The sequence below is a fragment of the Coffea arabica genome, chromosome 6c (assembly GCF_036785885.1).
Source record: "Coffea arabica cultivar ET-39 chromosome 6c, Coffea Arabica ET-39 HiFi, whole genome shotgun sequence".
Lineage (NCBI taxonomy): Eukaryota > Viridiplantae > Streptophyta > Magnoliopsida > Gentianales > Rubiaceae > Coffea > Coffea arabica.
In genome coordinates, this window is record NC_092320.1 from 21,600,056 (window position 1) to 21,670,070 (window position 70,015).

General features: G+C 36.4%; 7 protein-coding genes, 1 long non-coding RNA gene and 1 other non-coding gene across 15 annotated transcripts in view; 6 read left to right on the forward strand and 3 right to left on the reverse strand.

Annotated features, from left to right (window-relative positions):
• The window catches only part of LOC113691799 (uncharacterized), a 3,005-nt gene extending 2,642 nt beyond the window's left edge, over positions 1-363 (forward strand). For 2 of the 3 annotated variants that reach the window (XM_072051662.1, XM_027210098.2), the window contains exon 6: positions 163-363. The gene's annotated coding sequence lies outside the window, so the exon portion shown is untranslated. The other variant, XM_072051663.1, reaches the window with a different exon arrangement.
• A 2,057-nt stretch (positions 364-2,420) lies between these two features.
• On the reverse strand, positions 2,421-6,227 carry LOC113691481 (uncharacterized). Of its 5 annotated transcripts, none has more exons than XR_011815986.1 (4): positions 5,752-6,227; positions 5,244-5,663; positions 4,406-4,536; positions 2,421-2,673 (listed from the first exon to the last, which is right to left on the reverse strand). It is a non-coding gene; the product is annotated as an uncharacterized lncRNA (long non-coding RNA). The 5 variants fall into 5 exon arrangements; XR_011815985.1 differs by having other exon boundaries at positions 5,244-5,660; positions 5,752-6,224; XR_003448715.2 differs by lacking the exon at positions 4,406-4,536 and having other exon boundaries at positions 5,244-5,675; positions 5,752-6,199.
• A 9,998-nt stretch (positions 6,228-16,225) lies between these two features.
• LOC113692465 (UDP-glycosyltransferase 71K1-like) lies at positions 16,226-18,143 on the forward strand. The gene has a single exon (XM_027210877.2). The coding sequence runs from the start codon at positions 16,531-16,533 to the stop codon at positions 17,956-17,958; it is 1,428 nt and encodes a 475-aa protein (XP_027066678.1). The 5' UTR covers positions 16,226-16,530; the 3' UTR covers positions 17,959-18,143.
• An 8,047-nt stretch (positions 18,144-26,190) lies between these two features.
• Positions 26,191-28,247, reverse strand: LOC113693138 (uncharacterized). Its single transcript, XM_072053527.1, has 3 exons — positions 27,753-28,247; positions 27,382-27,648; positions 26,191-27,300 (listed from the first exon to the last, which is right to left on the reverse strand). Exons 1-3 carry the CDS (start codon positions 28,245-28,247, stop codon positions 26,191-26,193), a joined length of 1,872 nt encoding a protein of 623 aa, XP_071909628.1.
• LOC113694370 (small nucleolar RNA R71) lies at positions 27,575-27,681 on the forward strand. Its single transcript, XR_003449327.1, has one exon. It is a non-coding gene; the product is annotated as a small nucleolar RNA R71 (small nucleolar RNA).
• Positions 28,248-38,397: 10,150 nt separating the features above from the next.
• Positions 38,398-38,853, forward strand: LOC113693139 (uncharacterized). The gene has a single exon (XM_027211713.2). It carries the CDS (start codon positions 38,398-38,400, stop codon positions 38,851-38,853), a length of 456 nt encoding a protein of 151 aa, XP_027067514.2.
• A 7,281-nt stretch (positions 38,854-46,134) lies between these two features.
• On the forward strand, positions 46,135-47,568 carry LOC113693140 (UDP-glycosyltransferase 71K1-like). Its single transcript, XM_027211714.2, has one exon. It carries the CDS (start codon positions 46,135-46,137, stop codon positions 47,566-47,568), a length of 1,434 nt encoding a protein of 477 aa, XP_027067515.2.
• Positions 47,569-53,014: 5,446 nt separating this feature from the next.
• LOC140008680 (uncharacterized) lies at positions 53,015-56,367 on the reverse strand. The gene is made up of 2 exons (XM_072053529.1): positions 56,359-56,367; positions 53,015-53,650 (listed from the first exon to the last, which is right to left on the reverse strand). The coding sequence occupies exons 1-2, from the start codon at positions 56,365-56,367 to the stop codon at positions 53,015-53,017; spliced, it is 645 nt and encodes a 214-aa protein (XP_071909630.1).
• Positions 56,368-65,076: 8,709 nt separating this feature from the next.
• On the forward strand, positions 65,077-66,510 carry LOC113693141 (UDP-glycosyltransferase 71K1-like). The gene has a single exon (XM_027211715.1). It carries the CDS (start codon positions 65,077-65,079, stop codon positions 66,508-66,510), a length of 1,434 nt encoding a protein of 477 aa, XP_027067516.1.
• The last annotated feature ends 3,505 nt before the right edge of the window (positions 66,511-70,015 follow it).

Consider the following 70,015-nt stretch of genomic DNA (forward strand, 5'->3'; position numbering starts at 1 on the left):
TGCATTTACCTTTCAACAAAAGAAACATGTTCTTGAGTTACTTTGAGGTATTATTGTTGATGCAGTATTAGAAACTAGTCAATTTTTTTGACAGCCAAAAGAAAAGATTAGAAATATAAATTTCTTTTCATCTGATTCCTTCACTTGGATTTACAATTTCAGCTTTTCAAGGTACTTCTTGGCTAATGGCATTATTTGATGGTTCAAGGTGATTTATGATATCAGCCTTTTTAAGTTCTCCTTGGCTAATGGCCTTATTTGATTATCGTGGTTATGTAATTTGTATTACAGTTAATGATACGAATCTACAAAATTGTATCCAGTTTCTAAGTTTTTTCAGTTCTTATTGTCACTTGATCATCAATCAACAGATGAAGGGAAGTTTCTTCAACTTCCTTTTTTTATTTTTGCTTTATTGGTTTAATATTAGTTCTTTCTCAATCCATCTAATTGGGACCACGGGCAGGAACGGTTGCACCTCGGTTTTGTGCATTTTGCACATCGCGTAATTTTATTTGCACACGGCGTAATTTTGTTTGCACAACGTGTAACTTTAAAATAAATTTTTGTGGGCCCCACACACGGTGTTAAAAACGAGGTACAAGAAGTGATCTGAATCATACAATTTTTTTGGGCCAAATCTTGACTGTGAACAGCTCAGGAGCGGTCCTTCCCCTCATCCATCTAGTTGTTACATTTGTGTGGTAAACACAAATTAGTATTGTTTTTCTTCCTTTATGTGGTCATACTTATGCTTTCAAATCTATTCTTGCTTTTGTAAAACTTTCCAGTTAAATACTTTTCATTTTTCATTTTTCCGCTAAATATTATAAACTTGGTGGTTCATATGTTTCTTCTAAGATTTGTTAGTAAAATTTTCTCCATAATTATCTTTTTGATTTCATATGGTGATCATTAAGCTGTTACTCTCAATTGGAACAAAAATTGAAATTGTCCCGAAGCTTGTAGTTCACTTTTATACATCTTATGTTTGCTACTTATTTCGTATATATAAAATCAATACCATACACTTGTTATACATCTTAAGTTTGATTTCCTATCAACCCGGTTTCAAACCTCTCGTGGAACATTCATTGTCATATAAGATTTGTCTAATGCATCTTACCCCTTTGTGTGGTTGATAGGTTATTATATGGGATGAAATTTATTTGATGCGTACTCTGAAATAGTGATTGCGGTTGCCAAAAAAAAAAAAATCTACGCTGGACCTCACACATCAAAGTTCTAAAAAATTGGCCTGGGTCATGGTCAAGAGTTTTCCCAAGTTGCGCCTTCTTCCCAGTTCCCAGAGTCGTGTCAAAAAAAAAAAAAAAATGAGAGTCGTGTCAAGTTTTTTTTCTTTTACTTTTTGATACGAGTCATGTCGCGATTGAAGGTTCTTCAATGAATTAATTATTGAATCTAATATGACTAGATCTAAGTTTGGTCGCCAGTCAGGCCTCGTAAGGATTGACTCGGACACTCTGTATTGACAAAAAAACAAAAAGTTTGGTCTCCAGTCACCGGCAATGTCCAATAATAAAAAATGAAACACATGTAAGATGCAAGATGACTTTCTTTCCCTGAAGGCTTTGTTTTGATTGAGAAATTTGAGAAATAATTTAAAATTCATTCAAATCGTTCTAATTATTTAAATTACTTAATAGACATTTAAATTTATAATATATCAACTATTAAAATTTATTTTAAATATTAGAATAATTTATAATTTATAAATTTAAATATCTCCTAAATAATATTAAACAACTAGAGAAATTTAAAAGGATCGCAAATTTTTTGTCAAATCCCTCGATCCAAACGTAGCCCCAGTAAAAAAAAAAGTAGTTCGATAGTTTCGACACTCTTCAACAGACATACACATAACACTACAAGAAAATTGCGTTTCTGTGACAGGCGAAAGTCGTCACTAAAAATTCAGAAGTCGTCACAAAAAAAGTCAGTGACGACTTTTACTGCTGTCACAGAGCTGTCACTAGTTCTATGTCACAAAAGGGGGTCCATGTGACGACTGTTGAAAGTCGTCACAAACGATTTCGCTTTTGTGATGACTCTTGTCGTCACTCATTGTTGTACATTGTGTGACGATTTTTATTGTCACTAAACTGGCTAAATTCTTGTCATAGTCAACCCTTGGAGTTGTCACATTATGCTTCCGTTCAGTGACGACTTTTGTTGTCATTGTTTTCCATCCATAAAAAGTGACGACTTTCTAGTGTCACTAGTAAAACTTGTTGACAGTGACAACTTTTTTATTGTCATTTATTTTTTTGTAAAAAGCAATAAACTAATGTTAATTACGCAACATAGCTGCCAACAATCACAAAACGTTCATTGAGTAGCAAGGAGAAAAAAAAAGCCAACATACGAAAAGAAAACCAACATTCATTTCCAATAGAAGATCAACCCAAATACATATATATATAAATGTTGCCTCAAATGAGTCATAAACCATGCACCATCCAAAATAAGCCATTCAGTTACAATACTAGTGATTTCCCATCCACAATAGAGAGTAGTAAAGTTCTATACAAAAATATGAGCACGATTCCCATCTAGAACAAAACATGAGCATGATAGGCCTTGTAGTCTTCAATTCAAAAACCATCTTCACAGCAATGACTGGCTTCTTCTTCTTGGGAATCGTGTTAGAACCTACACGTTACCAAAATTGAAGCAATGAGCACTGGTGTTAAAACTGGAACTACACTTCTAGATAGGCACCATATTATAAAAACTAATGTCCATAAATTTGAAATTATAGCAATCTAAGTAAATTGCTTAACACAAAAATAAAGTGAAATTATATATATTGAATAGTAAGCAAGAACATTAGCTCCAAAAGAAAGGATCAACTAAGCAAATGCATATATTCATTTAGCCCAATCCGCCATATTTTTTGTTTCAAGAAAGCTCCAATGTGGTGGAGTACAACTGAACCACGTTCAAGAGTTCTAAGAGAACTTTCTAGTTTACATTGGATATTATGTGCACATCAAAACTCCTTAATCTCTATTAACAAGAACATGTTCACTATCCAGGTTAGACACTCCAACAGGACTAGTAGCCTGCTTGCTTTACAGGTTTACAATCATAGCTGGTCTATCCGCTTGAAAATCATTGAGAGCCTAGATGATCGTGAACCACACAGTATATCAAAAAAAAAAAACACACACACACACACACAATCACAGGTGCCTCTTTTTCCTTAGCACAAAAAAAAAATTTCTGATACAGAAAAATTTCGATCCATGTTGTTTTTAATACTTTGCTGTGTCTTTAAACAATAATTAATAAACTCATGAAACCAATCAAGTTAAGTACTAGAACTACACAGTTCATGTGTACTACAACCAAAAGAAAATTAATCGAGTCCAAATGGGTTAAACATATTAAACAGCACTGTGATTAATTCTCTCACATGAATTAGCAACAAAAATCTCATCTTAATGGTAAAAAATGCGAAAGGATCATCCAATGATCCATAAATCTGATTCTGCAATTGATTATCAACCAGAACCTCCACTCGGGTTATATATAAATGTCAAAGATTAGACTTTTTACAACGAACCATTCATTGTATGGTAATCAGGACTGCTATATATTGAGAACAAAAAGGTAACAATATATATTACACATCTGATAGATTTGCTCAAAACCGAGGAAATTTTAGCTGAAAAATTTTCACTGTCTCAATGCATAAAGTTGGGATTGCCAAATGTTAGAAGAAAAGTAATAAATACTAAGGATCTTAACATCAAATTCGTGTTTCTAATATGGATATAAGATAGAAGGGTGTGAACTTAGCCCGTCCAAAAAATTTTAAGAAGAATCATATAAATATATTAGCTGTAATCAAAAGAGACAGTTTTCTTGATTAATGACTCTATTCGGCTGTTACCACTTGTTTGACTAACGTCTGGAGTTAATGATCAACCACACAAAGTAAAACCAGTCTCTATAAGATTGTAACATCAATATGTGGAATCCAAAGGGAAACAAATACTGGTAGAGTAGAATACCAAACAATATTGTACTTAGAATCCCTTGATCAAATAGCAGTTTGGGAGTTGAGATCACAAATCCGAATACATCCCAACGTTCAAACACATTTGCTTTAAAAACACTAAAGTTTTGGTTGCAACATCCAGCACCTCAATGGCTGTAATTAAACATGAACAAGATTTCAAGCACCTAAATCAGCCTCAAGCAACTCAATTGCATTAAACAGGAATCAGATTTGGTGGAACCAGATTTCAAGTGCCATCAAGCAACTAAATTGACATCAAGCAACCCAATTGTATTAAAAATGAATCTCTATTTTGTAGAACCAGAATTCAAGTGCCTCAATTGTAATAACTATGAAGAGCAAACAATTTATTTATACCTGACACAGAAGTTGCTTATTTGCGCAAGTCTTTCAGCTGGTTAGCTAACTCATCATACAGTCATGGATTTGAGAAAAGAGCATTAAAAGTATGTAGAGAAAAGGAAGGCCAAGGAAGACCATGTAGAAAGCTGAAAGAAAAACCCCAAGAGAGCAAGGTCAGCTTCATTCAGAACAAATTTAGCTTGATGATCTAACAGCCTAACAGAATGTATCTGCGACAACAAAGACACTCAGAAGCCACATGCGTGCACTTGCTCATAAACACAAGGCATGAAATTTATCTTGCTATATTAACTAACCAATTGCTTTACCTTTCCTCTCTTTTTTTTTCCTTTTTCCGACAGTGAAACCCACAATACCCCCCTCTCATAACATCAATTCGGACTCAAACATAGGGCAGCATAAAAACAGAAAAAGTGCAAAAACCAGCACGTCAGAGCCTCTCAAGACTCTGTTTTCTACCATGAAAAATTAGCTATCATGTTCGGACAAACACTGAACTAGCCGAATGTTCCTTTTTCTCACACGCAAAACGCAAGCAAAATCATCTTCAAGTAGAACTCTCAACTGGGCATTTTATCGAACAGGTCAGGGGTATAAAGAATTTCGCCAATCCTTTGCTCAATTTGAAGTTAATCAGCCCCAAAATTTACAGCATCCCAATCAAATTTCTCACACACAACAGAAATTATAGCCCCACATGAATACATAGACGTCAGAAAAGGATAAAAGTTTTACTAAAAAGAAGAAAGGAAGAGAAAATCAGGTCAATACCTCTCATTTTCACCCATCCGCTAACAAAATTAAAGAGAGGAATGGAGAAAGGGAACCTTACCAAGCTTTTGCGGTGAGGACTTGCAGGTGGTGGTGGTGGATTCTGGTGGCAGCAGCGGCAACAGCAACTCCTTGCTGATTCCTTCGATTCTTGGTTTTCCTTTGCTCTGTTTTCTTGTCGAAGCTCTTCCCTTTTTCCACCCCTCTTTTTTCAATTTTTCTTCCGTCTACTCTCTGGCTCTCTCTCTCTCTTTTTGCTCTGTTTTCTTTTTCCTTTCTCCAAACCTCCTCCCTTTTTCCGTTCAGCCGAAGACCTCCTCTCCTTTTTCTCTTTCATCCAACCAAATTAATGCAGTCAAAAAATGTTCGCATTTCATAGCTCCTCAAAGAAAGCCGGTTCTGACCATCCCTAACACTGTTAATACTCCAGATCGCAAGTGTTTCGGATGCGATTTGGCCAAGAGTATTACCTTCCCCACTGCTAATTAACAATCTAATTCATAAATTAGTCTTTACAATAGAAGGCTGAGCAGCTTTTGAAAGCAAAAAAAAAAAAAAAAAACACATACCGCACAATTAGCTGAAGAGGGGGTCGGAGAAAAGTCTAAACTAAAGTCGCGGAACGAGGAGGGAGCTTGGAAGTGTTCTGACTTCGCTTCTTCGGCGAGCTTGACCTGAAGATTGGCACTCGTCAATGGTGCTTTAGAGGAGCATTTTGTGGAAGCAGAAGGTGTCTGAGGTCCAGAGTTTTTCGGTGTTCACCATAGGAAGGAAAGACTGAGAATGAAATTTGTCTAAGTGTTGGAAGAGAGAAGCGGCGAGAATTTTGTTTGTCTGTGAACAACCAAAAACGACGTCGTTTTGTAGAGATTTCAGCCACAACCTTCGCGCCTCTTTCAGATTTCAGACTGGCGCTCTTTTTTTTTGGCATCTAAACACGTCTTTGAGATTGCAGGATTCACGCCTTTAGCTTCATACATCTTTTTTCTTTTTTTTTTCCCTGGTAAAATTTTTTTTTTCAGGTTTCTTTTTTCATACTTAATCTCTTTTTTTTTTCCTTAATCTCATCTATAAATATCAAATAAATTATTTGATATTGGTTTCTTTTTTGTGCACGTATATATATGTGTGCTTGTTTGTGTCTATATACATCTTTTTGGGTTTGAACAACTCAATATACAAATTATTTATGAAATTACCTTACAATAAAACTTACACAATAAAATATGTTTCAAAAATTTAACATGCATAGAATTGCTTATATACAGTATAGCACTTCTTACTCATGCTTATCATACTCTTTGTCTATTACTTAGCTTTTATAATAAATTAAAAGAAACATGTAATCAAATATTCTGTTAAATGTGTTACAACTCTCAATCTTATTGCACGACAGATATTTTACTGAATAATTTTAATTTCGTATATACCCATTCCATATGAAAATAATTATTACTTATGATGTATTACACGTTATACTAATCTTTCACAATGCTAACATTAGACTACAAATTATATTCAATTACACTTTTTCAAATTATTTCAGTTATTGATTTTTGGGGGTTGTTATAAGTAATAATAAACAATTCATGAAAAAATTTTTATGCTCAGACATGTCTATTATGTCCACTTAGCAAAAATTACAAATATCTAAAACTAGTTTGTTATTATATCATTTGCATTTTGCTAATACGTAATGAATAGGGGCTAAATTATAAAATTAGGGTGTCATATCTTCTGTGCTTTTGCTCATATAAAAGAATTGGGGACTAAATAATAAAATTAGGGTGCCATAGTAGAATTAGTGAAATTTGATGAAAATACTATAGAATTGCTTATATACAGTATAGCACTTCTTACTCATGCTATCCTACTCTTTGTCTCTTACTTAGTTTTTATAATAAATTAAAAGAAACATGTAATCAAATATTCTGTTAAATGTGTTACAACTCTCAATCTTATTGCACGACAGATATTTTACTGAATAATTTTAATTTCGTATATACCCATTCCATATGAAAATAATTATTACTTATGATGTATTACACGTTATACTAATCTTTCACAGTGCTAACATTAGATTACAAATTATATTCAATTACACTTTTCCAAATTATTTCAGTTATTGATTTTTGGGGGTTGTTATAAGTAATAATAAACAATTCATGAAAAAATTTTTATGCTCAGACATGTCTATTATGTCAACTTAGCAAAAATTACAAATATCTAAAACTAGTTTGTTATTATATCATTTGCATTTTGCTAATACGTAATGAATAGGGGCTAAATTATAAAATTAGGGTGATATCTTCTGTGCTTTTGCTCATATAAAAGAATTGGGGGCTAAAAAATAAAATTAGGGTGTCATAGTAGAATTAGTGAAAGTTGATGAAAATACTGTAGTATACAGTGATGCAAAACGTTGTCACAAAATTGGAATCAGGTAGACTTTCAATGACAACAAGTTATGTTGTCACTGTAGAGAGAGCGTTTGTGACGACTTTACTTGAGTTGTCATAAAATCATTTCCCGCGGCATCAAATGAGATGCGCGCCAACTATTTCGTGACGAGTTGAGAATGACAACTTCCAATGTTGTCACTGATTATGCTTGTGTTGTACTCATCTGTGATGACACCTAATGTCGTCACTGAATTAGGTTATCTGTGACAAGATTTTTGTTGTCACATAAATTTTTGTCACTGAAAAATATATTTCTTGTAGTGTAAAGAATGACTCAGAGACTACGAAGAACCAAGAGAGCGAAACCACTTGTAACGCTTGCTCACCTGCCCTAGTATTTTTGAATTGAGTTGAGTCCCCCTCTTTTTTTTTTTTTTTTTTACTTTCATTTACTTTCGGTAACAATAGGTTGAACCCTTCTGTTAGTACCAGTGCTAGATATTCAAGCAATCAATGTGCGGATCACTTTGTCAATAAGAAATATTCTGAAATTATTAAACTTTGCAAAAGATTAACAGAAGAAAAAAACTGAGAATACTTCTGAGACATATTTCATGTAAAGGATAGTGCATAAATTATAAAAAATACTTGTTATAAATTCAGGTAAAATGATATCCTACTATGATATACTTCTACAACACAAGTCAAGTAATTAGTTCTAATGATATGAAGTAAAAAATTCTTTCATTGATTTGGTCAAGGATTTACTGACATTAATTATAGCGAGAAGATGTTAGGATACAAAATAAATAAATAAATAAATACTGATACAAAGAAAACCATTAACTGAAGAATTTAAAACATGAAAGTGCTATAATATTTTTAAATATATATATTTTTTAAAAATTTATTTGCCTGTATTATCAATACATTTTTCAATTACCTTTTTATCTCACATACATCATATAAAAAAAGTACTACAATGTTTTTTTTTCAAAATATTATTCCAAATAATCTACTCCAAACACGCACACATATAAACACCAAACTTGATCAACTTTAATCAAGTGATAATCAAAACTGGTTTATTTATGTGATAAGTAAACCGCGACATTCTTATTGATCACAATGACTTTGAAAATATTTGACATTAGCAAAGCTCTTTAAAAAAACAATCGAGAAATAATCAATCAAAGTGTTTGGTAATCATGAAGATGTGAAATAGGTCACCACTAATGAAATGAAGTAGGGTTATCTAGCCGAAAATCATGTTGACCAAAAAAAAAGGCTATTTAGAATTTTAATTATTTAGAAGTTGATTTTTTATTTGGTAATTAGATTAGAATTGTTGTTAAAGTTGGTTTAGAAAATATAAAGCCTGTTTGAAAGGTGAGTTTTTTGGGAGTTTGTCTAAAACTTTACTGTAGCTTACTGTGAAAGTTTTTTAAAAAAATTTTGAAATATGTAGATTTTTGAATATTTTAAAGTGTATAATTTAAAAACTTTGAGAAAGTTTTTGAGGTTACTATAGATAAAGTTTTTAAAAAACTTGTAGCAGATAAACTTGGCAAAAAACTTGGATTCCAAACAATGAATATAGTTGAATTGTGTTAAGACATTAATATTGGAATAAGTTACATGGCTTTATTTATCTATTTAAGGACTTGAAATCCTAAGTTTGTATTTGAGGAAAAAAATCAATTTGTTGAATAAATTATTGATCCTTCCTTGCCTTCCTTATCCTTGATATTTTGATATGTTCTGCCGTTTGAAGCTTTTGCTTCATCTATTATGACTAATCAAAGTCTACCAAAGTCCACGGAACCCTGCAGTACACGAAGCCGTACGACTTGTTCATCTTTGGATGCCTTTTTTTTTTTTTTTTTTTTTCATCTTTGGATGCCTTCTTTCTTGATATGAGAATTATAATACCTCTACTGCGTTTTTTTTAAATGCTAACAAATGGTACCAGAACCTTGGTCAAGAGTTTGATTCTAAAATGTTTATGAAACTTGAAGGGTGTGAAGAATTTATGATAGAAGATCATGTTGGAACAGCAATAAAGAAAATACTATGAAATGGCTGCAAAATTAACTGGAAAAAGGTTTCAAATCATGATTGCAAATCACTTTTTTTAAAACTTTATTTGTCCACTATATTGTGCAAAAGATCAAGGACGAATATTCTTTAGGATAATATAAAGTTTGGTTGCAAAACTCTGCACTAAATTGTTACAACTCCCAAAGAACAAAGAAGAGAAGAGCAAAAATTTTTGTAGTGTTTGTATATCTTTTTGTCTGCAGCCAAAAGACCATAAATTGATTCACATAAATAAGATTTCATGTTCCTTAAACAATTAGTAACCATTAGAAACATGTTTAGAGTTGTATCTTTTCAAATGACGATTGAAACATGAAAGGTTGGGAATGAAACGTAAAAAGCTACTTCTAGAATTCTGTCCGGATTTTCAATATTTAAAAAAATTCAAACAATCCCCCACAGAAGGTGAAGAATCAGCCATTCATTCAGCTATGTGCAACTTTGGGCCTGTTTGGCAAAGAAGTTTTTGACCAAGTTTGTCTGCCACAATTTCTTAACAATTTTAATTACAGTAATTTCAAAAAAAAATTAAAAGTTTTTAAACTATATATTTCAAAATATCCAAAAATTTATACATTTCAAAAATTTTTCCTATAACTTTTACAGTAAATTACAGTAAAATTTTAAACAAACACTCAAAAAACTCATTTGCCAAACGGGTTCTTTCTTTGGGTGGTGTCTAGCTTGGTGTAGTACTGTTTCTGTTAATGTTTTGTGTAAAGGCTTGAATTACTTTTGCCTGGAAATCACATAATCTACTGGATTGCAATGGATCTTTTTTCTTGTATGTGGTCACCCTAATCTGAAAAATAGAATCCAAGTTTGGCATAATATTTACTATTGGCTGTCTAATTATTCAAAACCAATTGCTATTGTGGGCAAATTTAACCAGGCAGTTAATTCAGAGGTAAACTTACTTTTAATGGACCTTCTTGGATGCTGAAAGGAGCAAACTACTCACCAATTAACTTGATAAATGTGCATGAATTACAGCATCTAGGTTCTTCTAATGCCGTGTATGAGAGACTTGACGGCGTTTGTTAATCAGGCTTGGATTCAAGTTTTCCCGAAACCTATAGTAAAAAATCTTCCCATCATGAGATCGGATCATGGCCTTGTAATTTTGGACACATAATTTGGTCCTACTAAGAAGTTTTCGAGACCAAAATTTGAAGCATTTTGGTGGCGGGATAATTAAACGGGGAGTCATCCCCATTTTCCACTTCCTCAATTTGACCTACCATGGATGCAAAGAAAGTACCATACTCATTTAAATACTCCGCATATAAACCATGAGGTTGAACCCACAAAAGTATTTGTGTAACTGAGATACAAGAAAAAAGCCCGGTTTGGTACCCAGCGGTGAAGAGCCAATAACGTAACATGCACCGAGCAAAGAACACTGTTTAACCACTGAACCAAAGCTCACTAGCCACCAAAAGGGATTAAATCCCTCTTTGAGTGATAAGTCGAGGGTTCGAATCACATTTACAGTGAAAAAAATTCAAACAGAGTGTCAGGACACCTATTTGGTCTAATTAAATTCTTATAACTACTAACTTTTTATACACAGTCTCTTTAAACTCCACTCCCTATATATTATGATAGATTAAATTATAAAAATATTATGATTACTTAAAAAAAAAAAAAAGTAAAGACCACTGTTTAAAATAAAGAGCATCTCTTGGAGCGAGGAAAAGCCAAGAGATAAAATTTCCCATCAAAGTAAGAACTTGAACATGTGGTTTCCCGTTCAATTGCATGTACTCTGTCGCATCTCTTGTAGCGAGGAAAAGCGAAAGAGGTAAAGTTCCCATCAAAGTAAGAATTTGAACATGTGGTTTCCGGTTCAATTGCACGTACTCTATCATAATTTCCAAGTTTAAATGAAAATAATTTACTCCTCCGTCCCAGTTATTTGATTCTATTTTAAGAATCCAATTTTTAAGAATAGTATTTTGATTGTGGCGTATGTACTTCTTTTTCTAATTTTATCTTTACAGATTCAAAATTTAAATTTTAATGATAACATGCATATGATTAAACAGAGTTATATTGAAAAGAGAGATTAAAAGATGTTTTAATTTTTTTAATAGAACAGATATTTTGAAACACCTCAAAATAAAAATGGGATAATTTCACAAACCTCCCCTGAGGTTTCTGACACTTGCACTGAGACCCCTCTAGGTTTTAAAAATTTTACCTAGATCCCTTGCTTTTCAAATTTGGTAACAATTCAGTCCAATTAGGATTAAAATATTACTATCATGATAGAGATGACATTTATATTTCATGAATATCCTCTTCCTCCCCATATTAGTACAAGATTGCTTGTTAATAAAAACCTTGTTAATAAAAACCTACTAGTTTTCCTTGTTAACAACCAAGGATTCTAATTTTATGAAGTAAGAGAAGCATTATGTTGCAATCATTGTTTGAATTAACTATTTCAACGCCTTTGTTAATTAGGTCATCTAACATAGGATGGAGGAAAAAATGCAATCCAACGGGCCATGGGTAGGCTTTGTCTCTTTCGTTGGAAAACGTGGCGGTCGTTGCAGATAGCGAGATAGATTATTGAGACAGGCAAACCATGGAATCAAGCCTAGAACAATTCCAGACAGATTTAAGATCCAACCTCCAACCACCGCCTGGATTGATTAAGTCAATAATGGCAGCTGTCTCATGGTCTCTTGCTTCGCATTAGCGGACTTCTTTTTCTTTGTTGCCATTTTCTTTTTTTCTTTCTTTTATGCAACATTCACCCAATGTTTTTAAACTCGGACCGGTCAGTGAACCGGAGAGGTGGCCGGTTCGCGGTTCGACCGGTCCAACCGGCCGGTTCAAAGGTTCACTTTTTTTTTTTTTTTTTTAAGTGTTAAGTACTAAACAGGTTTCATTCTACACTTGAACTTTACTAACATAACTTAATTTAAGTTATGATAATAATAAATTTTCTAAAAATTATACACAAAACATGGAATGATAAATATAATTAAAATATCATAATTCACCACAAGTTTTTATAAATTCATTATAAACATAAATAGATACAATCCAAATGTGCACCAATTATCACAAATAAAAACACAAAAAATAAATAAATTAAATATTGAAATTCTTTTACAACCCTTAAAAAAATCCATAAAAGAGTTCAAGTTAAGACAAACTATTTGAATAGCAAACTTTTATCAGTGGCATGATAAGCAACCACACCACCTTCACAATTTCATCAACTTAAGCTGAAAAAGTTAAAATTTTATTATAAAAATATAAATCTAATTGCTCAAACTAAACAAAACTAAAAATTTTTGAAAAACAAATATACAGTTAAACACATAAAAAATTAATTGCTACTAAACATTACTAATCAACATGTTATATTAAATTCAATGATCCTATACCATTAATTATTTTAAATTCAATTATCAATAGCTTCGATTATGTGCCAACTACCATATTTTTGACCAACCCAATGTTATTATTTGTAATTCCTACCCAATTCCTACACGGATGTGCACTACTTTTGCAAAAATTTCATCCTTAATTAATCGAATAAAAATAAAACAAAAATGAGGGAAACATATGAAAATTGAGGGGAAAAAGAAGAAAATGCAAAAAATCAACTAAAGATAATAATATAGAAAAAAACCTTGAAAAGAAAAAAATTAAACTTACTAAAATGTTGGAAAACAAGAAAAGTTGAAATTTTCAACTTGTTTACAATCTGCTAAAGATAATAACCTGATAATAATGGTGAAGACTTGAGAAAATCTTGTTGTGGATATTTGGGTTAAAAATGGTTAAGAAGAAAAAATTGAAAAAAAAAATAAGAGAAGAACTTGATGTTTTAATATATTTTTTAGTCAAGTAGAATTCTCAGCAAACTTAAGTACAGTCTAGCGGTAAGTAGGGGTGGCAATTTTCGACACGACCTGAAAACACGACACGAACCTAACACGAAATTAATGGGTTTGGGTTGAGGTTTTGGGAATTCGGGTCAGAATTGGGTTGGACCCGATGAACCCGAAAAGAAAACAGGTCGATTTCGGGTCAACCCGTGGTGACCTGATATGACCCGATATGACCCGTTTACGAATTAAAATAATTTAATAAATATAAAAATAATTTAATCTAACTAACCTAAGTTATTCTTTTTTTCAAAGGCATTAATTACTTAATCATAAATGAATTTATTTAATTTGTGTGAAGTTGAAATTATTATATTTGGACAAATAATATATTATATTATTTTTTACTTTTATACTGTTTTAATTTATTTTATATTTTGTTTGGGATAAAACACTTTTACGGTGTTTAATTTATTTTAGATTTGGTTTGGAATTACTTATTTAAATTTTTATTACTTGATTATGTAATTAGTTTTGTGAGAAATTGATTTTATTAGAAATTATAGTGATAAATTAATAAATTAAAATTAAGTTTCGGGTCATTTCGGGTCGACCTGCCAACCCGTCAACCTGAAATTTTCGAGTTCGGGTCAGCATACCTGACCCGTCACGGGTTGGCGGGTCGGGTTCGGGTCAACAGATTTTTCTGACGGGTTGACCCGAACCCGACCCGCCAACCTGATTTGGACCCGAATTGCCACCCCTAGTGGTAAGATTGTCATATTTAAACTTGGAGTTCCAGGTTCGAATCTTAGCTACACCATTCTTGATATTTTGTTGAAGAATTTAAAAAACCGCCGGTTCACGGTTCTTAACGGTTCGCACGGTTCGTCCGGGTTTCAACGGTTCTCCATGAACTTCCGACTTTAGCATTAGACCGGACCGGTGACATGGCCGTTCGCGGTCCAACCGGTCGAACCGGCCGGTCCGGTCCGATTCTGAAAACATTGCATTCACCAATGAAAGTGCAGCACCTTTAATCATCCTCATATCGATTAGCAAACAAATGCATTGCTATTAGCTATTGGTCATTGTTTAGTCTTTTGATGTAGCTGATTAACTTGAAACCTACCCACTTCTCTTTTCTTTTGTTTGTGAAGTTTTGAAACTTTTATGAATGTATTCTTTGAACAAATAAAGGAATATGTAACATTTTTTGTGATGTGATATATATGTGATAAAAAAATGATTAGAAATTGTGCCCATGAAACGAGCGGGATAATCTTTGTAAATTTTTTTCAGAAATCATACTATTTGTTTGGATTGCATTTTTTTAGATTTTTTGTAAAAAAAATTATTGTAACGATTTGATATATGTAAAATAAAAAGATGATAGAAAAATGTGTTTACGGAAAATGTAACAATTTTTCTTTGAAAAATTGCTGTCCAAGCAGGAACCTATTTTATTTTGGCTTTTCCATTGTTTGGGACCTTTGGGTACCCACATGCTTAACAGTGGGCACTGAAATTTTACTCCGGACAGGTTTCGTGTAAATTGGTTTACGGTATGGATGTTTCGCACCCTGAACTATTATTTGTAGTTTTTTTTTTTTGAAAGTATTAATTGATAGTATTAAAATGCCTTGTTCTATTAATTTCTAGCACGTTCCTTAAATTAATTGAAAACCTCTCAGAGCCAAGGTATATTGTTAATAGTAAATCTTATATACATTGATAGTGTATATACTATCACGGTTAGATATATTATATATATATATATACAAAATTTGAATTTCAAATTCAAATTGAATTATGTGTTATGTAACTAATGGTGAATGTATATATACACTGTCAGTGTATAGAAGATTAATCATATTTTTAAATAAAAAGACTTTTACCCTCAAGTGAAGGAGAGAGTAGCAGTGAATAAATGAAAATCGGAAGTATTAAAATCTTTTTAATTGGGAAAAATGGTTTGTAAATTTTTTTTGATTTTTAATGAATTTGAACAATGTACTAAAAGTAATAGCAAAAGTTAGTAAAGTGCTAAATTTGACGATAAGTGTCAAAAGTACAAATCAATGATAGTTTAGGATGTAAAGTGCATTTAATCCTTATAAATGTTAGACATTTATAAAAAAGCTCTATCTAACAAGTACCTTAAGATGGAGTGCAGATATAACTGTTTTTCTTTCTTTCTTTCTTTTATTAAAAAAAGAAGCTAAATAGTGAAAGCATATAAATGTAAGGATTGCCACTTGAAGTACATTCCATATTTTGCTGGAAATAATTATTTGGCGCTTGAAAAAAAAATTAAAACAAAGGACCACAATACAGCCAAAAGTTAAAACCACACGTGTAATGGTGATATGGAGAAGTGGGCCAAAGTTCCCACGTCACTTGATGACTAGGAGAAAGTTCACCTCCTCCACCTGCTACTAAATACTGCACGTAAGAAAGAGAGCTAAATAGTAAATACATCACATCGAAGAAAAAATATCTGACTCATACGATAGCACCAAAATCTTGAAGCCCAATGGGCCATAGATTGGATTGGCCGATTCACTGATTAAACTATAAATATATCATACTTTCGATTCAATTTAATAACCAACTAAAAAATTTAGTTGAATTGGTCAAATTCAATTAAAAACGGGTTGGCTTGATAAAAACAGGGAAATTCAACTGAATTTCACTAATTTTTTTTTTATAAAAAGATACTTCAGTTTATTCCCTTTTTTAATACTAATTAAAAAAAAGATTAAAACCTTTGCATCGGTTGAACCGCAATCCGAAAACTCTTCCATTTCACTCTCCTGTCTGGGTTTTAAAACATTGAATTCAGTCTATGGATTCAGATATTCCATCACAAACTAGTTGTCTCTTTGGCAAGTGGTTGGAAACGTCCACACGTAAGGCTTCTACCTGGGAGAAGTCAGAAGCATACCAGTAGATTCGAAGAAAAACACAGCAGATCAGTTTCTAAGCTACAAACATGGAAAAAACACAGCTTGTTTTTGTTCCAGCACCAGGCATAGGTCACTTGGTATCCACAGTTGAGTTCTCAAAGCGCTTAACTGAAAGAGATGACCGGCTATCAATAGTTGTTCTGGTTATAAGCTCAGTCTCTGCCAAAAAAATGGAGTCGTACACTGAACGAGTGGCTGCTTCAAACACTGCTATTCAATTCATCAACATTCCTCAAGCAGATCCACCTTCAGCAGAGTTCTTGAAGTCCCTCGAAAACTATCATGCTCTTTTCATGGAAAACCACAAATCCCATGTCAAAAAAGCAATAGTCGACCTAGTATCAGAACCACATACTTCTCTTGCCGGAATTGTGGTTGATCTATTCTGTAGTTCAATGATTGAATTAGCAAACGAGCTCGGTGTTCCTTCCTATGTGTTCTTCACCTGTAGCGCTGCCTTTCTTGGCTTCATGCTTTATCTCCCAATTCACTATAACCAGATTGGAAGAGAATTCGAGACTTCGGATTCTGATTCGATCATTCCAACTTATTCTCACCCTGTCCCTACAAATGTCGTGCCTTCTTTTGCATTTAACAAGTATGGTGGTTATGCCTCATTCTTGAAACATGCTACAAGGTTCAAAGAGACAAAAGGAATCATCGTAAACACGTTTGCAGAATTAGAACCTCATGCTGTGAATCAATTGAAATCCGACAGTGAAACACTACCAATTTACACAGCTGGACCCTTGCTCGACCTGGAGGGCAAAAGGCAAGACTCAGACTGCGAAAGGATAATGAAATGGCTAGATGACCAGCCTCCATCATCAGTGGTATTCCTCTGTTTTGGAAGCATGGGTAGTTTTGAGCCTGACCAGTTAGCAGAGATGGCAATTGCCCTCGAGCACAGTGGCTACAGGTTCTTGTGGGCTGTCAGGTCGCCCCCATCCAAGGACGATATCACAAAAAGGATGGGCGAATATTCCAATTTGTCTGAAGTACTTCCAGAAGGTTTCTTGGAACGTGTCGAGAATCGAGGATTGGTGTGTGGTTGGGCACCGCAGATGGAGGTGCTGGCTCATGAAGCAGTTGGTGGATTTGTATCGCACTGTGGCTGGAATTCCACCCTGGAAAGCCTGTGGTATGGGGTGCCTGTTGCAACATGGCCTCTTTATGCTGAGCAACAAATTAACGCATTTGAATTGGTCAGAGAATTGGGACTAGCTCTGGAATTGAAGTTGGATTATCGAACGGAAAATGCAAAGAATCTTGTAATGGCTGAGGAAATAGAGAAAGCTATCAGATGCTTGATGGACTCCGAAAATCCAATCAGAGGGAGAGTTAAAGAAATGAAAGAAATGAGTAGAAAGGCCATTCAAAATGGGGGCTCTTCATTCATCTCAGTTGGACGCTTTATTGAAGATATCCATATCAACAAAGCAAATAAGGCGTAGAATCATTTCCGCCACATGATCATGTTATCAGTAGATTAAGGGAAGTTTCTTCAGCTGCTCCTATTTCCCAAAATCAATTTGCTTTGTTTATTTTAGTGTTTCTTAATCGATCTTATTGTCACATTTGGGATTAAATTCATGTTAGCACGGCCTCCTTGTGTTTGAATATATATGTTTTTTCTTCATACTGAGGTCCTGGAGTTCGTCATTACTTCCCTTTTTCATAAGTTTTGTTAAATTGCTATTATGTACTTCTTAGTTCATACTTATCTTCTTATCTTTTGTGATTCCATTATTAAAAAATTTTCTTGGTAATCATCTTTTCGGTTTGACATGGTGAGCACACTCTCAATTTTAGTGAAAACTGAAAATTAAGTAATCTTGTTATACATCTTAAGTTTGTAATTCTAACTTATTTTGTGTGTAAATACTAAATAGTGAATACGTGAAAATGGATGTAGATCACATTCCTCACGGTCCATCAATCAAGTGTAAAAAAATTTGGTCAAATCTTGGACATGAAATATGGCCAAATTTGCATTCTTTCCCAAGTCAGGTCTTCAATCCTGATCGAAAGTTGTTCAATCAATTTAATATTGGAATCCAGTATCATTTAGATCTGGATTTGGTGGCAAATCAATTGCAATCTCCATTAGTTAATAATACAAAGCCACTAAATCTTGAAGGTCCAGGTGTTCGGTTCCAGTTTTGCTTCTGTGAAATAAATAATAGAAAGCGTGGTCAAGTGGCTTTGCTCATGCATGACCAAACCCCTTTCATTTTTTTTCCCCTCTTTTCTGTATATCACAAACAAATCTACCTATTATATAAGAAAGAAGTGAGATTGCTGCAATCTCTATGGTGCTGTAGCAATCTCTATGGCTGCCAAGTGGCGCCCATCTACTTTGACACATGGCTCATTAATCTTTTGAGTAAGCTATCTTTATTTTTTTTCCCTTTTTTTTTTTGGCTTTTATTTTCCCCTCATTTCCTTCTTTCTTTTTGGCAAAAGACAACCACAAGAACTCTCATCCTCATCTACACTATCACTTGCATACTCAATTTTCACTCTGTACTCTTTTCATTTTTTTTCTCTTTTTTTCCTTCACCCTAAATTGTTTACTCTGTTTTTTTTTCTATTAAATTAGTTGATGCATTTTTTTTTCAATTTTTCCATAATTAACTAAATGAATGGTTTTTGTTGTTGGAGGGGATGAGGGAAGATAGCAATTTTTATTGAGTGAAGATAACAATTTTTCCTCAACTTATATTCATTCCAATTTTAGTTTTCATTTATTAAAATTGTTATTTGATAATAGGCTAATAGTGCTAGGATGGATGAGGAAGAATTTGACAAGTGAAGATCCAAGGTGAATGATGGCTGCCAAATGGCTCCTATCTACTTTGACATGCGGCTCATTAATCCTTTGAGGAAACTATTTTTTTTTCCTTTTTCTTTTGGCTTTCTTTTTTCTCCTCATTTCCTCTTTCCTTTCTGGCAAAGACAATCACAAGAACCCTCATCCTCATCTACACTATCATTTGCATGCTCAATTTTCACTCTGTACTCTTTTCATTTGTTTCTCTTTTTTTTTTCCTTCACCTTAATCATTTACTCTTTTTTTTTATATTGAATTAGTTGATGCATTTTTTTTCAATTTTTCTATAATTAACTAAATGAATGGGTTTTGTTGTTTGAGTGGATGAGGGAAGATAGCAATTTTTGTTGAGGGAAGATAACAATTTTTCCTCAACTTATTTTCATTCCAATTTTAGTTTTCATTTATTAAAATGGTTATTTGACAATAGGCTGATAGTGCTAGGATGGAGGAGGAAGAATTTGACAAGTGAAGATCCAAGGTGAATGATGACTCGGAAGGAAATAGAGAGGTCTATTGAAGTTAAAATTAATCAAAATCTCTTAATTTATAGATAGATAATTATATTTCCATATTTTGATTTATTTAAAGTTTCTTAATAGTGAAAAATGGTTATTTATTAGATGAGAAGGATAATATGTAAAGGAATTGTCGGGGCTAGCAATTTAGGATATGAATAAAATATTTCGTATAATCTCTTCATTTTAGGTTACTGACTTGTATCCATGACAAGTGGCTTATTTTCATTGCATGATAGTTTGAGAAGAAAAAAAAGTGTAAAACTAGATTTTAAAATCATTTGCTTAAGTTGGTTCTATGAATTTGTATTTTTATATAAGCTAGATGTGGAACTCGATATATCATGACTATTTGGCTAAAGGAGTTGATAAATTTTTGTAAACTCAAGTAGTTGAATTGATTACTGTTGTTAAGGAATTGCAATTGGTGGTGGAAGTCAAAATTGTGACTTTTAGCCTAGAGTGTGATTCGACAAAAAAATTGTTAAAAAATTCAATCTTGATTAAGAAGACATTTTTCAGATCAAACAAATGATTTGTTTCGAATTTGTATATGTACATTTGCAAACATGGCAGTACATATTTTTATCTAATATTGTTATTTGTATCCTCAAGCTTTTTGGCAAATAATGTTATCACCTGTTGTAATGCTATTAAAAAGGATTTAAATGGATGGATTAACAACTCATTTTTTCTCTGAAAAAGACAAAAAAACCAATGTATAGGTTTGTATGTTTTGAAAAGGATAGAAAAATGTGCAAGTTTGTATCTTTTATTGATATTGAAAAATGTGACAAATTTTGGTGACTTTCTAAACCTTTTCTAATTATTAAAGTGCTAGAAGTATTATGACTACTTTTGGTTTAGTCACAATTAAAGTATGCTGCTATTAAATTGATAATGTAGTGTACTTATTATCTCTCCTTTTTTTGGTATTATTATGCACACATAGTATTGGTTCAAAAATCTTTGTTTCATAAACGAAATTTCTCTTCATAGCAAATTTTAATTGTTTTGATGCTCAAATTTTCTCCTATATTTACCAAAAAGATATATTGCTTTATGTTTAACTAAACTTCTAAGGGGCACAGAGCACGGCCAAGATGCCTCTAGTGTAAAGAATGACTGAGAAAGAACCACTAGGGACTATTTTTAAATTACTCGAATCCGATTATTTTATTTATTTGGTAAAGTATTAGTTGAATTCATTGATTAGGACATGTAGAACTAAATATTTTTGGTTTTTAAAAAGATAAATATAAGAAAGAAAATGAGTTATGAGAGTAGTATTGAGACATGTGTCGTGTACAAGTGTATAAAATAGACAAAAATTTACTACTATATTTTCAGTAACGATTGCTACACCTGGAGGCAGTTCAAAAGGAAATCCATGCCTGCTGATTGACAGGTTGTTGAAGCCTGTACAATAATAAAATTAAACCTAATTGCCAGTTAAATGACCAAAACCCAATTCCAAGTACTGGAGCAGGGACTCTAGGTGTACAATGGGTTACTTGATTTACCCTGTTCCCGAAGAGTTTGTTTGATCCGATATACCCGAATGGAATGGTTATTTCTTTTCACAAATAATTATGAATTTGTAGACAGAGCAAGTAGGGTCGTATCTACAGGGATTGGATATATTTGTTTCTTAAGAAATCCAAAGTAACACAAGGCGGTGATTTGTAGGAGCGACGACAATCAAATAAATTCAAATAAGAAAATAAAAATAAATAACTAACTAGAAATTAAACCACAATTCACTGAACTTAGAGTAACAATAATTAAAGACCTAAATCAATTAAAACAAGAAAACAATTAAAAATAAAATAAAGTAGGCAACTTAAAGTCAAATGGCAATTCACTAAAATCAAGGTAGTATTAATTAAGGATCTAGCCAAGAAGTAACTTCAGCAATGGTTCACCTAATTGATCATCGAAGCAAAGGCAATTCCAATTATTTACTAATAAATAGGTTATAACTGCCAAACAAGCGATGACAGTCAACCCCTCTTTACTGTATCGGTGATTAAGGTACGCCCATTAATCACTGCTCTAATTAGGAAATAATCCTAGGTACGCCCGTAAGATTTAATTCCCTAATTGCCTTACGTATTAGAGGAGGCCTATTCTAACCAAATAACGCACTACTAGGTTATTTCAGATTAGCCCGCGTATCCCCCTGACACAAATCTAATCGTGCCAGTTATCACTAATTTAAGGCAATTAAACAATTACGGATTTAATGCCTTAATTGACAATAGATTATCAAATCAATTAATTATCCGGATCCAAGACAATCAATTAATTAAACAATCATAAGCACTGTAGCCAGGGAATATGCGAATACCAATAAATAAAAGAAAAGGGTAAAATTAAATCGATTTCACAATTTTAGGCAACTCAAAGCATCCGTTGTCCCTTGACTAGAGTGAGGGAATTAATTCATGTTTGATAAACTAAACCCACAAGAAATTGTAAAGAGAGCCGCGGCCATTATCACAAAAATTGGGAAATGCAATTCACTCCAATCAAGAAAAAAATAGCAAAGTTACAAGAGGTAGCCCTCTGTTTTTCTTCAAATGACATACGAAGAAAGGAATGTAAATACTAAAGGTTCAAAGATGAAGAAAAGTCAAAAGCCAAGAATGGCTTAGGGGGACTTACGTGGCTTAGGGGTCCTGACATTCGTAAGTCCTCAAAGCCATAAAGTAAGTCCAAAAACTGCACTCAAAGACGAAAAACTAAGAAGAAAAGCTAGTACTAGTTTTCTGCCCTCAATTCTTCCTCTTTATCTGCGGCGGCTCCTTTTCCTCTCTTTTTTGAGGAAGACTTCGGCCAAATGACAATAAAGGGCTTGCGTCTCTTTTGTTCTAAAAATGCCCCTGCAAGCCTTCTATTTGAATTCTTTCCTGATGATTATCAAATTGGCCTTGATTGTGATGTTTTTGTTCTACTCCCTGAAATAAATGCAAATTACAAAAAGTGAATAGAATCCAGCAATTAATCCACATTAAGTCGGTTAATAGGGGAAATTAATAATAAAATAAATAGTAAAATTACAACTTATCAATTCCCCCCACACCTAAACCATGCTTGCCCTCAAGCATGATAACAACAAACAAACACCAATATCTGACAATGGCTATTGCTCCATCTATCATATTGCCAAGATACCAAGAAAAACATAGATCAAGCCTCAGTGATCAAGATCCAAGAAATATCACTTCGGTTAGCTTCTAAACTGCAAACTCTTCCAATTTTAAGTTAACTAATCTAAGAAAAAGGAATGACGCACAACATTTATCAGCAAATGGTCCAACTATTAACCAAAATCTCAACATTAAATTCATAAATCGACAAGCTGACTTTTATTATACACTAACACAACCTTCATTTTTTTCACATTTTTCTACTTTTCTCTTTTTTCTTTCCTTTTTCTCTCCTTTTTTTTTTTTTGCTTTTTTCAATAGTACAAAAGACTTAGTCGCTAGCCATTGGAGTCTTTTGACGCGAACTCTGACATTTGTTAGATGAAAGAGCCCGGTTACTCAACTTCTATCGCTACGTGACCACGCACTCATAGCAATTACTACTTTTTGATGCAAGAATCGACACTTTTAGGTGCAGATCTCCGGTTACTCAGTAGTAAATACTAGCGGAGTACAGTCAACTCTTATTCACAGCCTAATAACACCAAAAATTCAAAATAAAACCAAAATCAAAAGAAAATTTGCAGCCGTTAGCCTCAATTTTAAATATGGAGAACTAAGGTTAATAACCGGACCAATTCACATGAAAATGCCAACAGTCATTCCCAATGCCTAGAAGAGTTAACCAAAAAATAGAAGAGCCATACAATCACCGATATTCACCAAAGAGATATTTTTGGACTCAACCACACTAACTTGATACATTCTTATTATTAAAACTTGACAAAAGTAGAAATAGAGGCAACAATCCAACATCAAACCTTGGCATGCACAGGAGAGCTAGACAGATGAATGACAAAAAGTAAGCGAAAACTAGACAAATGACAAATTAAAAATAAAAGAAAAATATCTGAAAACTAAGAACTATAAAAACTAACACCATAACTGCTCCCCCCCACACCTAAATCCTACATTGTTCTCAATGGAAGTAATAAAGTAATTAAAGTGAAGAGAACAATGAAACTTCCCTCTCAAGTGGCGAAGGGGTAGGCGGGAACAGTGGAGGAAAACTGATGTGGCGAAAGGATGCACCCAAGTGCTGAGACATCTTAACTCAATTCAACCAGCAAATGCAAAACTCTGTCCACCCAAAATCTCAACAAATGGCTCCAGTTGGCCAGTTACCGTTTGAACTCAAAATCAGCAATAGCAGTGCAGAAATTAGACAGTAACAAATCAATAAAAAAAACACTGAGCTTTCAATCAAACAGTCACCCAAATAGCAACCTAAGTCAGTAGCCAATTTGTCGCCAACTAATCAATTAAATTCTACCAACGTCCACGAGTAGATTCAAGTGCCACCGTGCTACCAAAAATGTCAACAAATGAAACCAATAGGCAAAGCATTCTCCAACTTGTTAACATAAATCCAGTCAACACCCAAGGCAGCAAAACAAACCCCAAAGCAATGCAATTAGCAACTCCAGCAATTCAATATAAAGCAGTGGCAAAACAAATCACAACGAGGCCCAAAACATGATTGGAACAATACTACTGCAAAAGTTTGCTAGGGAATTGAGACAAATAAATACCGTCACATCGTCTTTGAGCGACAATTCCAAGCAATATTTGGGCAACGGAAACCGTGGGTAGCGATGGGAGGCAAGCGTCGGCGAGGTGAAGTGGTAGTCGCTGGTGGAAGGTGACGGGCGGAGAGAGAGGAGTTGGAGGGCCGCGGCTGCGTGGCTGTGCGACGCTGTGGTGGGTTGCCCTGTAGTGGCAGCGGCGGCGCGCAAGCAGGTCGTCTGCTTGGGCTTGCGATGCGACCGGTGGAACGACGGCAGCTCGCGGGCGGAGATGAGCTGGTGAACGACTGTGGTGGCGGCACGAGGAAGGCTGAAGACTTGGGGTATGGCGGCGGGCGGCGAGGCTTCGATTGAGCAGGAGGAAGAAACAAAAGAGAAGAAAGAAAGAAAGAAGAAAGAAGAAAGAAATAAAGAAAGAAAAGAAGAAGAAAGAAAGAAAAGGAAAGAAAAGAAAGAATAGGGAAAAAAGAAAAAGAAAGAAAATAGTATTTGTGTTTTTTTTTTTTTGCTTTTTTGTTTTTTTTTTTCATTTTAGAAATTTTTTTTTGTTTTCACGGAAAGACTCCCTTTTTTTTTCTCCTTGTTACTTACTTGAAAATTTTTTTTTACATACATCATCTTTTTTTTTATTATTAACAAAATTTATTTTTGGAATTCAAAAGTAGAGATTAACAGGAAATCAATAATCGTTTTTGAGTTTTTTTTTTTGAATACTTACCTTTCCTGCGAATGTGACGTGGGCACGTGACGAAGGCATGGAGTGAAGAGCTCTCCAAGTTACTTGACGCGGACACGTCATGAGAGCAAGAGAGCTCTCTGACCATGAGCTCTTCAGGGGACTTGACGCGGGCGCGTCATGAGGATCGAAACTCTTTCTAACGATTCTAATCGTGAGCTCTCTATACGTCACGACGTGGGCGCGTCATGAGGGCAGGAACCCCTTCTGACGATTCTGACCGTGAGCTCTCCATGTCTCATCACGCGGGGCGGGTCATGATAGAAGAACACCTACAAATCAGCAAAAACGAAAATTGAAACCCAAAATCAGTCAAATTCAAGGAAAACATATTTAAACTATCACACGAAATCAAACAAACAATTAAAAGAAATAATTGGTTTGCCTCCCAATGAGCGCCTTTCTTTAATGTCTTTTGCTAAACATTGAACACCACTCTTCAATCTGGGTGTAACTCAATTTTCCTGAAAATCAGTGGCCCTCCTCCAGGATCCAAATAGCCTTTGAGTGCAGTCTTCTTTCTTAATTTTCTACTCCTTTTCACCTCATACAGTGCTTTCATTCCCTTATACTTGTTCTCAGTAAATTTGAATTTATTCCTACAAGCAAACTCAGAAAATTCTTTCACAGAGGGATTAATAGCATGAATAGCAAACACATGGTGAGAGTTAACAGGATGTTCCATTGTATCGAAAATATTAAAGTGGACTAATTCTCCATCAAATTCCATGGACAATGTACCCTTATTAACATCAATTTTTGTCTGTGCTGTACTCAAAAAGGGTCTACCTAGTAGCAAAGGTGAAGGGTTAGGGGAATGATCATCATCCATGTCAAGTACATAAAAGTCAGCCGGGAATATCAATTATTAACTTTAACCAGCACATCCTCTAACAACCCATCAGGGTATGCATTTGTTCGGTTAACTAATTGAATTATTATTTCGGTTTCTTTTAATGGACCGAGGTTCAGAGAAGCATACATAGATTTAGGCATTACGTTGATCGATGCTACTAAGTCCAGCAGGGTATTGCTAATCAGAGTATTACCTATCTTACGTGGGACAGTAAATCTATCTGGATCCCCACACTTTGGTGGGAGCTTTCTTTGGAGAATTGTTGACACATTCTCCCCAAGAATAACTCTTTCATCTCCCCTCAACCTCCTTCGATTGACACATAGGTCCCTCAAAAATTTTGCATACTTCGGCACTTGCTTGATGGCGTCTAGTAAGGGAATATTGATCTCTACCTTGCGAAACACCTCCAGGATCTTTTTCTCCTTGTCCTGTTTCTTCGACTTTTCCAACCTACAAAGAAATGGAGGGGGATTAGTTTTAATGTCTATGATCGGGTCAGGGAGTACCATTGGATTTTTGGTGCTTGTATTCTCTGCCTGAAGTTCTTTCTCAATCTTTTCTTCGTCATTATCCTTTGGAGTCACAAGTTCGGACCCCTGAATTTCCTTCCCGCTCCTTAAAGTCATTGCACTTACGTTCTTCAGGTTCAGTTCAGGTTGGGATGGCAATCTTCCATTTACTTGGGACTCCAAACGGTTGATTTTTGTGGCCATTTGACTCATCTGATTTCTTATGTCCTGTATTTCGGAGTCCGTCCTTTGCTGATTTTGCGTGATGGTTGCCATAAGTTGTTTCATCATCTCCTCCAAAGATGGACCAGAGCTTGGGGGCGGAGGTGGTCGGGGTTGATATTGTTGCTGGTACCCTGGTTGCTTATTTGGCACGAAATTAGACTGCATGTTCGGTGCAAAGTTGGGCTGTCTATTTCTTCCATAATTGAAATTCGGGTGGTCCTTCCAGCCGGGATTGTACGTATTCGAGTACGGGTCATAGGGCCATTTTGGCGCAGGCGCGTGACCAACCATGTTCACTTGCTCTGCACTTTCTTCCTGAATCGCTGGGCACATCTCTGTAGAATGACTCATACCAGTGCAAATTCCGCATACCTTGGCCTGAGATGCGTTTCCTACAGCCAGTTGTCTAACAAACGAGGTCGACTCAGTTAGCTGCTACTGGATAGAGGATGTCTCTACCTCATTCACCTTGCGTGTTGGGACATCCTCCCTCGTACCGAATTGTTGTGAATTCTCTGCCATCCCCTCAATTAACTCCTGTGCTTCCCGAGGGCTTTTGTTCACCAGTGCCCCTCCACTTGCAGCATTAATTATGCTCCTATCTCTGAAAAGGAGCCCCTCATAAAAATACTGTATGAGTAACTGCTCACTTATCTGGTGTTGGGGGCATTTGCTGCACGACTTCTTGAATTGCTCCCAATATTCATAGAGTGACTCCCCTGGATGCTGTTTGATCCCGCAAATTTCTTTCCTTAGACTTGCAGTCCTGGACGCAGGAAAATATTTATCCAAAAATTTTTTCTTTAATTGGTCCCATGTGGTGATGCTACCTGGTGGCAAGTAGTACAAGCAGTCCTTTGCAGATCCTTCAAGGAAAAGGGGAATGCCCTCATTTTTATTTGTTTTTCTGTAATGCCCGGAGGTTTCATACTATTGCACACGACATCAAACTCATGCAGATGCTTATACGGCTCTTCACCTGGTAAACTATGAAAAGAGGGTAAAAGATGAATCAGACCAGATTTTAGTTCAAATGGAGTGTTATCATTTAAGGTGGGGAAGGTAATGCATAGAGGCTGCTGATTTAAAATAGGGGCAGCCAACTCCCTTAATGTTCGTGCATTAGCCATGGTTCCTTCCTTTTGGTCAGAGTCACTTGAAGTGTCACTAAACGAATCTGTTGGTTCAACTCCTGGCTCAGGTCTCTGAGATGCAACACTGGACTGCTCCTCTCTGAGCTGTCTGATTTTCTTTCTCGTTCTACGTGCGATCTTCTCTACTTCAGGGTCAAAAATCAAATCACCTGTACGAGAAAATCGAGACATACACTAGAAAAAAAATACCAGAAAATTAGAATAAAAATTAATTTAAAAAGAAACAAATAATAATGCTAGTCCCCGGCAACGGCGCCAAAAATTGACAGGTTATCGAAACCTGTACAATAATAAAATTAAACCTAATTTCCAGTTAAATGACCAAAACCCAATTCCAAGTACTGGAGCAGGGACTCTAGGTGTGCAATGGGTTATTTGATTCACCCGATTCCCGAAGAGTTTGCTTGATCCGATATACCCGAATGGAATGGTTATTTCCTTTCATAAATAATTATGAATTTGTAGACAGGACAAGTAGGATCGTATCCACAGGGACTGGGTATATTTGTTTCTTAAGAAATCCAAAGTAACACAGGGCGGTGATTTATAGGAACGACGACAATCAAATAAATTCAAATAAGAAAATAAAAATAAATAACTAACTAGAAATTAAACCACAATTCACTGAACTTAGAGTAACAATAATTAAAGGCCTAAATCAATTAAAACAAGAAAACAATTAAAAATAAAATAAAGTAGGCAACTAAAAGTCAAATGGCAATTCACTAAAATCAAGGTAGTTTTAATTAAGGATCTAGCCAAGAAGTAACTTTAGCAATGGTTCACCTAATTGATCATCGAAGCAAAGGCAATTCCAATTATTTACTAATAAATATGTTATAATTGCCAAACAAGTGATGGCAGTCAACCCCTCCTTACTGTGTCGGTGATTAAGGTACGCCCGTTAATCACTGCTCTAATTAGGAAATAATTCTAGGTACGTCCGTAAGATTTAATTCCCTAATTGCCTTACGTATTAGAGGAGGCCTATTCTAACCAAATAACGCACTACCAGGGTTATTTCAGATTAGCCCGCGTATCCCCCTGACACAAATCTAATCGTGCCAGTTATCACTAATTTAAGGCAATTAAACAATTACGTATTTAATGCCTTAATTGACAATAGATTATCAAATCAATTAATTATCTGGATCCAAGACAATCAATTAATTAAACAATCATAAGCACTGTAACCAGGGAATATGCGAATACCAATAAATAAAAGAAAAGGGTAAAATTAAATCGATTTCACAATTTTAGGCAACTCAAAGCATCCGTTATCCCTTGACTAGAGTGAGGGAATTAATTCATTTTTGATAAACTAAACCCACAAGAAATTGTAAAGAGAGCCGCAACCATTATCACAAAAATTGGGAAATGCAATTCACTCCAATCAAGAAAAAAATAGCAAAGTTACAAGAGGTAGCCCTATGTTTTTCTTTGAATGACATACGAAGAAAGGAATGTAAATACTAAAGGTTCAAAGATGAAGAAAAGTCAAAAGCCAAGAATGGCTTAGGGATCCTGACATTCGTAAGTCCCCAAAGCCATAAAGTAAGTCCAAAAACTGCACTCAAAGACGAAAAACTAAGAAGAAAAGCTAGTACTAGTTTTCTGCCCTCAATTCTTCCTCTTTATCTGCGGCGGCTCCTTTTCCTCTCTTTTTTGAGGAAGACTTCGGCCAAATGACAATAAAGGGCTTGCGTCTCTTTTGTTCTAAAAATGCCCCTGCAAGCCTTCTATTTGAATTCTTTCCTGATGATTATCAAATTGGCCTTGATTGTGATGTTTTTGTTCTACTCCCTGAAATAAATGCAAATTACAAAAAGTGAATAGAATCCAGCAATTAATCCACATTAAGTCGGTTAATAGGGGAAATTAATAATAAAATAAATAGTAAAATTGCAACCTATCACTGATAGACTTGTTGATTCAATAATTGATACAATCAAGAACTATTATGTGGTTGAAAGAATGTGAAGAAAACGAAGGAAAATTAGGATTTTTGTGTAAATTAGAGCTTTGTTGACAGTTTTTTTAGCTCATAGTTGATTCTGTAGTGTTGTAATTGTAGTTTTCGTATTGATTTGTGATAGACTAAAAAAAAAAAAAAGTGACAACGGGATCATATAGAATAACAACGTGAAATAATTAGTTGTAAAGATGTTAAGAAAAAATTCGTCGACTGATTTGGCCAAGGATTAATCCTAAGACCTAGTTTTGGATAACAAGATATTAGGATTCAAATAATACAAATAAAAAGTTCGAGGGAGGATAGGGTTGGGTAAACTTTCTAAAATTCTTAGTTCTCCTATTAAATTATTTTTCATGCAGAATAGCCTACTAAATTCAAGGGAGGATAGGGTTGGGTGATAAGGAGGGAGGGATCGTAAGTTAAAAGTTCTAAATTCAAGACTTCTCACTTAATCCAAAAAAAAAAAAAAACTACTAAGTTCGTAAAAATAGTTCATCTTGGCCATTTGATTTATTCTCGCAGTTAAGATAGACAGAAGTTAGTCCACATGAGATGCATGCCTATTCTGAATGAACAATTTTAGATATTTTCCATAAAATTTTCAACCTTATTAGGCATCAGCTTCCGGTTTGATGACCTATTTCTTTTCTCAATATTTTTCCTTTAGAACCCTCATTCTCCATTTTTTTTCCATTTTTCCTATTTTCCGCCTATGCCATTCATTTTTGCCTTGATCCAAGATCTATGTTACAAGTTGTTTGGCCGCTTCGTAATTTACTTCTTCTTGGGCCCTATTTTTAATTGTTCTCTTTTGTGGACCGCAAACATCAGTTTTTGTTTCTAAGCTTCTTTCAATTGAAAGATGAAAGATGCTCCTTTTGTTGGAAGCTTCACTGTTTGACTCTGACTTACTTTTATATTTGCAATGCTATATATCATGCTATGTATCATGCGTACCTTTTTCACTGTATTTTAAACCACAAAATGTATTAGAAAAAACAAATTGTTATTTAATAATGGTCTATATTTCTCTGTATCAAAGTTATGATGAGACAACAAAAGATGTGAATAAATTAAATCTAGCGAAAGTCAACCACTTTAAGACAATTTTGATGAGTAATTAACACCATGAAAATTTTTGTGGACATATATGAGGAAGTCAAAAAAATTTTTTGGAAAATATGTTTTAATCCATGATGTACTTTAAGTTGTACTGATAACTAAAATAATCTCTTCATATGTGTGGTTTGTAATATAAATCTTACTTATAGAAAAAAAATTTATAAATGAGTCAAAATTTAAAAAATAATCAAAAAATAATCCAATGACCAAATATATATTTAGGAATATCCTTTTTTTTTAAACATCATGCTTTATGGTAGATAATAGTTGATGTATATCTATAAAATTACTCATTATTGTATTTATAAAAGCTCATATTTTCATCTTTTTACTTTTTAACCTTATTTATTTTTTATTGTTGTTGTAAGCTTCAAAAGTAGGATAACATAAGGGTAGTATTGGAAGAAATACTTTATCTTTCTTGCATTTCCTCCAAGGGAACTAAAATATTATAAGAAATGTCAATTCAAGAGCAGTAGATGAGATTTTAAAAACCAAAAGGGTGCTGAGTGATATTGTGCAAAATATTAGGAGAGGTTTCTGAAATTGTCCCTTATAAATTTTAATGGGGGGTGAAAGTTACCCCGCCCCACCCTACGCCATGAACCGCACGCAGGCACCTGCTCCAATTGTCATCCCTAATTTCATCCACTTAATCTCAAAACAAACTCATCCATACCATTAATTGCACCCATCAAATTCGTGATTTTAGGCACCTCAATCCTGTTTATTCCGAACAAAAATTTGTTGCAATAAGGTGACACTTCCACAGCAGGCAAACAAAAGTAACCCCTCCTAGCCAGAACACAGATTCTAATCTAAGAAGCCATATGCAATATTCATTCCATCCTAATGAGATCGAATTTTTTTGTGTTTGTTCAGTCTAGCTATCTGCGGTGTTCTGGTTAAGAAATGGCACTCAATTTTTATTGGAGATTAAATATTTAAGGTTAATTAAAAATTTTCTTCTAATTTATGTTCAGTTGCACTTTGCCTCCTTGAACTAAAAGAATGGAGGTTTACTCCCTTTGAAAGGCTCTCTCACCATAAATAAAAATAAATTAATGATGCCAACTTGTTTTAGGCAAATATGCCATTCATTGAGTTTTTGTAAAAATATAATATTTTCTTATTTATGTACAATTAGTTTAGATAATCTTTTTATTGGTAATCCCCATGCAAGGGGAAGAAATGCCACCCTAGATATTTTATTGATTAATTTTAAATTTTTGATGGAGGCAGATATGCCCAATCTCCTATAAGTGGAAAGCAAGTAAAAAAGAAGTACTACCCTTTACATATTTGAAATGAAATTAATCAAAAAACCTAAGCTAAGATGTTACAATAGAGCATCTAAAAGATGGGAACCCAAGTCTATCGTTTACATGATCTTTTTAGAGTTATTTGCCTAAATAACTCCCTGCACAAAAAAAAATTCCTAAAATGATTCAATTTCATACTTTATTCCAGTAACAACTAAGGATGGCAACGGGAAAGGGTTGGGGTGGGCGGGGGACTCCCGCTTCCCCCGCCCCGTCCTGCTTCCCCCGCGAGGGCACCCGCGGGGTTAATAAAAATTTATTATAGTTAAATTTTAATAAATAATCAAGTACTAAAATATCAATACATCACCAAGTTATTATTCATTGTAATTTCGCAATTGAAACTCATAAAAACAATCAAACAAAAGTTATTTGAATACAATCTAACATAATAAAATAAATATAACTAAAGTAGTTAAGTTTTCACTTTTGGTACAAATACAATCACAATTCATTATTGTGTTTTTACTTTTTTTTTTGAGAAAAAAGTGTTACTGTATTAAGTGTAATTAGGACATATCTTTGAGTATTCTTCATATAACAAAAAAATCTTTTCTCTCTCGGGTTTCCTGATTTAGAAATTTAGGGTTCTCTGGTTCCTCGTGCATGGCAGCTGCGGCTGCCCCCTCATCTCAGGGTGGGGGTCTGTCTTCTTCCCCTACGTTCAAGAAGAAGGCGTTTTCTGCTTTGTTCCAAGATCAGTCGCCGTCGGAGGTGGTGAAGGTCTAGGCGGCTGTCTCCACCCATCGTGGAGAGCCTGCGGTGGTCTTCAATGCGGCAGATATTGCTGCTGTGGCGTCGCCGTTCCGTTTCACGTTGGTTGGGAAGTTTTCCAAGGGCCGTCCCCTTTTGCCTGAATTGCGTAAGTTTTTTTCTATGTTTGATCTGAAGGACTCAGTGTCTGTTGGTTTATTAGACGCTAGACATGTTTTGCTGCGATTTAATGGAGAGGCAGATTTTCTTTGTGTATGGGCAAGAAATGTGTGGTATGTTCATGGGTGTCCTATGCGGGTTTTCAAGTGGAGTTCGAAGTTTCATGTCGATAGGGAATCGTCCCTAGTTCCCATTTGGTTCAAATTACCCAAGCTTCCTATCCATTTGTTTGCCAAGCCTTGTTTGTTTCACATTGTCTCCTGCCTGGGGAACCCGTTGTTTGTTGATGCGGCAACATCGTCTTTTATTCGTTCGAATGTGGCGCGGGTGTGTGTGGAGGTGGATCTACTGAAGTCGCTTCCCTCTAGAGTTTGGGTAGACATGGGGGATGGAGATGGATTCTGGCAACCATTGATCCCTGAGAGCCTTCCAAAGTATTGCGGTTTTTGCTATCGTCATGGGCATGAGGAGGGCCACTGCCATGTGAAGTTCCCAGAGATGCGAGTGTCGAAGGGGCCGACTCAGAAGGTCCTTGGTAGTGCTGTAGAATTGGATGATGGGGGTAAGTTGATTGCATCTTCAAAGCCTCCGGTGGGTGCAGGGGAGTCGCTAGATGCGGCTGATGGCAGTGGGGCTGCTGTTTTGCCTGGGGTGGAGGAGCCCCCTGTGGCTTTGGAGGGAGCAGTTTCAGGGATGGGCTCTGATGCTCCGTTATTACCTGCGACTGAAGGTGCGGAGCTGGTCACTTTGGCTCAGTCCCAACAACCTGGGCTTGCAGGTGCGGTTGCGCCGCGGGCATTAGAACGAACATTATCAGGCAAGTTGTGCTCGGATGCCCTGCTGTTGCCTGCGACTGAAGGTGCGAATGCAGAGCAGATCTTTTCTGCACAGCTCCAACAGTTCGGGCTTGAACGTACGGTTGTGACGAGGGGTGAGTTAGAATCGGGTTTGGGATCAGCTGCTGCACCAGTTTTGACAATAGATTTGGGTGTCCTGCCTGCTAATCCACCGCCGTCCCAGTTTCGGGTGGCGGAGCTGGTGGAGGAGGCAATTGCTTCCGCTGCTGACAACCTCATTCACAGGTTGGCTGATCAAGTAATCGACAACTCCGATGAGTCGTCCATAGGGGCTGACCTGGAATTGGGGGAGCTTGGGGGAGGTGGTCTTGAGCTAGCGGGTTCAGTGGAGCAGGTCAGGGTGGAGGTGAGGGAGCAGCAGGGGGCTATGGTCGCTAACCTTAATCTTTCTCCTCGCAAGGCGGATGTTAGGGATGCGGTGCAGACGCGGTTGGATGCTTTGAAAAACCCGGAGGAGTGGCATACGGTGGTGAGCCGTCGCAATAGGAGAAAATGTGATTCACCCCCCTTACTTTCTACGACCACGATCATGATTAAGGCTATGTTTTGGAACGTCAGAGGAGTGGATAATGCTCTCACCATTGCACGTTTAAGGAAGTTGAAGCGGATGCATCAGGTTTCTTTGCTAGCGATGTGCGAACCAAAGGCGGGTCGCGAGCGGCTTGATTTTATTCGGAATAGGCTGGGTTTTCGTCATGCTATCTCCAACGATGAGAGTCGGATTTGGGTGACGTATGGGCAAGACTATAGGTGTGATTTGTTGGTTGCCTCACAGCAGTTCTTGGCGTTGGAGGTTACACATGCTGTTTTCCGTTGCTCTGTTGTAGCGGTCTTTGTCCATGCGTCGTGTGCCTCTCTTGATAGGGAGGTGATGTGGCAACAGTTAGGAGAGGTGTGCCCTCAAGGGATGCCGGCAATTTTTTTAGGGGATTTTAACGTCATTGTCGGGGCGAATGAAAAGAAAGAGGGTCGCCCATTTCGTGCTAGGGAGTCGGAGCCTTTCCTGAGTTTCATGGAGGGTGCTGAGTTAACAGACTTAGGGTTCTTTGGGTCTCAGTTCACCTGGTGCAATAATCGTTGGGGCAGAGCCAGGGTTTGGAAACGCCTGGACAGGGTACTCGTTAACCAGGATTGGTCGAGTTTAGGGGTGAACACGACGGTGGCTCATTTGAATAGGGTTGCCTCTGATCATTCCCCCTTGTTATTGTCTTGTTCTTTGGCCATGGGTGGGGCGCCTAAGAGTTTTCGTTTCTTGGACGTTTGGAGGGCACATGCTGATTTTCATAATATAGTTCGTCAAGCGTGGGAGGTGGAGTGTGATGGGCGGCCCATTCGGGTTCTACTTGCGAAGTTAAAGGCGGTCAAGCAGGCTTTGCGTACATGGAATAAGGAGACATTTGGCAACATTTTTGACCGTGTTAAGGAAGATGAGGCAACAGTGTTGGCACTGGAACGCTCTTTGGAGGAATGTCCCTCGGGGGAGGGTGAATTCCAGCTCCTCCGGGCGCAAGGGGCGCCCAAGATGTCCCTGTTACGGGAGGCCGTTTACTGGCATCAGAAGGCACGGCTTCGGTGGCTTAGGGAAGGCGATGCCAATTCCAAATTCTTCCATGCGCAAGTAAAGCAGCGGAGGGCTCGGTCTTTCATCCATCGGATGAAGGATACGAATGGGGTATGGACGGAAGAGCCCTCCAGGATTGAAGAGTTGGCGACCACTTTCTTTGCGGACATTTTGTCGCAACCAGGACATGGGCCGATGGATCTTTCGATGCTAGAGGTTATACCTTCGGTTATCACTGTGCAAGATAACATGGAGCTTCAGCAGTTTCCGACGGAGGAGGAAGTCAAGGCTGTGGTTTTTCAACTAGATGGTGGTAGTAGTCCGAGTCCGGATGGTTTCACAGGATCATTCTTCACTTCATGTTGGGATATTGTGAAGGAGGAGGTCTATCGGGTTGTTTGTGATTTTTTTGCAGGTGCAGAGCTGTCTTGGGGGTACACTGCTACGTGGTTGGCCCTGATCCCTAAGACTCCTGGGCCGTCATCCTTCTCAGACTTTTGCCCTATCAGCTTGTGTAACTTTGTTAATAAAATTACATCTGGTCTGTTGGCGCGACGTTTGGAGCGTGTTTTGCCATGACTTATCTCGCAACAGCAGAGTGGCTTTGTGAAGAGTCGCCAGATATCGGATAACATACTTTTGGCCTTAGAGATGTGTTCAGCCTTGGGGAAGAAGGTACGGGGATCCAATGTTGTCCTTAAATTGGACATGGCCAAGGCATATGATCGGGTATCGTGGAATTTCTTGATCCAGGTCATGCGTAGGTTTGGGTTTGGGGAGCAATGGCTGGATATGGTTTGGAGGTTAATTTCTTCGTGCCACTTCTCAGTATTGGTTAACGGAAAGTCGTGTGGTTTTTTCCATTCGTCTCGGGGTCTACGGCAAGGGGACCCATTATCCCCGGCTTTATTTATTATAGCGGCTGAGGTGTTGTCTAGAAGCTTGAATGAGTTACCGGGGGAGTCGAGGTTTGCTCCATTCTTCGTGACGCGGGAATGCCCTTCTCTCACGCATCTTAACGGTGGTAAGCGGTCCCTTGGGTGTGTCATGCGGGTGCTGGAGGGCTATCAGGGGGTGTCTGGGCAGTTGGTGAATGTTGCAAAGAGCTGTTTTCTGGTAGATAGGAGGGTCTCGTTGGTCCGTCGGAGGTTAATTGAGCAGGTCACTAGGTTCCCTGCTAAGACTTTGCTAGTAACCTATTTGGGTTGCCCATTGTTTGGGGGGAGAAGAGTGAGGTCTTTATTCGCTGAGTTACTCTCCAAAGTATCTCACCGAATTTCGTCTTGGCAGGGCCGATGGTTATCAATGAGTGCGCGGGCATTGCTTATTAAGCATGTATTTTCGTCCATGCCGATTCATATGCTGGCAGTTTTGGAACCTCCAAGGGGGATCATCTCTGACCTCGAGCGGATGCTTGCTAGATTCTTTTGGGGCGAATCGGAATTTGGTGCCAAACGTCATTGGGCGATGTGGGAGAAGCTTTGCTTCCCGGAGGAGGAAAGGGGGGTTGGGTTTCGGTCCCTCCAGGCGGTCGTTGCGACGTTCTCCTGTAAATTATGGTGGATGTTTCGGTGTGGTCAATCTCTTTGGGCGAAATTTATGAGAGCACGATATTTTGGGTCTCGACACCCGAATCAAGCTCCGTTTCCTGCTCAGCTGTCTGCTAGTTGCAAGCGTATGCTTGGGGTCCGGTCGACGATGGAGCAATGGTTAAAGTTGGATCTTTCTAGGGGAGAGGTGGCTTTTTGATGGGACAACTGGAGTGGTTTGGGCCCTTTGGCATGGCGGTATCCTGATTTGGCGTCAAATGCAATGGTCTCGGATTTTCTACGGGAGGGTCAATGGGACTACTTGGCTTTAGCGGGGTTCCCCTCGGAGATTATAGAGATGGTTCAAGGGTCCTTCTTTTGTTTTGGATCGGACCCGATGCTTTGGTCTGGAGCTTGGATCCCTCAGGGGTTTTTCGTTGAGGTCTGCTTATCAGCTTGTTCGCCCGGCTCGGGCGCGCTCCTGGGTGTGTTCCTATATTTGGCAGTCGTCCGTTCCGCGGAAATTTTCCTTCTTCATGTGGCGTTTACTAAATGGCCATCTGCCAGTGGATGATGTGCTGCGGAAATTCCAGATTCATGGTCCTTCTAAGTGTCATTGTTGCTCGCCGGCCCAAGGTGAAACGTTGCAGCATGTGTTCTCTACTGGTCAATTGGCGGGTGTGACGACTTGGATGTTCTTTGAGCGCTCCTTAGGAGTGTCTGTACGAGGTGTGGCCGTTAGGTCTCGATGTTCTGATTGGTGGATGTCCCCTGTTAAAGGGAAGGCGCTCTGCTGGGTGTCCCGGATTCTTCCGGTCCTAATTCTATGGTTCTTATGGTGTGCCAGGAATGCATCCACGTTTGAGGGGTGCAAGGTTTCTGGGTTTCAGGTTCGGGTTTCTATCTGTTCCGAATTGTAAAGGTTAGCTCAAATCCACTTTCCAGGGATCGCGCGTTTGCCTTGCCAGTGGGAGGGGTTCCTAGAGGTTTTATCTTCGGCCAGAAGGGTGTTAGTAGCTAAGGCGGTGAGGTGGACTTTCCCTGTGGAGGGTTCTTTTAAGCTTAACACTGACGGTTGTTCTATGGTCGGTGGTAGTGGGGGCGGTGGGGTGATTAGGGATTCGAGGGGAAAACTCATTATTGCTTTTGCGGATTCTTTTGGCTCTCTGGATTCCCTGCAAGCTGAGGCTCGGGCTCTCTTGTTAGGGCTTCAGCTGGGGTACAGCTTAGGGATTTCGCAGATGTTTGTTGAATCTGATTGCTTGGTCTTAGTCAATTGTCTAAAGGGGGTTTGGGGGGTTCTTGCGGTGATTTGGCCAGTTGTTCGTGCTGTTCGTCTGGTTACTTCTGCTGGCCATCAGTTTGGTCATTGCTACTGGGAGGGGAACATGGTGGCGGACTCGCTCGCAACGTTTGGGGTGGAGTGTGGCTCTCGATCTATTTTCATGTCAGCGTCTCAGTTGCCCTTGCGCTCCAGGGGGCTTTTATCTCTGGACATGCAGAATTTTTGTAGTTTTCGTTTTTCTCTTAGGATGTAGGGATTTGGATGATTCCTTGGCATTGTGTTCTGGTTTATGAATAAAACAGGTTTTTTTTTTATAAAATAAAAAAAATAAAAAAAATAAATTCTATTAGTAGACATATATAATTATTAGTATAATTGATAATATCAATTATATTGCATATATTAATATACATTATATAATACATATAACTAATAATATCATTATCATAAGTTTATAACTAATTAAATTAAATATTATATATATAATTATATACATATATATATTTTTTTTTTTGCGGGTGGCGGGGCAGAGGTATAATTCCCCGCCCCCGTTTCTAAATGGGGGGAAAAATTCCCCCCACCCCCGCCCCTGCCCCAACTCCTGCCACAAGAGCCCTCCGCAAGGCGGGTGCCCGCGCATTGCCATCCTTAGTAACAACCTTTTCTGTTATCCATTCGATCAAATTCAAATGGAAATGAGAAAAAGGGCAAAACCTTTCATTAGCCATTAATATGGCCCAAAAATCTCCTACATGACTATAATACTCTATTCTGAATCTATCTTTTCCTTTTTGACTATAATACTCTTTCTGCCTTTACTTGTCACTGTACTATCCAAAAAAGTCTTGAATACTTAACATAAAATTGACAATATTTCCAAATATGAGAGCAAAAGTTTTGAATAATTAACATAACCCTGACGATATTTCCAAAGATGAGAGCAAAATCTAAAATTTGACCGTTCATCTCCATTCCAATTGCAGTAATTTTCTCTTTGTAATGCTTTACTTCTTATTAAAAAAAAGGAAAATAAGGAAAAACTCACTACAAATCTAGGGAAATTGGAATTATACCAACACGAAAGCAAAGTCTAAAATTTTGATTGTTCATCTCCATTCCAGTTGTGGTGATTTTCTCTTTTTGATGCTCTCTTTCCTATTAAAAAAAAAAAAGAAAAAGCTCACTACAAATCTAGCAATATTGAAATTATTAGTATGTTTGTACAAAACTCTCGATCACTTGTTCATTCAATTAATTCTTTCCGAAGTTTTAGTTTTGATTTTGTCATACTGCATTGAATGGGAACTCATTGTGCATATGGCTATATGGGGGGAATAGCATGTAGGGCTGAGGAAAGGTGTCTCCATCACTCTGTTCATTCAATTAATTCTTTCCGAAGTTTTAGTTTTGATTTTAGGTTGGTTCCTATTAGGGATAAGGTCAGAAGATGAGATTAGTAATAAAATTTGGAGTTGAATCATTGTATGAATATTTTTTGAAAAAAAATGGTTATTTTGGCAAAAAACTCATTTTTTTAATTTATTCTAATATCCGACAAAAAAGAATACTTTTTAAATCATGCATTTTTCCTTATTTAATATATTTATTATATTTCTTTATTGAAACAAAATTTATACAATAAAACAAAAGCTTGAACGCACTGATCCTTTTCATTCTTTTTTTATTTGTCAATAACCAAATAAATTTGCAGAAAAAGTTAAAAAAAAGGGTATTTAAACAAAGAAATCTACAATAAGCTGGCAAGATGTAATGAATTTTATTTAAAATATGTAATTGTAACATGTCTAAGGTTGTGCCTTACTATATTCAAAGTAATAAAGAGGTAAAAAGCTAAAAATCATTATAGAAACAAGTAGAAAACATTTTGCATATGACAGAGTAGGTGCATGTTGTGTTACTATTAATTGTGAAAGAGTCATCTAAGGGTGCCATGGGTACTCGTTAAAATATACTTAAGATGTTCGAATTTTGAAAAAGTAAAATTAATTAAAAAAAGTATATAAATATAAGAAATGATAATAAATTTTAGTATGTGTGTGTATATATATCTAACTATATAAAAGTGGGTGTTGCTTGAATGAACAATAAAAAAGTGTCTTGGTTGGTTATTTGGCCATTGGTCAATTTGTTTGCCCTATTATGGTCCATTTGCTCGGTGTCATGGATTTGGAGGTATTGCTTTAGCCTTAGGGGTCCGTTTGTTTAAGGTGAAAATATTTTCCAGGAAAATATTTTTCTAATTTCCCGTGTTTGGTTGCACAAAAGTTACTGAAAACATTTTCTTATGTAAAATATTTTCACTCATCTTATGGAAAACAACTTCCCTTCCAAACTTACTGAAGTTGTTTTCCGAAATGCATGCATCTCACCTGTAATATGTTCCAAACTTACTGAAAACATCTTGTAGTATGTTCTTTTTTTTTTTTAGTGTAAACAGGAAGACTCGAACCCAAGATCTTTTCCTTACACTCCCTCCCCCGTGCCACCCAACCCAACCCTCCCCCTAGTATATTCAAAATAAAAAAGAAACCTCATCCTGCTCATCCTATGCTAGTAATTAATTATGTATAATAGGGACATTTTTTTCTAGAGAAACTTTCAGCAGTGAAAGTGCAAGATATATGTCACAATAAGCATTGCATGTGATTGATATTTGATACTAAATGACCAACAATTTGTTTATTGCTTAAGGAGATATTTTTTATTCATATATACATTTTTCCAAGATTTTTTAAAGTTAAACAATGAGATAAATTTTCTTATTTTGCATGGGAAGAAGTATGTAATTATAATATGTAGAAAGTAAAGATAGAGATAAAAGTGAAAATATTTCAAAAGTTAAACAAACACCAAAAAAATGAAGTAAGAAAATATTTTCAATAAGCTAACCAAACGCCTGAAAATGATGAAAGGGAAATGATTTTCATGGAAAATTACTTCCACGGAAAATATTTTCCCAAGGAAAATATTTTATTTCCAAACAAACAGACCCTGAAAATGTTTCCTATTTTCCGCCTATGTCATTCATTTTTGCCTTGATCCAAGATCTATGTTACAAGTTGTTTGGCTGCTTCGTAATTTACTTCTTCTTTGGCCCTATTTTTTATTGTTCTCTTTTGTGGACCGCAAACATCAGTTTTTGTTTCTAAGCTCCTTTTGTTAGAAGCTTCACTGTTTGACTAATTGACTCTGACTTACTTTTATATTTGCAATGCTATATATCATGTGTACCTTTTTTGCCTTGTATTGTATTATGGCATTGCCTATTCTCTGGTACTTTTTTTGCCCCTTTCTTTTCCCTTTCACTAATTGTTTATGCTTCTGCTTCCCTTCCCCTGGCCAATCGGTAATTTTGTTACCCGCTATTGTGCTACATTTTCTGTGGAGCGTGGAGCAGGTAAAATTTTCTGTCTTTTTGTTTGCCACTTACAGTGCCGCCTTTGCCCCTGCATTAAATGCTCATGGTACTTCCAAAAAAAAAAAAAACACATCCGACTAAACTGCCCGCTTCTTAATATTTTTGATTTGTTTTTGTCATTTGCAAACTTATTAGAAAGATATGCAGTTATAGATTTTTCTTTTTGTTAATGATGCTGTTTGTTGATTTATTTTTTTTTATCAATTTTACCTTTTTATTTATTTACTCTTTTGCAGAATAACAAATTGCTGTCTCTCTGCTATTTTATGTCCCTTAGTATCTTTTTTCTTTATACTGCTTTTTGTAGTACTTTGTTTTTTGCTTTTATTGTTTTCTTTTGTTTCCAAAACTTCTTTCTCAAGTGAGTTGCATTTCTTTTGCTTATTCTCAAGAAGTCTATGTTGTATATTATGCTTATTTTATTTGTTGATATTTCCCTTCTTTGTTCACTTGTTTGTTCTGGAAATTTTTCTTAGACCTAGCATCAATGATCCATTCTTTAGGTCCTCCATGTGCATGCTCATAATTTTCCTTTTATATTTTCTATAATTTACTAGTTTCTTTTATATTCTTAGAATTTGTCTTTCTCATTTTCAAATTTTTTTTTCATGTTTTCAATATTTTAATTTTTTAATTAATTTCGTAATTCCAATAGTTCTTCGAATGTTTGGTTTATGAACCACACGCATATATATAAAAGTATATAAAAGGGTGAATGCTTTGCATGAATAGGCAAATAACTACTTTAGTTGATTGCTGTATCTTTGGCTAATTTATTTGAAATTGTACTAACCAATGACGGTTACAAAATATACCATGTAATGTAAATTCTATGTGGAACAATGAGTTTCAACTTATATAGACATTTATATGTATTCATAAAGAAAATAAAACAATATATATCCATAAAAAAATCCAAAGAAGTTTTGATGTAATCATTGCTACTTTGGCTGGCTAAAGCAAAGAAAATGTTGTTTCTACCAAATTTAGATTATTTTCTTAGCCCTCTTCTTAGCATTTGCTCTTGGTATACCTTGAGCTTTTAGCTTTATATTTTATTACACAATTATAATCATGAGTATTTTAATTATATTGTAAAAACACTATTTTTTTGCCTCTTTTATACAATCATATCCACCGGTTCATCTTTATTCAAGTACAATTACTATTTAAAACAAATAAAAACCTAATATATCCATCTTACTTTATAACTAACTATTATTTTATTTGTCCATTACAGTTTCTCCAATCAATGCATTCTTGATGCAGTATGATGAACCACAATGATACATTGGTATTCATTTTATAAAATTTCCCTAATTTACATCAATTTTTCTCCAAAACACATTTAACACGTATTTAGCTCTTCATTGCAGGTCATACCACCAAAATTTATACATTACTTGGAACCACACATAAGAAGAAGAGCAATTTTCAAAGTTGGAAACAAAATATGGTTTCTAAAACTAGATGAAAATCCTCAAAACTCTGGATGAAAAATATTCATTGACGATCACAATCTGCAGCCAAATTCACTAATATATTTTTCTGCATTGGAGTGATGACATTTAGAGTTCAAATTTTCAACCCAAATCACTACACTAGCTTCTACGAATGGAATATCATCCCTATTGAAAGCACATATGCAAAAGCAAATGGTAACATAATTAATAATAAAATATATCCACAGAGTTCACCAATACAACTTCCTATTTATTTATTTATTTAACAATTGCAGGCATTTTTTCTGCAAGAGAAAGTTTCCTCATAAAGCTCACATTTTATGTAGTCATCAAGCCCACGGACATGGAAATTTTAGTAAGCCAAATTTTTTTAAACACATATTAACCCAAAGCCATACAAAAAAATTGCACATAAATTTACTTTAGCCATAAGATACTGCAAATATATTGCCAAACAAAAACAATATAATCATCTTCTATTACCAATACAAATGTTGGAACATCAAAGTTGAAGATAAATTTTTAACCTATGAATAGAAAAAAATGCTATGATACCATATTATTTGACCATGCTATACTCTCATAATTACCCACTTAGGCATAAATGAATATTGAATGCACAGATTCGATAATGAACTTGTAAAAGTTGCTCCAACATAAAATAACTATAAAGTTATGCCTTTCAACCTTTAATACTATTCCCATATTCTCCAATTTCATAACTATACATACACTACTATATTTTTACTTCAACATTAAATCACATTCTATATGATAACCTACCAACAATTCTTTCCAATTACCCTCATTCAATAAAAACTAACTACCTCGCAATTATTTTACATATTGTAAAATATTTTTCTGCATCAATTCATACATCACATTACACAAAAAAAAAAAAAAAAAATCAGCACACAAATGCACTATTAACACGGGTCAGGAATTGCGCAGGGCCCCCTGACTAGTATATATATAATATAGTAGGCTGAATGAAATTTAGGCGTGTTAGTTGGGTATCCATTAGAAAAACCCATTGTAAAATGACAATTATGACTCTTGATTGAACATTTGTTGTTGGAATATGTTTTACATAGCTAACTTCATTTGTTTGGGCAACTACACGCTCGAAACAAAATGTAATGTGCCTTTAAGATTCTTTTCTATTGCTGAAGTTAGTGTGGAAAATGAAAAGAAATATTATTGTAAGTTAAGAAAATATCATGATTGACGTAACATTTTTCTAATGTGAAAGTAGAATGAAAGGAAGAAATATTCAATAAATAAGATAATAGCCATTAACTTCGTCCCACATTGCCTTAATATTTTGAAAGCTACAGAACAACCTATACAAAGTTTAGAGTTTTTATTTTTATTTTTATTTTTTGGTCAATCGTCATCCCTACTCCTACTCTATCCTAATCTAACTAAGGGGAGGCCCAACTAGGCTTATGGGGACCAATGGGGACAGAACCATTGCCCCCTTTGAAACTATTGGAATTTTTTACAGTTACCTTCTCCATTTCTACAATGAAACCTTGAAAGAAAGTATAATAATAGTACTATTTGTAAGTCCTTTCTAATTAACCTTATTTTGCTTAATATTGAACTCCACTTATGTGTCTAAGCATATAAATTACAAGCAAATTGAAAATCATTGGATCGTTTGGCCAAATACACATTAATTATCTATTGTATATATGAATGTACATCTCATAGATTTATGCATAATATTAACTATTGTATAATTTTATACCATTAGATGACCCGATAACTATTAAATGCATAATAAATGACAACCTATACACCATTCTTATTTTATTTTGGCAATATTGAATAAATTGCTTCATGTCTATTAACCTTATGAGAAACATTTAGTTGAGCTAAAAGTTCACAAACCACAAGTTGTAAATTTAATATAAATTATTGTATCCTATGACCGAAGATCCTGGCTTAGCCACCGCCCCTAGAGGAATGTTATTTTATAAAAATAAAATTCTACCCCAACCTTTATATGGTGGAATCTTTCAAAGAGGTAAACTGTGAATTTTTTTTATTCATAGAGGCAAAGTGCAATTTTTTTTATGCTCTTTGATTTTAGAATCTTTGCTCATGCCACTCATGGTCTCTCATCCTTTAGGTTTTGGACTATTCCCAATGGAGTTAAATAAAAAAAAATTCAATAACCTAGCTGACTATATATAAATGTCACTAACCACTAAGCTATACTCGTTAGTCGTTAAGAGTTTATTTTTTCATAACAAGTGAAGTTAAAACATCTAAATATAGGGGATAAAATATATGTCAATGTCTGCAATAATTATGTGAATCCTAGTTTTATTTAGCAATGGTTGTTGACTTTGCAGTACCATTCCACACTTTGCAGGAATCTAAATATTTTGGATGTTTGAAGAAAGTTAAGCTGAAAGCTCCAAAACCATTGGATGGTCAAATGTTGAAATCACAAGTACGTTAAAAATAATTCTGGATCTCTGACTTTAGCCATTCCACTGTAGAATGATGTTCACATTTAAAAGCAGAGGTTTGTATAGCAAAGTAAACATTCATCTATGCAAGCATAGCTCAAAATTCCATAGCAGAATAAAATTCTTATATCAGTTCCTACACTTCAAAGATGAAGAAGACAAAGCTTGTTTTTGTTCCATCACCAGGCATAGGTCACCTAATATCCACAGTTGAGCTCTCCAAGCGCTTAACTGAAAGAGATGATCAGCTATCAATATTTGTTCTGGTCATAAGCTCACCTGTTGGCCCAGACTTGGAGTCCTACACTCAACAAGTGGCTGCTTCAAACACTGGTATTCAATTCATCAACATTCCTCGAGTAGATCCGAATCTACCACAGGTCTGGAGCTCCCCAGAAAACCTTTATGCTCTCTATTTGGAAAGCCATAAATCCCATGTCAAAACAGCAATAATTGATCAAGTACTAGTATCAGAATCCATCACTTCTCTTGCCGGGATAGTTGTTGATCTATTCTGTAGTTCGATGGTTGATGTAGCGAATGAGCTTGGAGTTCCTTCATATGTGTTCTTCCCCTCTGGCTGTGCCTATCTTGGCTTCATGTTTTATCTTCCAATTCACTATAGCCAATATGGAAGAGAGTTCGAGACTTCAGATTCTGATTCAATTATTCCAACTTATTCTCACCCTATACCTTCAAAGGTTATACCTTCTTATGCATTTAACAAGCATGGTGGCTATTCCTCATTCGTAAAACATGCTACCAAGTTCAAGGAGACAAAAGGACTCATCATAAACACGTTTGCAGAATTAGAACCTCATGCTGTGGATCAATTGAAATTCGATGCTGAAACACCGCCAATCTACACGGTTGGACCCCTGCTCGACCTGGAGGGCAGAAAGCGAGAGCCTGATCACGAAAAAATAATAAAATGGCTAGATGATCAGCCTCCATCATCAGTTATATTTCTCTGTTTTGGAAGCATGGGTACTTTTGAGCCTGACCAGTTAGCAGAAATGGCACTTGCACTCGAGCGGAGTGGATACAGATTCTTGTGGTCAGTCCGGTTATCAAAGGCCTATACAAAAGGGACAGGTGAACATTCCAATATTTCTGAGATGTTGCCGCAAGGTTTCTTAGAACGCGTCGAAAATCGAGGATTGGTGAGTAGTTGGGCACCACAAATGGAGGTGCTGGCTCATGAAGCAGTTGGGGGATTTGTATCTCATTGTGGCTGGAACTCTATACTAGAAAGCCTGTGGCATGGGGTGCCTGTTGCAACATGGCCTGTATATGCTGAGCAACAAATCAATGCGTTCGAGTTGGTAAGAGAATTGGAACTGGCTATGGACTTGAAAATGGATTATCGAATGGAAAATGCACAGAATCTTGTAGTGGCTGAGGAAATCGAGAAAGCTATCAGATGCTTGATGGACACAGAGAATCCGACAAGAAAAAGAGTTCAAGAAATGAAGGAGATGAGCAGAAAGGCCATTGAAAATGGGGGTTCTTCATTCATTTCACTTGGACGTTTGATTGAAGATATACACATCAACATTGGAAAAGATAAGGGAAGTTTCTAAGTTTTTTCAGTTCTTATTGTCACTTGATCATCAATCAACAGATGAAGGGAAGTTTCTTCAACTTCCTTTCTTTTTGCTTTATTGGTTTAATATTAGTTCTTTCTCAATCCATCTAATTGGGACCACGGCCAGGAACGGTTGTACCTCGGTTTTATGCATTTTGCACATCGCATAATTTTGTTTGCACACGGCGTAACATTTTTTGCACAACGTATAATTTTATAATAATTTTTTATTAGCCCCACACACGTTGTTAAAAACGAGATATAAGAAATGAACTAGATCGTACAATTTTTTTGGACCAAATCTTGACCGTGAACAGCTATGACCGCTCCTGCCTCTCATTCATCTAATTGTCACATTTGTGTGGTAAACACAAATTAGTATTGTTTTTCATCCTTTATGTGGTCATACTTATGCTTTCAAATCTATTTTTGCTTTTGTAAACCTTTCCAGTTAAATACTTTTCATTTTTCATTTTTCATTTTTTCCGCTAAATATTATAAACTTGGTGGTTCATATGTCTCTTCTAAGATTTGTAAGTAAAATTTTCTCCATAATTATCTTTTTGATTTCATATGGTGATCATTATGCTGTTACTCTCAATTGGAATGAAAATTGAGATTGTCCCGAAGCTTGTAGTTCACTTGTTATACATCTTATGTTTACTACTTATTTCGTATATATAAAATCAATACTATACATTTGTTATACATCTTAAGTTTGATTTCCTATCAACCCGGTTTCGAACCTCTTGTGGAACATTCATTGTCATATAAGATTTCTCCAGTGCATCTTACCCTTCTGTGTGGTTGGCGGGTTATTATATGAGATGAAATTTATCTAATGCGTACTCTCAAATAGTAATTGCCGTGGTAAAAAAAAAAAAAAAAAAAAACTCTACACTGGGCCTCACACATCAAAGTTTTAAAAAATTGGCCTAGGTCATGGTCAAGAACTTTCCCACATTGCGCCTTCTTCCCAGTTCCCAGAGTCGTGTCAAATAAAAAAAGAAATGAGAGTCGTGTCAAGTTTTTTCTCTTTTACTTTTTGATACGAGTCATGTCACGAGTGAAAGTTCTTCAATGAATTAATTATTGAATCTAATATGACTAGATCTAAGTTTGGCCGCCAGTCACTGGCAATGTCCAATAATAAAAAATGAACTTCAAGATGACTTTCTTTCCCCGATTGAGAACTTTGAGGAACAATTTAAAATTCATTCAAATCGTTCTAATTATTTAAATTACTTAATAGACATTTAAATTTATAATATATCAACTATTAAAATTTATTTTAAATATTAGAATAATTTATAATTTATAAATTTAAATATCTCCTAAATAATATTAAACAACTAGAGAAATTTAAAAGGATCTCAAATTTTTTGACAAATCCCTCAATCAAAAAAATAGTTCGATAGTTTCGACACTCTTCAACACATATACATAAAGATCGACTCAGAGACTACAATATGTGTTTATAAAAAGGTGAGTTAAAAAATGTATTTATAATCAAGCAAAATATTATTTGAAAAAATTTGCTTTTTAAACACCGACTTTGAAAAATTTGCTGTATGTAAGATGGTTGGGAATATAAAAAAGTGAGTTGAAAAATGTGCTTATAATCAAGCAAAATATTATTTGAAAAAATTTGCTTTTTAAACACTAACTTTGAATATATTTGACATTAGCAAAGCTTTTTTATTAAAAAAAATCGAGAAATAGTCAATCAAAGTGTTTGGTAATCATGAAGATGTGAAATAGGTCACCACTAATGAAATGAAGTAGGGTTATCTAGCCGAAAATCGTGTTGACCAAAAAAACAAAAACAGCTATTTAGAATTTTATTTATTTTAGAAGTTGATTTTTTATTTAATAAATAGATTAGAATTGATGTTAAAGTTGGTTTAGAAAATAAGTTGAGTTGTGTTTAGATATTAGTATTGGAATAAGTTATATGGCTTTTTTATCTATTCAAGGACTTGAAATCCTAAGTTTGTATTTGAGGAAAAAAATCAATTCGTTGAATAAATTATTGATCCTTTCGAGCCTTCCTTATTCTTGATATTTTGAAATGTTCTGCCGTTTGAAGCTTTTTCTTCATTTATTGTTTGGATAGAGTATTATTTGAAATAATTATTATAGTATGTTTTGTGATTTGATGTACGTAAGATAGTTGGGAATATAAAAAAGTGAGTTAAAAAATGTGTTTATGATACAAGTAAAATATTATTTGAAAAAATTTGCTATCCAAACACTGACTTTGAAAAAATTTGACATTAGCAAAGCATTTTTATATAAAAAAAAAATCAAGAAATAGTCAATCAAAGTGTTTGGTAATCACGATGATGTGAAATAGATCACCACTAATGAAATGAGGTAGGGTTATCTCGCCGAAAATTGTGTTGACCAAAAAAAAACAATTATTTAGAATTTCAGTTATTTTAGAAGTTGATTTTTTATTTAATAAATAGATTAGAATTGGTGTTAAAGTTGGTTTGGAACATATAGTTGAGTTGTGTTTAGATATTAGTATTGGAATAAGTTACATGGCTTTATTTATCTATTTAAGGACTTGAAATCCTGACTTGAAATCCTAAGTTTTTATTTGAGGAAGAAAAATCAATTTGTTGAATAAATTATTGATCCTTCTGAGCCTTTCTTATTCTTGATATTTTGATATGTTCTGCCATTTGAAGCTTTTGCTTCATTTATTGTTTGGATAGAGTATTATTTGAAATAATCAATATAATACTTTTTGTGATGTGATGTATGTAAGATAGTTGAGAATATAAAAGATGAGTTGGAAAATGTGTTTATGATACAAGTAAAATATTATTTAGAAAAATTTGCTATCCAAACACTGACTTTGAAAATATTTGACATTAGCAAAGCTTTTTTGAAAAAAATCCAGAAATAGTCAATCAAAGTGTTTGGTAATCATGAAAATGTGAAATAGGTCACCACTAATGAAATGAAGTAGGGTTATCTAGCCGAAAATGATGTTGATAAAAAAAAAACAGCTATTTAGAATTTTAGTTATTTTAGAAGTTGATTTTTTATTTGATAATTAGATTAGAATTGATGTTAAAGTTGGCTTAGAAAATATACTTGTTTGTGTTTAGATATTAGTTTTGGAATAAGTTACATGGCTTTATTTATCTATTTAAGGACTTGAAATCCTAAGTTTGTATTAGAGGGAAAAAAAAAATCAATTCGTTGAATAAATTATTGATCCTTCCGAGCCTTCCTTATTCTTGATATTTTGATATGTTCTGCCGTTTGAAGCTTTTCCTTCATTTATTGTGACTAATCAAAGTCAACCAAAGTCCACGGAACCTTGCAGCACACGAAGGCATACGTCTAGTTCATATTTGGATGCCTTGTTTCTTGATATGAGAATTATAATACTTCCGCTACATTTTTTTTTTTTTTTTGCGCTAACAAGTGGCACCAAAACCCTTGATTTAAGAGTTTGATTCTAAGATATTTTTGGAACTTGAAGGGTGTGTAAAATTTATGATAGAAGACCATGAACCATAGAAGTGTATAGAAACTGTGGTAAAGTATTCGTGTATTGAAAAATTGGACCACAAAAGTTTGATCTTAGGGTACTCGTTCGTTAATTAATAATAAGGAAAAAAAGTTACCTAATTGAACAAAAATCTAAAAAGAGGGAAAACTGTTGAAATTGTTGGTGTTGATAGTGAGTGATAAGAAATTATTGTGTCGTGTAATGATCAATAAAGAAAGTCCTGCCAACTTGTTATAGTTGATTCCACAGTGGAGTTTGATCGAGACTAAGTCAAGGAAGCCAACAAATTCAAACAACGAAGCAAAAAATACTTGTGAAGGTAGGTAAAATATTTTGAGTTGCAATGGAGAGAGAATTTGTCAATGGTGAAAAATTAACAATTTTGTACACACTGAGTACTATTGAAGAAAGATTAGAATGGGATGAAATAATGAAAAAATATCTCAAAAGGTGTTGTTTGGGTAATATTCTTGAACTAAATCTTTTCAATGGTTTGTCTTAAAGAAGATAAGAAAAAAAAAAAGACAAATTTTTTTCCCAGGATTTTGCAGAAATCCATGGTTGAAGAATGTTATGCGAGACTCTTAATTGATTCTCAATCACCTTGAATATCTTTGGTCAGATCTCTGCTATATTTTGACCGAACTTGATTATGAATTTGTTCATAAGTCAAACTTGATTTGACATGAAAAATTAATTAGGAAGAAGATGTGTTTTTTGATGATGAAAAAAGTACTTGTATAATTTTTGATATAGTTGAAAATCTTGATCTGCATACATTATTTGGGATGATTGATGAAGAAGAAATTGTAAGTGATTGCATTAACTTGGTTGTGGATGAAAATGTAATAGAAATTGCTGGTGATTATGGAATGGATGAATCCATTAGCAATCATGGAATTAGAAATTATTTGCGAAAGGAAAGGAGGAAAGGAATGAATTATTGTCAAAAATTCTGTGGAAGATTATTATGGATATGGAGGCACTAATGGTGAATGGGTCAACATGGATGAATTTTTGGGTCAAGTTGGATCAGTAGCCGAATTGTGTGCAAAGTAGGGCTGCAAACGAGTCGAGTCGAGTCGAGTTTTGAGCTAATCAAGCCGAGTCTCGACTAAATTTTATCAAGCTCGAGCTCGACGAGCCGACAATTTTCGAGCTCGAGCTCGACTTGATTCAAGTCGAGCCGAGTTAAAGCTCGAAAAAAATAAAAAATAAATATATTTTTTTAAAAAAATAAATTAAATAATATGTTTTTTGAATAAATAATAAAATATTAAGAATATATACGTAATTTTACTATGAAAATAAAAAATAAAAAAATATATATATAATATACGTAATTTTATTATTAAATAAAAATAAAAATAAAAAAAATATATATATATACTCAAGCTCGCGAGCTTAATATTCTTAGCTCGAGTTTGACTCGAGCCGGCTCGAGCTCGACTCGAACCCTCGCGAGCAGCTCGATTCGTTTGCAGCCCTAATGCAAAGTATGCCTAACACCCCTTGGTGAAAATGAAGATAAAGATTAAATTGGAGTTGTACTTGAATTATACTAATATAGTGGCTGCAATAACAATTGAAACTCATGATAGCATTGGAGAATAAAACATTAAGAGTTTGGTTTAAAAAAAGTAATATTGACAAAAAAAAACAAGCTAATTAGAATTTTAATTATTTTAGAAGTTGATTTTTTATTTGGTAATTAGATTAGAATTGATATTAAAGTTGGTTTAAAAAATACAGTTGAGTTATGCTTAGGTATTAGTATTGGAATAGGTTATATGGGTTTATTTGTCTATTTAAGAACTTGAAATCCTGAGTTTGTATTTAAGTAAAAAAAAAATCAATTCATTGAATAAATCATTTATTTTTTTTTTATAAGAAAACAAACAGAAAAATTTTATTCCTGAAATTGCTGTAAATCGTCCAACACGATTTGCTTAACAAAATTTGGAGGAGCATTCCAAAGAGATTTATAAGGGTTGGCATTCTTTGCTCGATTGGCTAAGATATGCGCAACCTTGTTTGCCTCAATTGGAATCCATTTGACATCAATACAAAGTTGATCTAGTAAGGCTAAGTATATATCCTCAAGAATCAGGCCTAAGTCAGACAGGATGTTTTCCTTATGAAGAATGAGTTTAATAATTGAAGCTGCATCTCCCTCCAAAATAAAGCTTGGGATCATTAGATTTCTTGCCAAGTAGACCACTTCCCTAGCAACATGGGCTTCCGCTATTTCTACACTCACCGAACCAACGAATTTCTTTGCAAGGCCAGCCATAAAAGAGCCTTCATGGTCTCGGACCACTACCCCAATGCCAAAGATTGTTTGAGCTGTGGATATGGCAGCATCAAAATTAATTTTAAAATGGAGGGAAGGCGGGGCTGACCATCTCAATCGAGCAGTCTGGGGTGGAGTCATAATAGGACGCGTATTGGCCTCATGAAATTCGCTAAGACTGTGTGCTGCCAAGTTGACTAAGGACAGCGGATGCCGAATTTTGCCATTGAACAAAGCATAATTCCTGTTGTTCTAGAGTGTGTAGCACAACATTGCAAAATCACATTCAGCCCCGGTCAGTGAGCGAATAATTTCTCTATACCAAAGCTCAAAACTGGAGTGATGGCAACTGTGAATTTTTCGTTCCAGGAAGACAAGTGCCCAAACTTGCACCGCCACCGGGCAGTGGAAGAAAATGTGGGATAGGTTGCCACAGCTCCCTTCGCAAACAGCACTAGTGAGATCCGATATGATTCCGCGCTTCATGAGATTATCGTTTGATGGTAAAGAGTTGTGACAAGCTCTCCAGACGAGGTGCTTGGCTTTGTTGGGGATATTGAGAGCCCAAATCTTCTCCCAAACCTTGTCATTATTAGAACTACTGAACTAGTGCTAGTAAATCATTTATTATTCTTGATATTTTGATGTGTTCTGTCGTTTGAAGCTTTTGCTTCATCTATTGTGACTAATCAAAGTCTACCAAAGTCCACGGAAGTTTACGATATACGTAGCCGGGCGACTAGTTCATCTTTGGATGTCTTGTTTCCTGGTATGAAAATTATAATACTTCCACTGCATGTTTTTTTTTTGCGCTAACAAATCAGCCAGAAAAGCTGTAACATTGACTAGTTATTTGTAGGAGAATATTTGGAAAAAACTTTTAGAATAACATTGTAACATTTTTTGAATTTGATGTATGTAAAATAAAAAGATAATTAAAAAAAAATTTAAAAATTGAAAATCGTATTTATGATGCAAGTAAAATTTGTTTTTACAAATAACATCATAACCATGCAAAGTATAATTGTTTCTCTGCGCGTTTTTGCATTTGCCTCGATGATGCAAATATTTATCATTTGTACCTTTTTTAGGTGGTAAATTAATTAAATTCTGTCTTGATAAACTTTTAGGGGATTGCTACAACTCAATTATACTTATTATGGACAGGACCAAAACAAGAAATTGTTCATGAAATGCTACTGCTTGGAAATAGTGGGCAGGATTTGAACTTTGATCCATACTTACACCCACTAAATTTTTTAATATCCAAACCCAGACTAACTCATGGGTTTGAAAAAGAAAATCCACACCTAAATCCTCATAGATTTTGGTACTCAGATATGCACATGCGAATAGCTCTTAATGTGTAATGAAAAAATTGAGTTTAGAAACAATTAAAAAAAACTCTTTAAAAAAAAGAAACTATTAAAAACTTATGAAATTTAAAAAATAATAGAAATACAATCCAATTACCATTTTCAAATTACAAATTCAAAGCTCAAGATTGCTGCATGCAATAGTTATGAATCCACTTGTAAAAAACGACTTGAAATCATGACATTTTAAAACAATAAATACAAACATGAAATCCCTGAAATAAAAAAGGTGGGTCATCTTTTAGTTTATTTCTATCACTTAAGTTGTATTTAGGTCTAAATTTGGGTAGGGTCTGGATCTATGTCTAAATTTAGGTATGGATTATACAAAATTAGATTTTACCCAAATCCATAATTCTTTTGCAAGGTCTGAATTTGAGTAAGATATAAATTTCAATATGTGGATCCAAATTTTGAGAAAAAGACAATAAATTTGGGCTTAATCTAAGTAATATCTGACCTATTGACATACCTATTGCCACTGTGTCCTCATGTACCATTCTTAAGTTATGTTGATCAAAGAATTCAACAAGTTTTCATCAATCAACGTCACTATACTGTCTGGGGTATGGATCAAACCCACGTTTGAATTGAAATTATGATAGGTTCATATCTGAAAGAGGTTGACAAAAATCAATGCCTTTTATTGCATTACATCAAAAGCAGAATGAAAACATTTGAAAAAGTATCGTGGTCTCTAATCCTGACCAAATTCTAGCTAATTAGGGATCTATTAGCCCCTTAGGGCGCGGTCTAGACGGAACGCGCGCGGCCGTGGCCAAGTTCGGCCAAGCCATGGCCTAGGTGGGAGGCCGAGGGTGAAGCTTGTTGGAAACGAGTGGACCCATGTGTGATGATGTTTTCCTAGCCTAAGTATGGGTTGGGGAAAGTTCCAGGGGCATCAGGTGCCTCTGGGTTAGTTGGGGACAGAGGGGTGCCTCTACTAATGGTTGGAAGTTTTCCCTTAAGACACCTATATAGAGGGATAACTGTAACTAAGCCAAGTCAAGGCCAAGGGCCGTGGGCCAAGGCCACGGATTGACTATGGCTCGGTGGGATGTTTGGGTGGTTCCAAGGGTTAGGAACCACGGTGCCTAAGATTGCTAAGTGTTAGGGCAAGATGGGCACGGAACGTGCGATGGCGGGAAACGGGGCGCGCGGAATTGCTGGACGGTTGCTGGTGCGCGCCAAAGAAGAACGTTGGGCAGTTACCAACCGTTGAGGGCGGTTGCTGGGAGTTGTTGGCGGTTACCAGCAACTCAGCCTTGTTCCTAGCCGGTTCCTTATTTCGTGGACGTTCAGTTAAGACCAGCGGTTGGGTCTTTTGTCAACCATAACATGCCTATAAATATTGGGCTAGGCAGAGACTAAAGGGCAGAGAGTCTCAGATAGTGAGAATCACCCTTAGATGTTCTGCACGCCAAGTGTTTGTAGAAATTCCTTGTAAGCGTTATAGTGCAATACAGGGTTGGCCGTGTTGGCTGTAACTTGTGCGTGTGATCCTTTACTTTGCCTAAGTGTTTTGTGTTCTAAATACTTGTGGGAAAGTGTGTGTCGCGTAGGCTGACTGGTAGAGGGACTTACCAGTGCCATCACGTGGTTGGTTTAATTGAGGGAGTTAAACACCTTCGTGACAGCGTGGTATCAGAGCACGGCTCTGATCCATTTAGACCGTGCTTTTGTTGTGTTTGTTTTGTAGGGAATGATGGTTGGACACGGAAACACTGTCCAAGAGCGGTTGCAACGCCAGGAATCCGCGTTCGAGGACTTGATGCAGCGTCTGGGAGACGTTCCAGAGGGTTTCAATGTTATGGACGCTTTGTTGCAGACCCGAGAAACGATCAACGCCCTGACCGTGCAGATGGAGGAAACCCGGGCTAAGGTATCTTCTGTTGGGGATGTTGAATCGTTGAGGAATGAAGTGGCTTCGTCCCGTGCTGAGATCACGACTTTGCAGTCGGAGATCGGTGTGTTGAAGAAGGCGGTTGGCTCTTCCAACACACAGACCGTTCAGAAATCTTCGAGAGGGAAAGTGAAGGTCCCGGAGCCGAAACCGTATCAGGGGAGTCGGAGTTCGAAGGATCTGGAGAACTTCTTGTGGGATGTCGAACAGTACTTCAAGGCTGTTGACGTTCCAGAGGTAGAGAAGGTGTCCATTGCATCCATGTACCTTAGTGGGGATGCAAAATTATGGTGGAGAACGATGCAATCAGACCCCACCAAACCCAAGATTGAGACTTGGGATATGCTGAAGGAGGAATTGAAGAAGCAATTCCTTCCCACGAATGCGTCGTGGAAAGTTCGGGACGCGTTGTGGAACTTGAAGCAGAACAAGAGCGTTCATGAATATGTTGCTGAGTTCCAGGCCCTGATGTTGGATGTGAAGGAGATGTCTGAGGAAGACAGACTCTACACCTTCATCCGTGGACTGCAGCCGTGGGCGCAGACGGAGTTGCGGAGACAGAATGTTCAGACCGTGTCTCAAGCACTCGCTGCCACAGAGAAGTTGATAGACTTCAGGTCCACGGGATCCAACGACAAGAAGAAAGAGAAGGGCAAGGATCAGAAAGGTGGACCGTTCGCGAAGAAGAAGAAAAAGAAGCAATCGGTGGCCACAAATGATGCCGGTGGTGCTACTTCTTCTAAGGAAAAGCAGGCACCGAAACCGAAAAAGGATGGCTGCTTTAATTGCGGAGGACCACACTTGGCCCGCAATTGTCCCAACAAAAAGAAGGACCAGAACGTTAGTGCCTTGGTTGCTGAAGATGATGGCTACCAGTACGAGACGCAGGACGCACGGGTCAACCCCATGCAGTTCGTGAATGCCATCACAGGTACTAATGGTCGTTCTACTTGTAATGGTTTGATGTATGTGCAGGTTACGTTGAATGGTAACCAGATACTGGCGATGGTGGATACGGGAGCATCGCACAGTTGCGTGACGGAACGTGTGGTTAAGCAGTTCCGGTTGAAGTTGAAGGACTTAGGCTTCAAGTTGAAGGCAGTCAACTCTGAAGCTAAGCCAGTGTTGGGCGTGGCAACGGTGGAATTGGAGTTGGGGCCGTGGAAGGGATGGTGTGGCCAGTCAGATGGATGACTTTGACTTGATCCTTGGCAAGGACTTCATGGTTGCCAATCGGATCTATCCCATTCCATACTTGGATGGCGTCATGGTGGACGACGACCAGAATCCAGGCTTTGTTGCTGCGGTAAGGTTGCCGAAACAGAAGGGCAACCTGCGAAATAACATGGTGTCGGCTGTACAGATCGAGTCCAGCCTTAGGCGCGGCGAGGTGATGTATATTGCTACGTTGGTAGAGATGAAACCCGACATGTACCAGGAGGTACCCGATGCCGTGGTTCATGTATTGGAGGAGTTTGCAGATTTGATGCCTGCAGAGTTGCCAAGACGGCTGCCTCCTAGACGTGCTGTGGAGCACAGAATTGAGTTGGTGCCAGGAGCACAACCCCCTGCCCAGGCTCCTTATCGCATGTCCCCAATGGAGTTGGCGGAACTGCGACGCCAACTGAACGAGTTGCTAGAAGGCCAGGCGCTGAGGCCGTCGAAGGCTCCGTACGGTGCCCCAGCGCTGTTCCAGAAGAAGGCAGATGGAACACTTAGATTTTGCGTGGATTATTGTGCCCTGAACAAGATCACGATCAGGAACATGTACCCGATCCCAAACACCTTCGACTTGTTCGATAGGCTGGCAAGGGGCCGATTTTTCACCAAAATTGACTTGCGGTCGGGATACTGGCAAGTCCGGATAGCCCCAGGAGATGAGAAGAAAACGACGGTGGTGACAAGGTATGGTTCCTTTGAATTTCTTGTCATGCCGTTCGACTTGACGAATGCACCTACTACGTTTTGTAGGCTGATGAACGATGTCTTGTATGAATACCTTGACAAGTTTGTTGTAGTGTATTTAGATGACATTATTGTGTATTCGGAGTCCCTAGAAAAGCATGTAGGGCACTTGAGAGACGTATTCCGCAAGTTGAGGGAATACGAGCTCTATGTAAAGAAGGAAAAGTGTGAGTTCGGCAGGGAGCAAATCACTTTTCTTGGCCATGTGGTGAGCAATGGCCGGATCCAGATGGATTGCAAGAAGGTCGAGGCGATTCTCGACTGGCCCGCACCCCAGAAGGTCGCTGAACTAAGGTCATTTCTTGGGTTGGCAAACTATTACCGGCGCTTTATCCAGGGATACTCGAGAATTGTGGCACCTCTGACCGACCTACTGAAGAAGGACAGACCGTGGATGTAGGATTACGAGTGCGAGGATGCATTCAGAAGGTTGAAGGAAGCAATCACTTCCAAACCAGTGTTGCAACTTTCGGAGTTTACAAAGGCCTTCGAAGTGCACACTGATGCTTCTGACCGTGCAATTGGAGGAGTGCTGATGCAAGACAAGCACCCAATTGCGTTTGAAAGCCGAAAGCTGAAGGAGTGCGAGCAGAGGTATAGCACGCACGAGAAAGAGATGACGGCCGTAGTGCATTGCCTGGAGATCTGGAAGCACTACTTGTTGGGAACCAAGTTCGTGGTGGTGACCAACAATGTGGCTAATACGTACTTCAAAACGCAGAAAAAGCAGACCCCGAAGTAGGCTCGTTGGCAGGAGTTTCTGGCCGAGTTCGACTTTGACTGGTTGCACAAGCCAGGAAAGGAGAATGCGGTTGCCGACGCGCTTAGCCGAAAGTACGTCGAAGAGTACGTTGCGGCCCTTAGCATTGTGGAAACGGACTTCCGGGACAAGATTAAGGCGGGGTCCCCGAACGATCCGGGGTACCAGACCCTAGTCGCTCAGGTCCGTGAGGGCAAAGTTCGTCGTTATTGGCTTGAAGACGACTTACTTTTTGCCAAGGGTGGTAGAGCTTATGTCCCGGCAGGAGGGGGACTTAGGCGACAGTTGCTGCGAGAGACCCACGACACTCCTTGGGCTGGTCATCCAGGGGTGGAACGAATGAGGGCCTTGCTGTCGCGGAGCTTCTACTGGCCAAAGATGGAGGAGGATATTGAAGCGTACGTGAGAACATGTCTTGTGTGCCAACAAGACAAGGTGGGAAGGAAGAAGGAGCCAGGCTTGTTGCAGCCTTTGCCGATCCCTGATCGACCATGGCAATCGGTCTCAATGGACTTCATTTCGGGATTTCCTAAGGTCGATGGTATGGCTTCTGTTTTTGTAATCGTAGATCAATATTCTAAGTATGCTATCTTATCGGTGCGCCGAAGGCGTGCCCGGCTGATGTTGCCGCTGAGTTGTTTTTCAGAAATGTTGTGAAGTACTTCGGTTTACCTGAAGACATCATAAGTGATAGGGATACCAGATTCACGGGGAGATTCTGGACCGTGTTGTTCGGATTGCTGGGATCCGAACTTAAGTTCTCTACTGCCGCCCATCCTCAGAACGACGGACAGACGGAGAGGATCAATGCCTTGCTGGAAGAGTACCTAAGGCATTACGTGACGGCAAGTCAGAAGAATTGGGTGGAGTTGCTGGATGCCGCGCAGTTTTGCTACAATCTGCACAAATCATCCGCAACAAAGCTGAGTCCGTTCGAGTTGGTAAACGGGCAACAACCCTTGACTCCGCATGAAGTTGCCCTTCAAGGCGGGAGTCGTTGCCCAACCGCACACCGGTTTGCTCGTGGCAAGCAGGAACTGGTGAACGAAGCAAGGGATAGCTTGCTGGTGGTGCAACAACGCATGAAGAAATATGCGGACCAACATAGACGGGACTTGGAATTTCCAAGTGGGAGATCAAGTGATGCTGAAGTTGACTCCCCAGATTTGGAAGAAAGTGAGCAGCAAAACCGTCCATCGTGGGCTCATCCCGAAGTACGATGGACCGTTTGAGGTGATCAAGAAGGTGGATCGTGTAGCCTATCGGTTGAGGTTGCCTGACCGACTAAAGATCCATCCGACCTTCCATGTGAGCTTCTTGAAACCCTTCAACCAGGACGAGATGGATGAAGGGTGGAGGCAAGCAAAACGTGCCCCGTCAGTGATCCGCAAGCAATTCCAGAAGGAGGTGGAAGCTGTGCTGGACCACAGAACGATGGGGCAGAGCAAAAAGAACAAACGGACAGATTATCTGATCCAATGGAAGGGCGAAACCGAGTTGGATGCTACTTGGGAACGGGATGTAACCTTGTGGCAGTTCGAAGACAAAATTGCTGAGTATCTGAGGAACGTGCGGAAGCAAGCCAAGTTGACGAGGGCGTCAACCTCTTCAGGTGGGGGTGGTTTGTTAGCCCCTTAGGACGCGGTCCAGACGGAACGCGCGCAGCCGTGGCCAAGTTCGGCCAAGCTATGGCCTAGGTGGGAGGCCGAGGGTGAAACTTGTTGGAAACGAGTGGACCCATGTGTGATGATGTTTTCCTAGCCTAAGTATGGGTTGGGGAAAGTTCCAAGGGCATCAGGTGCTTCTGGGTTAGTTGGGGACAGAGGGGTGCCTCTACTAACGGTTGGAAGTTTTCCCTTAAGACACCTATATAGAGGGATAACTGTAACTAAACCAAGTCAAGGCCAAGGGCCGTGGGTCAAGGCCAAGGGCCGTGGGCCAAGGCCACGGATTGACTATGGCTCGGTGGGATGTTTGGGTGGTTCCAAGGGTTAGGAACCACGGTGCCTAAGATTGCTAAGTGTTGGGGCAAGTTGGGCACGGAACGTGCGATGGCGGGAAACGGGGCGCGCGGAATTGCTGGACGGTTGCTGGTGCGCGCCAAAGAAGAACGTTGGGCAGTTGCCAACCGTTGAGGGTGGTTGCTGGGAGTTGCTGGCGGTTACCAGCAACTCAGCCTTGTTCCTAGCCGGTTCCTTATTTCGTGGACATTCAGTTAAGACCAGCGGTTGGGTCTTTTGTCAACCGTAACATGCCTATAAATATTGGGTTAGGCAGAGACTAAAGGGCAGAGAGTCTCAGATAATGAGAATCACCCTTAGATGTTCTGCACGCCAAGTGTTTGTAGAAATTCCTTGTAAGCGTTATAGTGCAATACAGGGTTGGCCATGTTGGCTGTAACTTGTGCGTGTGATCCTTTACTTTGCCTAAGTGTTTTGTGTTCTAAATACTTGTGGGAAAGTGTGTGTCGCGTAGGCTGACTGGTAGAGGGACTTACCAGTGCCATCACGTGGTTGGTTTAATTGAGGAAGTTAAACACCTTCGTGACAGGATCCATGGCTTTTGCAGTTGTTAATGACAATTGCATCATACAGTGTATAACTTGATATAATAAAAGTTATCACTAAACGAACGAATGTAAACGCTAATAAAACGACATGCAAAAACACAATAATTTTTATCAACCATTGCAATTTGTGCCTACTAACTCAATTCCAACCATCCAACTTCATCTCCACCATGAAATGTTCGCTGTAGTCACTACCGTGAATGCAGAGGATCCAGATTCCATTATGAGGGGCATCTCAAAAAATAGTACACTACCTTAGGAATCCAATCAATACGACGGCTTCAATATTGAGAACATCAATCAAAGAGAAAAAGAAGGGAGATAGGTGAGGGAACGAGTCGAAAGCCTGCCACATATATTAGTGTCTTGCATGATTTAGGCTGCCAATTCAATTGGGTATTTGCGAGTTACAAAATCATTAAACTTTTCGAAGTCTTGCTTTACCTATTATACTAATTTTCATATGTAGTGACAAACTAAACTATTAAAAGTGATTAATTCAACAATTTGATCTATACTTGTCAAGTCATATTTGCAAGGTAGGATTTTGAAAAAGTTTGGTCCCTTATAAAGCAGCTTTTTAGAAACATTTTTATAAATTTAAGAAGAATATAACAAGCAACTTCTCATATTAATGTTGTGACACTTTGGGTCCAACTCCCCCATTAATTGGCTTTGATATGCGAGGGTTCGCTGAGGAGAAATGACAGACCGTGTAGAAAAGAGGAGGAACAGAAGTGCGTGTGGTTTGCTGCTTAAGCCTTAACAAAAGCCCTATTGTCTTTGGTTTGGTGTTGCTTTTAGAGTGGGAATTTTGTAATTGCAACATGAATTTTAATTAAAATATGTAATTGCAACATGTCTAAGGTTGTGCCTTACTATATTCAAAGTAATAGAGAAGCAAAAAGCTAAAAAATCATTATAGAAACAAATAGCAAACATTTTGCACATAACAGAGCAGGTGCATGTTGCATTACTATTAATTGTGAAAGGGTCTATCTAAGGGATGCCATGGGTACTTGTTACAATGTACTTAAAGCGTACGAATTTTGAAAAGGTAAGATTAATTAAGAAAAGTATATAAATATAAGAAAGGATAATAATTATTATTGTATACATACATATATATATATATATATATATATGGTAAGTTGGATGAAATTTCGGTGTATTAATTAGGTACCTATTAGAAAAACCCGCTGTAAAATGACAATTATGACTCCTGATTGAACATTTATTGTTGGAATATGTTTTACATACCTAACTTCTTTTCATTTGTTTGGGCTAGTAAACGCTCGAAATAAAATGTAAAGTGCCTTTAAGATTCTTTTCTATTGTTGAAGTTAGTGTGTAAGTTAAGAAAATATCATGAATTAGGGAACATTTTTCTAATCAGAAAGTAGAGTGAAGGGAAGAAATATTAAACAAATAAGATAATAGCCATTAACTTCGTTCCACATTGCCTTTGCACCCCTTCAATTTTTTGAAAGCTACGGAACAACCTATACAAAGTTTAGAGTTTTTATAATTGCCCCACTTTTGCCCCCTTCCCCTGCATTTTCAATCTATTCCATCTAGTTCTATCATTGTCCCTTTGAAACTATTGAAATTTTTTACAGTTGTCTTCTCCATTTCTACAATGAAAACTTGAAAGAAAGTATAATACTATTTGTATGTCCTTTCTAATTAACCTTATTTGGCTTAATATTGAACTCCACTTATATGTCTAAGCATATAAATTACAAGCAAATTGACAATTCATCGGATAGTTTGGTCAAATACACATTAGTTATCTATTGTATATATGAATGTACATAGGCTTGTCAACGGGTCGGGTCCGGGCCGGAATTCATTATTCCAGACCCGGACCCGGCACACTATATCGGATCCGGACCCGACTCGTTTACCCGATGGGTCTTTACTCTATGTTCCGGATCCAGATCCGACGGGTCCCGGATCCGGATCCGGGTCTACCCAAAAAAAAACTAACAAAATTTATAATTTCTAACAAAAATGAGAAAAAACATATATTTATAAACTAATTTCTAACTAATACAAAAAAAATCAAATAAGAAAAGAAATCAAATTAACCTTACTCAAATACATCATCCTAATCAAATTATATTGATTAGGATCCGGGTCCAATTATATTGATTACTCAAATACATCATCCTAATCAAATTATATTAATAAATATATATATTTTAAATTAGTAATCCATTTATATCCGGATCTGGGTCCAATACGGGTCGGAATACTATATTTCGTATCCGACCCGTTTTTTTGTTTGGCAAAATGGATCCGGATCCGGGTCTGGGTAACGGAATTAAATCCCTACCCATACCCAGATAAATTTGACGGATCCGGTCCGGGTCCGGGTCTAGACCCGGACCATTGACAGCCCTAAATGTACATCTCATAGATTTATGCCTAATATTAACTATTGTATAATTTTATACCATTAGATGACCTGATAACTATTAAATGCAAAATAAATGACAACCTATACACAATTCTTATTTTATTTTTGCAATATTGAATAAATTGCTTCACGTCTATTAGCCTTATGAGAAACATTTAGTTGACCTACAAGTTCACAAACCACAAAGTGGTAAATTTAATATAAATTATTTTAAGCTAAACCACAAAGTGTTTAGCCACTGCCTCCAGAGGAAGGTTATTTCATAAATATCTGAATAGAGGGGATAAAATATATGTCAATGTCTGCCATAATTATGTGAATCCTAGTTTTATTTAGCAATGGTTGCCGATTTTGCAGTAATTTTTTTTTTTTTTTTGATCGAAACGATAGCTTTGCAGTACCATTCCACACTTTGCAGAAATCTAAATATTGGGTGTTTGAATAATGTCAAGCTGAAAGTTAAAAAACCCATTGGGTAGTCAAATGTCGAAATCAGAAGTATCTTAAAAAATTCTGGATCTCTGACATTAGCCATTCCACTGTAGAATGATGTGCACATTTGTCAGTCTCTGATGCTTTACCCTCCCACTTAAAAGTAAGCAAAGTAAACATTCATCTATGCAAGCATAGCTCAAAATTCCATAGCAGAATAAAATTCTTATATCAGTTCCTACACTACAAAGATGAAGAAGACAAAGCTTGTTTTTGTTCCATCACCAGGCATAAGCCACCTAATATCCACAGTTGAGCTCTCCAAGCGCTTAACTGAAAGAGATGATCAGCTATCAATATTTGTTCTGGTCATAAGCTCGCCTGTTGGCCCAGACTCGGAGTCCTACACTCAAGAAGTGGCTGCTTCAAACACTAGTATTCAATTCATCAACATTCCTAAAGCAGATCCCAATCTACCAGAGGCCTTGAGCTCCCCAGAAAATTTTTATGCTCTCTATTTGGAAAGCCATAGATCCCATGTCAAAACAGCAATAATTGGTCAAGTACTAGTATCAGAATCCATCACTTCTCTTGCCGGGATGGTTGTTGATCTATTCTGTAGTTCGATGGTTGATGTAGCGAATGAGCTTGGCGTTCCTTCATATGTGTTCTTCACCTCTGGCTCTGCCTATCTTGGCTTCTTGTTTTATCTTCCAATTCACTATAGCCAAAATGGAAGAGAGTTCGAGACTTCAGATTCTGATTCAATTATTCCAACTTATTCTCACCCTGTACCGTCAAAGGTTATACCTTCTTTAGCATTTAACAAGCATGGTGGTTATTCCTCATTCATAAAACATGCTACCAAGTTCAAGGAGACAAAAGGAATCATCATAAACACGTTTGCAGAATTAGAACCTCATGCTGTGGATCGATTGAAATTCGATGCTGAAACACCGCCAATCTACACAGTTGGACCCCTGCTCGACCTGGAGGGCAGAAAGCGAGAGCCTGATCACGAAACAATAATGAAATGGTTAGATGATCAGCCTCCATCATCAGTTGTATTTCTCTGTTTTGGAAGCATGGGTAGTTTTGAGCCTGACCAGTTAGCAGAGATGGCACTTGCACTCGAGCGGAGTGGATACAGATTCTTGTTGTCAGTCCGGTTATCAAAGGTCTTTACAAAAGGGACAGGTGAACATTCCAATATTTCTGAAATGTTGCCGCAAGGCTTCTTAGAACGCATCGAAAATCGAGGATTGGTGAGTAGTTGGGCACCACAAATGGAGGTGCTGGCTCATGAAGCAGTTGGGGGGTTTGTATCTCATTGTGGCTGGAACTCTATACTAGAAAGCCTGTGGCATGGGGTGCCTGTTGCAACATGGCCTGTATATGCTGAGCAACAAATCAATGCGTTCGAGTTGGTAAGAGAGTTGGAACTGGCTATGGACTTGAAAATGGATTATCGAATGGAAAATGCAAAGAATCTTGTAATGGCTGAGGAAATCGAGAAAGCTATCAGATGCTTGATGGACACAGAGAATCCGACAAGAAAAAGAGTTCAAGAAATGAAGGAGATGAGCAGAAAGGCCATTGAAAATGGGGGTTCTTCATTCATTTCACTTGGACGCTTGACTGAAGATATGCACATCAATATTGGAAAAGAGAAGGGAAGTTTCTAAGTTTTTTAAGTTCTTATTGTTACTTGATCATCAATCAACAGATGAAGGGAGGTTTCTTCAACTTGCTTTTTTTCTTTCTGCTTTATTGGTTTAATATTAGTTCTTTCTCAATCCATCTAACTGTTACATTTGTGTGGTAAACACAAATTAGTATTGTTTTTCATCCTTTATGTGGTCATACTTGTGCTTTCAAATCTATTCTTGCTTTTGTAAAACTTTCCTGTTAAATACTTTTCATTTTTCATTTTTCCGCTAAATATTATAAATTTGGTGGTTCATATGTTTCTTCTAAGATTTGTTAGTAAGTAAAATTTTTCTCCATAATTATCTTTTTGATTTCATATGGTGATCATTAAGCTGTTACTCTCAATTGGAATGAAAACTGAAATTGTCCCAAAGCTTGTAGTTCACTTGTTATACATCTTAAGTTTGCTGCTTATTTTGTATATATAAAATGAACTGTACACTTGTTATACATCTTAAGTTTGACTGCCTAACAATTCGGATTCGAATCTTTTTCGAGACATCCGCTGTCATACATGATTTGCCTAATACGCCTTATCCTTTCGTGTAGTTGGCGAATTATTTCATATGGTGATCATTAAGCTGTTATTCTCAATTGGAATGAAAACTGAAATTGTCCCAAAGCTTGTAGTTCACTTGTTATACTTCTTAAGTTTGCTACTTATTTCGTATATATAAAGTGAATACATCTTAAGTTTGACTTCCTAATAATTCGGGTTCGAATCTTTTTCGACACATTCGCTATCGTACAGAGTTTGCCTAGTACATCTTATCCTTTCATATAGTTGGCATATTATTGCACGGGACGAAATTTATCTATCGAAAAAATTTAAAGAAAATGTCAGAACACCATTTTGGTCTAATTAGATTCTTATATTTATCAATCCCTTATACATAGTTTCTTTAAGCTCCGTTTCCTATAGATTATGATAAATTAAGTTGTAAAAATCCGATAGTTGCTCGGAAAAAAAAAAAGACCGCTATTTAAAATAAGGAGCATCTCTTGTAGCGAGGAAAAACGAAAGAGATAAAAGTTCCCATCAAAGTAAGAACTTGAACATGTGGTTTCCCGTTCAATTGCACGTACTCTGTCGCATCTCTTGTCGCAAGAGATAAAAGTTCCAATCAAATTAAGAACTTGAATTGCACGTACGCTGTCGCATCTCTTGTAGCGAGGAAAAACGAAAGAGATAAAAGTTCCCATCAAAGTAAGAACTTGAACATGTGGTTTCCAGTTCAATTGCACGTACTCTGTCATAATTTTCAAGTTTAAATGAAAATAATCTTCTCCTCCATCCCAATTATTTGATCTTATTTCGAGAATTCAACTTGCAATAATAGTATTTTGATTATGATATTTGTTTTTTTTTTTAAATTTTATCTTTATAAATTCAGAATTTAAATTTGAATGATTACATATATATATATATATATAATTAAATAGGAAACTATATTAAAAAAGTGAGATTAAAAAATATTTTGACTTTCTTAATAACAAGACAAATTTTTTGGAAACTCAAAATAGAAAAAGTAGACACTTTATTCAAGGAAGAGAGTATTGAATATCCAAGAAAATAAAGCTCAAACCTGGCCACATACTGAGACGGCTCAGGGAATTGATGATCAACATTTGAGGTATGCGCACATGATTTTCTGAAAAAGGGACACCAAGGGGAATCTTTCATCTTTCGTCAGAAAAATCTGATCCATATCCAGACTCCCTACATTCGGACGGGGACCAAGGTTACGTCTACGGTGGAAAGTACCCTTTTCTGCCTAGGCAGAAGCAAAGGAGGCCAACTGTGTTATGTGGGGACGCACAAAGACAAAGAGCAAAAAGATGTACCGAGATAGACTATAAACGAATCGAGCGGCTCGAATCAAATTCGAGTCGAGCTCGATGTTGATCGAGTCGAAATCGAGCTCGAATTCGAGCTCAAAATATTAAGCTCTTTAGCTCGATGTTGATCGAGTCGAAATCGAGTTCAAAATATTAAGTTTTTTAGCTCGCGAGTTCGAGTAGTAATATTTTTTATTTTTTTATTTTAAGTATATTTTTTTTTATTTTAAGTATATATATATTTTCTTATTTTCTTATTTCAATAGTAAAATTATATATATATCTTTAATATTTTATTATTTATTAAGGAAAAAATATTATATTATTTATTTTTTAAAAAATAAAATAATTATTTTTTATTTTTTTTCGAGCTCGAGCTCGAGTTTTAAATTGCCGACTCGTCGAGCTCGATCTCGAGTTCGAACTTGGTAAAATTTAGTCGAGACTCGGCTCGATTAGTCCAAAACTCGACTCGACTCGACTCGTTTGCAACCCTAGTACCGAGCATTGGTCGATTGTGCAGGGGTGAAATAATGCAATACATTTTGAAATCACAATAAAAGTCTTTTTAAAAATTTGTTCATCATCTAATGCCAATACTTATATTTGATAAATTAAAATAGTTAATTAAATATTCTATTATAATATGAATAATTATATATCATTGAATTGACTGAATGATATTTTTATTTTTTTTTGGCATTTCAACTAGTTGTCAATTAAGTTTCAATTGAAATAAAGATTTTATAATTGTCAACAAAATTATCAATTTCAAATGAACGTAAATATAAATACATTAAATTGTATTATTAAAATATTTCATTTAATATGAAGGAAAGACAGTGAGAAACAGCAAGAAATTTTTTAAAAATTCATATGAGTCCTTCATATTGATAATCACCTTTACTTGTTAATGTAATCACAATATCTAACCATGCAACAGTTTATGTTATACTTTTTTAGAATTAAAGTTATATATACTCAAATTAAAATTTTCTTTTTTCCACTAATTTTTTTTCATATGTGATTTATGTGTTGTCATTTATTTGTAATTTATTTAACGAAGAGATGCTCTTTAGGCTAAATGATAGCGTTTTGACAATGTGGAGTATTTTTAAGGATTTTTATGAGATTTGAGAACACTTTTTTATACATTTAATCTAATTCATATTTTATTTCATTTGAAATATAATTATTTAAAATATAAGGGACCATATTGATTAAATTTTCAAATATTAGGGACCAAAAATTATAATTCTAATTTGATTTTGACTTTAGTTATTGTAGTTTTCAATTAGTTGTCCTAATTTGACTAAAATAAAAATTTTGGGACCATATTTATTTTAGTCGAAATATTAGGGACTAATTTAACTCATAGACCAAACATTGGGGGGATCAAAATTGCACATCTTTCGTTATTTTAATCATATTTGAGTTCCAACTCTTCCTTTTATATTTACACTTCAATTATTTCAAATATCAAACTCAATTAAAAAAGAAAGCCTATCACAACATTTGCTTTGACATGTATAAAACTCACTAATTAATGTTGAAAATTTTGTCTACCTTTTCGTGTCTTTTGTTCCACATTTCTTTGGCATTCACTTTTTCGTTCTTTCCCTTTCATTGGAGCCCGCATCT

Coding starts and splice junctions, on each gene's coding strand:
- LOC113692465 (XM_027210877.2), top strand. CDS start 16,531: ATGGAAAAAACACAGCTTGTTTTTGTTCCAGCACCAGGCATAGGTCAC.
- LOC113693138 (XM_072053527.1), bottom strand. CDS start 28,247: ATGTCTCGATTTTCTCGTACAGGTGATTTGATTTTTGACCCTGAAGTA. Junction 27,649..27,752: donor CTTGTACTACTTGCCACCAG/GTAGCATCACCA, acceptor GGGATCAAACAG/CATCCAGGGGAGTCACTCTA. Junction 27,301..27,381: donor CAACACGCAAGGTGAATGAG/GTAGAGACATCC, acceptor AACGCATCTCAG/GCCAAGGTATGCGGAATTTG.
- LOC113693139 (XM_027211713.2), top strand. CDS start 38,398: ATGGTCGGTGGTAGTGGGGGCGGTGGGGTGATTAGGGATTCGAGGGGA.
- LOC113693140 (XM_027211714.2), top strand. CDS start 46,135: ATGAAGAAGACAAAGCTTGTTTTTGTTCCATCACCAGGCATAGGTCAC.
- LOC113693141 (XM_027211715.1), top strand. CDS start 65,077: ATGAAGAAGACAAAGCTTGTTTTTGTTCCATCACCAGGCATAAGCCAC.